General features: G+C 38.8%; 2 protein-coding genes across 3 annotated transcripts; both read right to left on the reverse strand.

Moving 5' to 3' along the window:
* Positions 1 to 7,760: 7,760 nt before the first annotated feature.
* On the reverse strand, positions 7,761 to 42,880 carry LOC134475457 (endogenous retrovirus group K member 7 Gag polyprotein-like). The gene is made up of 2 exons (XM_063246042.1): positions 28,742 to 42,880; positions 7,761 to 27,815 (listed from the first exon to the last, which is right to left on the reverse strand). Exon 2 carries the CDS (start codon positions 14,190 to 14,192, stop codon positions 12,510 to 12,512), a length of 1,683 nt encoding a protein of 560 aa, XP_063102112.1. The 5' UTR covers positions 14,193 to 27,815; positions 28,742 to 42,880; the 3' UTR covers positions 7,761 to 12,509.
* Positions 42,881 to 47,703: 4,823 nt separating this feature from the next.
* Positions 47,704 to 58,045, reverse strand: Snx12 (sorting nexin 12). 2 transcript variants are annotated; one of them, XM_003471008.5, is made up of 4 exons: positions 57,670 to 58,018; positions 52,040 to 52,135; positions 50,043 to 50,167; positions 47,704 to 49,521 (listed from the first exon to the last, which is right to left on the reverse strand). In XM_003471008.5, exons 1-4 carry the CDS (start codon positions 57,973 to 57,975, stop codon positions 49,419 to 49,421), a joined length of 630 nt encoding a protein of 209 aa, XP_003471056.2. In that variant the 5' UTR covers positions 57,976 to 58,018; the 3' UTR covers positions 47,704 to 49,418. The 2 variants fall into 2 exon arrangements, with proteins under 2 accessions (XP_003471056.2, XP_063102113.1); XM_063246043.1 differs by lacking the exon at positions 52,040 to 52,135 and having other exon boundaries at positions 57,670 to 58,045.
* Between the last annotated feature and the right edge of the window lie 2,903 nt (positions 58,046 to 60,948).

Consider the following 60,948-nt stretch of genomic DNA (forward strand, 5'->3'; position numbering starts at 1 on the left):
AGTGATAACAATATTTGTCTTCACAGAGATGGCAGAAGGAAATCTCCCCTATTTGCTATATTGCATATGGTCAATCTCCCAAGAGATGCTCAGACCTCGCTCCCATTTGCTAATGGGGAAGGATGGGATGTTTGATTTTCAGCCTGCATGCTGATAGGCTTGTCACTGCTTACCGGGGAGCTGAGCTGGTTGCCAAAAGCTTGCCCAAGCCATGGTTGCTTACTGGAGGGGTGTGTGTGAGCTGGTTGCTTGGTTTCCCAGTGACCTAAGTTTCAACATGGCATGGACCTCTGGAGACACTGGGTAGTTCTCTCCCTGGGGCAGCAGCAGCTTGTCTGAACCATGGCTGCTTACCAGGGAGATAAGCATAATCTGTGTTTTAAAAGATCATCCTTATGTATTCTGACTGCAAACATGATAAATATGTCAGGTAATGTTATGTTAATTGTTTGATTTACCCATTACACATTCCATGTTATTTCAAAACATCATGTTGTATGTCATAAACATACAGTATTTTTGTTAATTTAAAAATAAATATCATTCTGAGAGCAGTAAAGGAGGGATTCTGTGGGAGGGAAACTGGTAAGCAGAAGTATAGGATTGTATTCAGCAGAATTTTGTAGTCTGTAAGCACAAATGGAGAATAAAAACAATTCAGTTGATTTGTGGGTAAGGATTGACAAAAGAGTTATGGTGAGTGGAAAATCAAGGAGACAGGAGAATTGAGAGTGCTAGTTACTGTCACTGATATGTGAATGTTTATAGAAACTTACCTAGGTAGAAAAGGAAGTCAAGTCCAAAGAGACATGATGGCCTTGGAGAATACATAAAATAGTGAATTAAAGGACTTGTGGAAGTTGAAAGGGTAAATCCAGGGAGCATAAGGTATAGGAGAGGTAGAAAAATAAGAAGTTCTTAGAGCAGACTCTGGTTTTGCAGGTGGAGTCATTCTAGCTGTCACCACAGAAATAGAGGATTGAAATGAAATTCAGACAAATGAACGATAAAAGGATATGTCAAAGAGTTGTGAGGACAGATTTGTAATGTGGGAGCATGAAATGAAAAACTTCTTAAAAATAACAAGGAAACAAACATCAATAATGCAAAGGCTAAAAGACGATAAGAGGATCTATAACTTAAGAATTAAGAATGTAAAAGAAGAAATAGGGACACAAACAAATAAATTACAAAGGCTAATCACAGAAATAATCCAGGAGAATTTCCCTAATTTAGCAAAAGGTAAAGATACTCAGTTGTATGAGGCATACAGGACCCCAGCCACCTACAACCCAAACAGAACAACACCCAGGCATATAATAATTAAAATTCCAGAAATCCAATATAAGAACTGAATATTAAAAGCCATCAGAGACAAGAAAAAGATCACTTACAAGGGAACACCCATCAGAATCACAGCAGACTTCTTGGCACAAACCATCAAATCACGAAGAGCATGGGGGGAAATAATTCAAGCTTTGAAAGATAACAACCTCCAGCCACGATTGATATATCCTGCACAATTGTCCCTAGAAATTGATGGAGAAACAAGGTGCTTCCAGGATAAAGAAGAACTAGGGGAATTTGCAACCACCAATTCAACTCTACAGAGAATACTGCAGGACATTCTAAAAAAGAAAAATACCAAGATTCCAGAAACAGTGGCAGAGAGGCTACAATGAATGGAGCAGAAAGTGAAATGAAGACGACAAACTTACAACTAATGACAGAAAAAGAAGTCAACAGAAATGAGGCAGAGAAGGTTGGATGGTAGGAACAGCTATTTTGGAGAAAAGAAGACATCATAATAGCTAGTGCTGATTGAATATCATCTTGTTTTGAAGTCCCATAAAGCTTTTGTTCTTCTGTCTCCATCAGTCTTTTTTTTTTTTTTTCTCTTTCCTTGGAATATATTTTTTTAAATTTTATTTAAGGAGAAAAGAAAAAAAAAAGCAGGGAAAGGGTACAAGTTATACAGATTTACAGAAAAAAAATGAACAGTAGGAAATCACTAGTTAATGGATTACATATTGTCATCTTAGAAATAATTGTTCAAGTCACAAAATTAAAGCTTGTAAAGTGGACATTCCATCAATGATACTGCAAACAGTTCTGTTCATTGATCCAATAAAACTCTGTGATATCATTTTCTATCTTATACACTTAAATATACATGCAGTTATATAGTTTAGAGCACTTTCTTTTCCTCTCTTTTGTACCATGACTATTACACATTTTGGGTTTCATTGCTCCCACGGTTCTTATTACTTTTTTGGAAGAGAGTAAAACCAAATGTGACATAACAGAACAGAATCGGTCAAGTCAAAAGGGTGGACATAATAGATAATATAAAAACATAATACAAGGTGATCAACAATGGTTACCATAATGCCTCCCGCTATCTCTAATAGAATTGCCTATATCATTAGTTATAATACAATTGAACAAAACAGTAAAAAATAAAACCGACAAAACCAAAACATTGGAGACATTGTAGGTCTTCAAAATTAGATAAAAGGCAACAAGAATGGGCGTCATAATGAATCTCATTATCTTCACAGCTGATGCCTAAACTTTCGAACCTGATACTATCCAGCAAAACAGAATAGGGGAACATCAGTTAAAAACCAGATGGTGTCTCTTCCGGGAGAACATGGCGGACAGATAACAGCAACTACCGGAGGCTCTCTGAAAGACTCGGCTCAGAAGCCAGGAATGGTGCGGACTAAGGAGACATAAGTCGGTGGAGATATGCTCTGCTGACTCAGGAACGAACTGGGCTGAGAGAAGCCAACTTGGAATGCAGTCCTGGTGCTAAAACAGGAACAGAAAAGACTTGGTGTGGAGGCTGGAACCGCGCCATTGTAAGCCGCGATTTGGGTTTCCCGCCACGCGGCGGCTGGCTGCCTCTACAGCGGCTCAGCAAGGAGAGAGACGCGTGGAAGCTCTGAGAACGGCAATCTGCGAACGGCAGGGAGGTGTGCACTGACTTGGGGTGAGGTGAGTGAGAGAAACTGACACTCTACCACAGTTTGACTCCAGCAGAGGACTTTCTGGGCCCGGGCAGTCCTGCGGGAGCAGGGCGCGGTGGCGACTCCAGCCACACATCCCCCTCTCGGGCGGGATTGGTGAAAAGTGCCTGGCCTGCGTGACGCTGCCGGCGGACCTGGTAGGCTGTCCCAACCCAGATCCCAGAGCCTGACGGTGGCCGGGAGGGGTGACGCCTAGGCTGCCTGGTCCGTAACTCCCTGGTGCGCAGCGGTGAGCGGGAACACCTAACTGGCGCAATTCGATCAGGCTGTGGCTGACTGGGAGAGAAGCTGGGCCTCTTATATAAGCTTGCATATATAAGGAACAGAGAAGAAGAGGCAGCATGGGAAGAGGCAGCAACAAGAAAGGCTCCTCGGCCCCCAATTCTGAGAAACAGGCAATAGCAGACACCACACCAATACACATAAGGCACCATATAGAGAGCCTCATAGACCAATTCAGGAATGAAGTTATCAATGACCTGAAGCTAGAAGTATGCAGAATAGTTAGAGAAATGCTAAGTACCACCCAAGAAAAAACAGGTGGTGGAATGGAAGAACAGAAAAAAAGGGGAGAATTGTTTGATGGAGAAAACAGAGAAAGCATAGAATACGTGAAGCAGGTTCAAAGGGACTACCAAGATACTAAGAAGTCTATAGAAGACTGGCATAACAGCTTGAAAGAAACTAAGGACAGACTATCTGAACTGGAGGGCAGACTTGTAATATGGGAGAATGAAATGAAAAACTTCTTAAAAATAACAAAGAAACAAACAGCAATAATACAAAGACAAGAAGATGATAAGAGGATCCATAACTTAAGGATTAAGAACATAAAAGAAGAAGTAGGGACACAAACAAGTGAACTACAAAAGCTACTCACAGAAATAATCCAGGAGAATTTTCCTAATTTAGCAAAAGGTAAAGATACTCAGATGTATGAGGCATACAGGACCCCAGCTACCTACAACCCAAACAGAGCAACACCCAGGCATATAATAATAAAAATTCCAGAAATTCAATACAAGAACAGAATATTAAAAGCTGTAAGAGACAAGAAACAGACCACCTACAAGGGAACACCCATCAGAATTACAGCAGATTTCTCTGCACAAACCATCAAATCACGAAGAGCGTGGGGGGAAATAATTCAAGCATTGAAAGATAATAATCTCCAGCCAAGATTGAGATATCCTGCACAACTGTCCCTGGAAATTGATGGAAAAACAAGGTGCTTCCAGGATAAAGAGGAACTGGGGGAATTTGCAACCACCAATTCAACTCTACAGAGAGTATTGCAGGATATTCTAAAAAAAGAAAAATACAAAGAGTCCAGAAATAATGGCAGAGAGGCCACAACGAATGGAGCAGAGAACAAAATGAAGAAGACAAACTGACAGCTACGGACAGAAAAAGAGCTTAACAGAAATGAGGCAGAGAAGATTGGATGATAGGAACAGCTATTTTGGAGAAAATGACATCTTAATAGGTAATACAGATTTAGTATCATCTTGTTTTGAAGTCTCATCTAGCTTTTGTCCTTCTGTCTCCAATGGTCTAAATAGGCTGTATCTTATTGGATTTTATTATGTACGATAGTATAAGCAAAAACCTTTTAAAGACAAGGAGATTATACAGAAACCATTGTTCATTTTGTTAGTCGATTCTAAATACTCTGTAATGCTGTCATTCTCTTGAATGGTTTTACATTGTTTTGATATACTTAATGCTACAGTATACGAAGTTGTACTCAAGGATTTCAAAGAAAGAAACAATATGGTAACTACTTTTAGGTTAGGATTATCTGGTGGTGAAACACTATTCTGCTTAAATGGTTATGTTTTGATCTGCGCTGTTTCGTTGTTATGCCCTCTTTTATCTCAATCTCCACTCCATTATTTACTTTTTTATCTTTATCCTTTTAATTAAAGGAGAAAAAATAGCAGGATATATTATAGTAACCTACTTTGACTTTTCATTACCTTGATTTAAAGCCCTGTATTACTCTCACCATCTGGTTTTTAACTGATGTTCCCCTATTCTGTTTTGCTGGATAGTATCAGGTTCGAAAGTTTAGGCATCAGCTGTGAAGATAATGAGATTCATTATGACGCACATTCTTGTTGACTTTTGTCTACTTTTGAAGACCTACAATGTCTCCAATGTTTTGGTTTTGTCGGTTTTGTTTTTTACTGTTTTGTTCAATTGTATTATAACTAATGATATAGGCAATTCTATTAGAGATAGCGGGAGGCATTATGGTAACCATTGTTGATCACCTTGTATTATGTTTTTACATTATCTATTATGTCCACCCTTTTGACTTGACCGATTCTGTTCTGTTATGTCACATTTGGTTTTACTCTCTTCCAAAAAAGCAATAAGAACCGTGGGAGCAATGAAACCCAAAATGTGTAATAGTCATGGTACAAAAGAGAAGAAAAGAAAGTGCTCCAAACTATATAATTGCATGTATATTTAAGTCTATAAGATAGAAAATGATATCACAGAGTTTTATTGGATCAATGAACAGAACTGTTTGCAGTATCATTGATGGAATGTCCACTTTACAAGCTCTAATTTTGTGACTTGAACAATTATTTCTAAGATGACAATATGTAATCCATTAACTAGTGATTTCCTACTGTTCATTTTTTTTCTGTAAATCTGTATAACTCGTACCCTTTCCCTGCTTTTTTTTTCTTTTCTCCTTAAATAAAATTTAAAAATAAAATAAAATAAAATAAAATTTAAAAAAAATAAAATAAAAAAATAAAAAAAATAAAAAACCAGATGGTGAGAGTAATACAGGGCTTTAAATCAAGGTAATGAAAAGTCAAAGTGGGTTACTATAATATATCCTGCTATTTTTTTTCCTTTAATTAAAAGGATAAAGATAAAAAAGTAAATAATGGAGTGGAGATTGAGATAAAAGAGGGCATAACAACGAAACAGCGCAGATCAAAACATAACCATTTAAGCAGAATAGTGTTTCACCACCAGATAATCCTAACCTAAAAGTAGTTACCATATTGTCTCTTTCTTTGAAATCCTTGAGTACAACTTTGTATACTGTAGCATTAAGTATATCAAAACAATGTAAAACCATTCAAGAGAATGACAGCATTACAGAGTATTTAGAATCGACTAACAGAAAATGAACAATGGTTTCTGTATAATCTCCTTGTCTTTAAAAGGTTTTTGCTTATACTATCATACATAATAAAATCCAATAAGATACAGCCTATTTAGACCATTGGAGACAGAAGAACAAAAGCTAGATGAGACTTCAAAACAAGATGATACTAAATCAGTATTACCTATTAAGATGTCATTTTCTCCAAAATAGCTGTTCTATCATCCAATCTTCTCTGCCTCATTTCTGTTGAGCTCTTTTTCTGTCAGTAGCTGTCAGTTTGTCTTCTTCATTTTGTTCTCTGCTCCATTCGTTGTGGCCTCTCTGCCATTATTTCTGGATTCTTTGTATTTTTCTTTTTTTAGAATATCCTGCAATACTCTCTGTAGAGTTGAATTGGTGGTTGCAAATTCCCCCAGTTCCTCTTTATCCTGGAAGCACCTTGTTTTTCCATCAATTTCCAGGGACAGTTGTGCAGGATATCTCAGTCTTGGCTGGAGATTATTATCTTTCAAAGCTTAAATTATTTCCCCCCACGCTCTTCGTGATTTGATGGTTTGTGCCGAGAAATCTGCTGTAATTCTGATGGGTGTTCCCTTGTAAGTGGTCTGTTTCTTGTCTCTTACAGCTTTTAATATTCTGTTCTTGTATTGAATTTCTGGAATTTTTATTATTATATGCCTGGGTGTTGCTCTATTAGGGTTGTAGGTAGCTGGGGTCCTGTATGCCTCATACATCTGAGTATCTTTACCTTTTGCTAAATTAGGAAAATTCTCCTGGATTATTTCTGTGAGTAGCTTTTGTAGTTCACTTGTTTGTGTCCCTACTTCTTCTTTTATGTTCTTAATCCTTAAGTTATGGATCCTCTTATCATCTTCTTGTCTTTGTATTATTGCTGTTTGTTTCTTTGTTATTTTAAAGAAGTTTTTCATTTCATTCTCCCATATTACAAGTCTGCCCTCCAGTTCAGATAGTCTGTCCTTAGTTTCTTTTAAGCTGTTATGCCAGTCTTCTATAGACTTCTTAGTATCTTGGTAGTCCCTTTGAACCTGCTTCACGTATTCTATGCTTTCTCTGTTTTCTCCATCAAACAATTCTCCCCTCTTTTTCTGTTCTTCCATTCCACCACCTGTTTTTTCTTGGGTGGTACTTAGCATTTCTCTAACTATTCTGCATACTTCTAGCTTCAGGTCGTTGATAACTTCATTCCTGAATTGGTCTATGAGGCTCTCTATATGGCGCCTTATGTGTATTGGTGCGGTGTCTGCTATTGCCTGTTTCTCAGAATTGGGGGCCGAGGAGCCTTTCTTGTTGCTGCCTCTTCCCATGCTGCCTCTTCTTCTCTGTTCCTTATATATGCAAGCTTATATAAGAGGTCCAGGTTCTCTCCCAGTCAGCCACAGCCTGATCGAATTGCGCCAGTTAGGTGTTCCCGCTCACCGCTGCGCACCAGGGAGTTACGGACCAGGCAGCCTACGCGTCTCCCCTCCCGGCCACCATCAGGCTCTGGGAGCTGGGTTGGGACAGCCTACCAGGTCCGCCGGCAGCATCACGCAGGCCAGGCACTTTTCACCGATCCCGCCCAAGATGGGGATGTGTGGCTGGAGTCGCCACCGTGCCCTGCTCCCGCAGGACTGCTCGGGCCCAGAAAGTCCTCTGCTGGAGTCAAACTGTGGTAGAGTGTCAGTTTCTCTCACTCACCTCACCACAAGTCAGTGCACGCCTCCCTGCCGTTCGCAGATTGCCATTCTCAGAGCTTCTGCGCGTCTCTCTCCTTGCCGAGCCGCTGTGGAGGCAGCCAGCCGCCGCGCGGTGGGAAACCCAAATCGCGGCTTACAATGGCGCGGGGTCCAGCCTCCACACTGAGGCTTTTCTGTTCCTGTTTTAGCACCAGGACTGTATTCCAAGTTGGTTTCTCTCAGCCCAGTTCGTTCCTGAGTCAGCAGAGCATATCTCCACCTGCTTATGTCTCCTTAGTCCGCACCATTCCTGGCTTCTGAGCCGAGTCTTTCCGAGAGCCTCCGGTAGTTGCTGTTATCTGTCCGCCATGTTCTCCCGGAAGTCTCGTCTCCATCAGTCTTAACATGTTGTATCTTATTGGATTTTATTATATGTGATAATATAAACAAAAACTTTTATAGACAAGGAGATTATACAGAAACCATTGTTCATTTTCTGTTAGTTGATTCTAAATACCCTGTAATACTGTCATTCTCTTGAATTGTTTTACATTGTCTTGATATGTTTGATGCTATAGTATATGAAGTTATACTCAAAGATTTCAAGGAAAGAGACACTGTGATAACTACTTTTATGTCGGGATATCTTGTGGTGAAACATTATTTTGTTTAAATGGTTGTTTTGACCTGCACTTTTTTTTTGTTATGCCCTCTTTTATCTCAATCTCCTTTTTTATTATTTACTTTTTTATTTTTATCTTTTTAATTATGGGAAAAATAAAAAATAGCAGGATATATTACAGTAACCCACTTTGATTTCCTATTAACTTGATTTGAAACCTCATATTGCTCTCACCATTTTGTTTTGACTGATTTTCCTCTATTCTGTTTTGCTTGATAGTACCAAGTTTGAAAGTATAGGCAACAATTGTGAAGATAATAAGATTCATTATGATGCCCATTCTGGTTGACTACTATCTTCTTTTGAAGACCTGTAATGTCTCCAGTGTTTTGGTTTTATTGGTTTTGTTCTTTACTGCTTTGTTCAGTTTTATTATAACTGATGATATAGGCAATTATTTTTAAGCTAGCAAGAGGCATTATGATAACCATTGTTGATCATCTTGTATTTTGTTTTTGCATTATGTATTATGTCCATTCTTTTGATTTGACTGACTCTGTTTTGTTATGTCACATTTGGTTTTATTCTCTTCAAAAAAAGTAATAAGATCTGTGGGAGTATTAAAACCCAAAATATGTAATTGTCATTGTACAAAAGAGACAAAAAGAAAGTGTTCTAAAGGATATAACTGCATGTATATTTAAGTGTATAAGATAGATAACCATATTACTGAGTTTTGTTGGATCATTGAGCAGAAATGTTTGCAGTCTCCCTGTTTGAATGTCCACTTTATATGCTTTAATTTTGTAACTTGAATAACTATTTCTAACCTGACAATATGTAATCTATCAACTAGTGATTTCCTAATGTTTATTTTTTCTGAAATTCTGTATAACTTGTACCCTTTTTCTGTTTTTTTCTTTTTCCCCTTAAATAAAAAAAAATCTATGAAGGCAAAGTTAAATATAAAGAAAATATGCTTTTAAGTTAAAAAAGATAGAAGTTTAATTATAATAAAGCACTTTTTCTTAATAAAGTATTAGCTATGTAGACATAATAATCATATTTCAAAGTTTTAAAAATATTTAATGTTTGGAATAATGAATCCTAAGTAACCTATTTACTATGTGACAATTACTTACCTTCTCCAAACCTCAATTTCTTCATTTACAAAGTGATCTAATGATATTTATATTGTTGTTATAGCAATTAAATAAAAATATATAAAGCACACTTTATGGCACTTTTTCAGAATGCAACAACTTGTCATTATCATGAAGCATGGAAAAGAGATTTAATAATGTGGAAGCTTTAAAAAATAATGCAGAAGCTCAATCATGTGATAGATTACTCTTCTTAGGTAAGCATATAGTTAGTTGTTTCTTGCCTGAGAAACTTGTAGAAGTTTTAGTCAAACCCTCTTGGGGATCAGTCTACATTTAGTGTAAATTTGGTCCATTTGAAAAATATGTAATTTCCTGAGTTTATTAAAAATTAGATTGTTTATATACATTCCTTCCATAGTGGTACTTTATATTTTGTGTTTTGGTGTTAGGGATTGAACCCTGGATCTCATGTGTGCTAAGCACATTTGCTACACCTGAACTACACCCCAGCCCTAAGGTTAAAATGGTATTAGCATTATTTTTTGTTAGCATTTACTATTAAAATATTAATGCTTTTGTTGCATCATAGTTTGAATATTTCAAAACTAAAAAAGTGATCGGCAGGTTAGGTAGACAAGCAATGCTAGTGGAAAATGGAGAAGATAGTAAGAATATAAAAGCTAAAGCTTTTCCATAGCCAGTGCAACTCACCCCTAGATCACTTATTGGTACAGTCAAGTAGTAGACTGGAGTTGTGTCAGAGGGAGCCTATAAAAGAGATCTGCAAGAGGCTGTCTGGGCAGTCTCTTTAAGTTAAGGAAGAAGAAGTAGGCCTATCTGTTCAGAGAGCAAGTAAGGAGATGAAATGTGGTTTTTGTGGAACTAGTTGTGTTAGGTCTGTAAAGGCACCATGGAAGATCAAGTTTAAAGATGCACCATTATAAGTGGTGGAGAACCTATGGCATGAATGCTGCAGGGGGTGATTTGTATCATTAAAAGTTCTACAAGGTTTACCATCACTGTCCTATAGTACTTTTATCATTGTTGCCATTGTTGTTTCACATTCTGTTTGAAGAGTCTCTGATTATTTGAAACAATTCCTTTTTTGCTGGGAATGGTGGAGCATCCCTGTAACTCTAGCACATAGGAAGCTGAGCTAGGAATTCATTATGTCCCCTTGAAGATGAGGTTCAGTGTCGATGTCGCTTCCGGCCGGCAGGAAGGACACACGACAAAGTCTGGCAGTGGACAACCTTTTCTTTTATTTTCCTTCTCCGTACAGCCTGCCCTGGGATCGCTCCCAGCCGAAGCCTCCTTTGGTCCGCTCCCCGCGGCTCCTTCTGGGCTTCTACTTCCGGGCTTCTTCTTCTCCCCCAGGGGTGGCACCAGTATATATACGGATACAGTGTCCAATCATGTTAAAGTAAGCAAGGCAAGCTGATTGGCTAACATCATCAGTTGCCAGGCAGACTATATTGTTGAGCGGGTTGCTTACGCGGTAAGCAGGAAACTAACGTGCTCGATGGGAGGGGTAATCTACCTCAGGCTTTACTCTTTACTACAGGCCTCACGTCCGCCAAGTGAGGCGACCGGGCTCGGGGCTGCGGCTCCCAACATCTCCCCCTTTTTTATTTTTTATGAATGTGCGCATCGTAGCCCTTCCTGGACTGGGTGCAGAGGCTTATGCCCTATGTGTAGGCCCACCGTAGGTCCTTGGCTTAGACCCTGGTCGGCCGTCCCATGGTCTGCCAAGGCCCTGAGGCCCTCGTCCTTTTTCTAGGGCCAGGCACAAACTGGACGGAACCTGGATGCACACAAGCTTGCACTCATTTCCTCTCCGTAAAGAAATCCCCTCGGAGAGAAATTTAGACCTGGGCAGCATCTAACAGTCCAGCGGCTTACGTGCAGGATGGGGTAGGGCCTGGCTTAGGTTGAGTCGCACCGGGGGAGTACGCTCTTACCCGTCATTGACTCTCCTACCCTGCTATATCATAATTTTTTAGAGGAGGAGTGTGGGAAGCTCACCGTCCCTAGACTCGGTCGTAGGCTAGGCGAGCGAGCCATGCATATGCCTGAGGATCTTCTTGTCCATTTCGGGCTATCGCTATTTCTATTCATCTTGTTGGTTGGTCTGTGATGGATCTCCGGTAGGGCAGGTCTGATCTTCAGTCGAGGGCTTTGTCGCCCGTGTCAGTCTCTCCGGTACCCACAGTGGTATTGGGGATGTCCGACCCTGTAGGGCATTGCCCAAGCCTTTGCCGGGGGTATATCCCTGGTTCCTGAGTATATCCTTAGCCTGGGGGGAGCAGTTTGACGTAAGCGTGACATCCATCTGAGTGAGGATGTCCCTTCCCCATAGAGACACTGGCAACTGCAACACAAATGGTTGGAAATGGCCCTGATGACCCTCCTCATCGCACCAGAACAGGGTTGAAGCACTAACCTGAGGAGCTGACACCATCCCCAGGCCCTGCAGCGTGTTATCTGCAGTGTTGGTGGGCCAGTTGGAGGGCCAATCCTTTCTAGAGATAATGGAACGGTCAGCTCCTGTGTCTAGGAGCCCTGTTATATCCTTGCCATTGACCTTAAGTGAGAGCATGGGCCTTTTATCAAGTATTATATGGAGTCCCTCGAAGACTTCCCCTGAGGAACCGAAACCTTGACTTTCTCTAATTTTCTGCTTTGAGGGGAATCTCTTGTGGAGACTGGGGAGCAGCAAGAGCTGCGCTATCTTGTCTTCTTTATTGATTACCATAGTACCCACAAGAGATTGAACCATAATTTTAATGTGTCCTGTGTAGTCTGAGTCTATGACCCCCGGGACTACTATGAGACCCCGAAGGGCCGTGGAGGATCTCCCGATCACCAAACCCACGGAATTTTCGGGTAACGGTCCCTTAAAGGTGGTTTCAACCACTTGAACACCCATATCAGGCACTAATATAAGTCTGGAGGCGACACTGAGGTCCACACCTGCTGACCCAGGGGTGGCCCTTGTTGAAGGCTGCCATCCTGAGCTGTCCTGTCTCTGGGGCGGGGGCCCGCCTGTGAAGGGGGCCCCCTCTGGCCGTTTTTTGGCCCTCTAGCATCTCGTCCACAAATACGGTTGCCCTGAGCATCAAAGACCGACCTACACTCCTCAGCTTTGTGTGATCCCCTCTTGCATCGCCCACAAACATATGGTTCTTCATTCCTAGGGCGAGGCCTAGCATCTGCATTGTTTGGGCAATGACGTTTAATGTGTCCTGGCTCCCCGCAGGCAAAACACCCTTTAGCCTTACATTCCCCTTCTAACCCGCGAGGTCCCCTCTGCTGTACAGCCGCGGCCAGGAGAGCAGCCACTCCCGAGTTGGAAAGCGGCCCACCTATCTCTCTACATATCCTAATCCAGGCGTTGAGGTCCTTATTCTTATGAGGAGCTATCGCTGCCTTGCACTCCTTTGTACATTGCTCAAAAATCAGCTGCCTTACCAGCGGTCGAGCCACTCCCGGATCAGAAAATATCTTATCGGCAGCATCTTGCATTCGGGCCACAAAGTCAACAAATGGCTCTGTGGTACCCTGAATTATTTTTGAAAGACACAAGGAGGCTGTTCCGGCACCACTTACCTGCTTCCAGGCGCGGAGCCCTATGGCGTTGATTTGTTCATAGACAGCGCCGGGGAACTGAGTCTGATCATCAGCGTGCCGACCTTCTCCCATAAGCATTTCCTTGTTCCACCCCCGGTTTCCCCGACTGGCGTTTCTCTCAGCCTGCTCTGCAGAGAACTCTGCGTACCAGGCTCGCCAATCCAGGTAACTACCCGAGGGCAGACACGCCTTTGCCAGCTGAATCCAGTCCGCGGGGGTGAGGGGCCCAGAAGACAGGTTCTCCAGCATGGCAATGGTGTAAGGCGCAGTCGGCCCAAAGGTTGTAACTGCATTTTTAAGTTCTCTAATCTGCTTTATCTCAAAAGGCTCCCATGCATTACGTCCCTGGCCCACAGCTACTTGTACAGGAAATATCCCGTAGGGGCCACTATCTATCCCAGGTGGTGGATGTACCTCATGAGACAAACGTCCCCCCTGCCATAGCCGCCTGTAAAAATACCGACCCGCCGGCGGCGGAGCATAAGACGGCGGCCATGATTGGGCGGAAAATGGGGGCCCGTGCATCACTTCCTGTTCTGGCGAAGGGGAAGGGAGCTCCCGGGCGGCCGCCTCGCGGCGAGGGATCGCCTCCGGGAACAGCCCCCAAGGTGAGGCGGAAGGCTTCGCCTCCCTCTCGCGCCGGGGAGCGCTCAGGAGCTCTCTACTCCTCCGCAGACCAAGTTGAGCGGAGTGCAATTCACAGCGCAACGCTGGAAAAGAACCCTGCGACTCCTTATCGAGCGACTTAGGCTCCTGACAGCTGGTCTCTTTGGCCTCCTTGCCATTCAACTTTCCCTCGTCCTCGGAGTCAGACGACTCCGAGGCTAGAGCCCCGTCCTTCTCCTTAGCATCTTTGTTCCCCTTGACGGGCCCCTCTCGGGAGCTCCCCGACTGGGCCTGCTCAAATACCCTGCGTACTTTTGTAAGCTCTTGAGAGCTTTCTCCACAACCACCCTCGCTCTTAGTGTTGCTACCTAGCATGTTTCCCATCTTTTAATATGTTACTCACCGCGTGAGGCCCAAGGAATCCGCCACTTACGCGTGAGCCTGAGGGGAGTCTAAAAGCCCTGTAGGTGCGCGCCACCCAGAGCCCAGGCTTATCCCCAACTCACCTGTCTCGCAGCTCTGTACTTGAGCGTTGTCCGCTGTCACGTCTCGGGGGTGATCAGTCCCCGTGCGGGCCTCCAAATGTCGATGTCGCTCCCGGCCGGCAGGAAGGACACACGACAAAGTCTGGCAGTGGACAACCTTTTCTTTTATTTTCCTTCTCCGTACAGCCTGCCCTGGGATCGCTCCCAGCCGAAGCCTCCTTTGGTCCGCTCCCCGCGGCTCCTTCTGGGCTTCTACTTCCGGGCTTCTTCTTCTCCCCCAGGGGTGGCACCAGTATATATACGGATACAGTGTCCAATCATGTTAAAGTAAGCAAGGCAAGCTGATTGGCTAACATCATCAGTTGCCAGGCAGACTATATTGTTGAGCGGGTTGCTTACGCGGTAAGCAGGAAACTAACGTGCTCGATGGGAGGGGTAATCTACCTCAGGCTTTACTCTTTACTACAGGCCTCACGTCCGCCAAGTGAGGCGACCGGGCTCGGGGCTGCGGCTCCCAACATCATACCACAGTGATATATGTGCACCTATATTTATAACAGCACAATTTGTAATTGCCAGATCTTGGAAACAACCCAAGTGTCCATCAACTGAGGAATGGATAAAAAAGTTGTGGTATTTCTATACAATGGAGTATTATTCAACTATAAAGAAGGATCACATTGAGATATTTATCAATAAATGGGCGCAGCTTGAGACCATACTCATAAGTGAAATAAATCAACCTCGCATGTATGAATACCGAGTAGTTTCCCTAATGTAAGTAATGATTCAAATATATAAAAATATGTGGTAATCATGATTCCCCATTATGTGGCCTTGAAGCCTTATAAAATTTTCACTTATTAATTAGAAAGGCTTTATTCTGGGCTTCTTGATATGGAAATATTTGAAGCTATAGTATATGAAGTTTTATCCAAATATTTCAAGGAAAAAGACAGACACTATGGTAACTACTATTAAGTCGGGTTATTTGGTGGTGAAGCACTAGATTGCTGAAACAGTCATGCTTTGACCTGTATTGTTATATTATTTCCTGTTTTATCTCAATCTCTCCCTTATTCTTTAAAACAATTATTTAGTTATTTCTTATGTTTGTTTTAATTAAGGGGAAAAATTTTAAAAATTAGGATATATAATAGTAACTCTTTTTGATTTCCTATTAACTTGTTTTGAAGTCCTGTAATACTCCCATGATCTTGTTTTGACTGATTAGACTCTGTTCCATTCTGTATGATAGTATCACGTTTGAGGGTATAGGCAACTACTTTGAAGGCAATAAGATTCACTAAGATGCCCATTCTGGTTTGACTATTGTCTCCTTTGGAAGTCCTGTAATGTTTACAATGCCTACGTTTTATTGGTCTTGTTCTCTACTGTTTTATCCAACTTTATAATATCTAATGAGATAGACAATTCTTTTTAAGGAAACAAGAGACAACGTTGATAACCATTGTTGATAACCTTGTACTCTGTTCTACATCATGAGCTATGTCTATCCTTGGTTTTGACTGACAGCTTTGTTTTGCCATATTTGACTTTATTCTCTCCCCCCCCCAAAAAAAAAAGTAATAAGAACTAAGGAGTAATAAAATCCAAAATGTGTAAATTTTGTTGTAAAAAAGAGAGGGGAAAAAAAAGAGCTCTACCGGATATAACAGCAAGTGTGTTTGGGGGTGTTAAATGGCTGACTATATTAATGTTTTTGGATCATTGAACACAGCTGTTTGCAGTCTCTCTGTTTGAATGTGCACTTTGTATTCTTTGATACTGTGATTTGAGCAACTATTTCCAAGATGATAATATGTAATCTATTAACAGGTGATTTCTTACTGTTATGGTTTTTTTTTTTTGTAGTTCTGTATTACGTGTACCCTTACACCGCTTTGTTTTGTTTTGTGTTTTTCTCTTTTTCCTCTTAAATAAAGTTTAAAAAAAAAGAAACAGTTCCTTGCACCATGAGGAAAGTCTCCTGAGTTCCCAGACTAGGGAAGACAGACAGGAACATTTCAGAGAAACAAAACCAAAAAAATGCACCCACAGGAGCTTACTAGCTAGCTCTCCTGTTAGGCTAAGCCAAATACAGTCCCAGATTTTGGAGTGATGGAGTCTCCTCTGTAGAGGTGGTTTCTAGGTTCTTTCTCTCCTGAGCAAAGAATGGTAGTAAAATTTTATTAAATGCAGGAAAAAAAACTGGTCCTGCAGAGCAAGTTTGGCCCAAGTCAAAATAGGAAAGAAGTATACCCTCCATAATAAAACTCAAAATGTGTAAATTTTGTTGTAAAAAAGAGAGGGAAAAAAAGAGCTCTAAAGGATACAACAGCAAGAGTGTTTAGGGGTGTTAAATAGCTGACCATATTAATGTTTTTGGTTGGATCATTGAACACAACTGTTTGCATTCTCACTGTTTGAATGTCCACTTTGTATGCTTTGATACTGTGATTTGAGCAACTATCTCTAAGATGATAATGTGTAATCTATTAACTGGTGATTTCTTACTGTTTTTTTTTTTTTTTTTGTAGTTCTGTATTACTTGTACCCTTATACCGTTTTGTTTTGTTTTGTTTTGTTTTGTTTTTTCTCTTTTTCCTTTTTAATAAAATTTAAAAAAAAAAAAAGAAGTATACCCTCCAGCTTGAAGGTGGGCCACCATGCAAAAGAGAACACAGTGGCCCTGGAGAAGTATTAACAGTGGTTACCTCAGAGTAAAAAGCTCACAAGAAACGTATGTTCTACAGGTAAAAGATTTTGGTTTGGTTTTGTGTTATTGGAGATTGAACCCAAGGCTTTGGCACTGGGTTACATCCTCAGCCATTTTAAATTTTGAGATGGAGTCTTGTTAAGTTGCTCCATTGTCTAGGCTGGGCTAAAACTTGGGGCCCTCCTGCCTCAGCCTCCTGCACTGCTGTGATTACAGGCAGTGCCACCATACCTAGCTACAGTCAAAAGGATTATGTCATTAATCACATTTTTATACTACATATTATCTTCATATTATTAACACTTTTCTTAGAAATGTAGTTTCAGTATGTTGCCCAGACTGATGTCATACTTCTGGGCTCAAGATCCTCCTGTCTTAACCTCCTGAGCAGATAGGCCACTCACCACTGAATCTAGTTATGAGCACAGTTTTTAAAAGAAAATGAAGGGGTTATGGATCTGAAGAATGATTACAAAATGATTAAGGCAAAGAGAAAAGTAGAACAATTCAAAGTCATGGACATAGAATTGGATATTTGAAGTTTATATTTTCACATGTAAAGTAATTCTGGGAAATATCCAGAATCAGACAGAGATTTTGTGACAGACTTAGAGTGGAGAAGAGTATTAGTGATGATCAAGGAACTGTAAAGCTAAGATGTTGTTTGATTAGTCCTTATGTAGGAGCCCACTGATGGAATAGGAAATAAAAAGCAATTTGGGTAGAAAGGAAAGTGAGAACCAGAAGCCAAGTCTTCACAGAATATAAGGAAATATCCAAGAAGCCAATATGTGGCTACATGAAGAAAGAATAAAAACCAGGCATGGTGGCACATGCCTATAATCTGAGCACTCTTGGAGGCTGATGTTAGAGGATCCCAAATTCAAACATGCCTAGGCACTTTAGCAATTTAGCAAAACCCTGTCTCAAAATAAAGAATGCCATATTAATAAGCAAAATATACTCTTAAGGACAATTAATGCAACCAAATAGAACTTGGGGAGGAAATTTAGGGTACAGTAATTTATCTACAATAGAATCAGTTTTTCAGAAAACACAGTGCAAATACATATGGCAAGGGAGGTTACAGCAGGTAGGTAAGGGACTGGGGGAAAAAGAAGGTAGGAAAGGTAGGAGAAAGGCCAAAAATGTTCAAGAAAGAATGAACAAAAAAAGCAAAGAATTAAAAAGGCTTACAGGATAAACTGGCTTTTAGTGCAAAGATCCTGGATAAAATCCCCAGTACAAAAATAAAGGATAAGACTGTGAAAGTTAGGAACCTCAAAGGGAAAATTTTTCTGAGAGTTGAAGCAATGGTCTGGATGCAATGAAATGCAGTAAGAATAATGATCATGTCTGTGAAATAAAATTACAAATATTAATAACTCTCCAGTCTCAGTGAGGTAAAAAAAAAATGTGCACTCATATGGGTGGTAAGACTGTACATGAGAAAAATCATTCTGGAAAAAATTTGGCAGTATTTATCAAAAAATTAAATATTCATGTCATTTATTTCAGCAGTTCCATTCCATACATCTGTCCTACAAACACATTCTAATAATGCATATAAAATATGCATTATTAGAATATTCACAATGATTAAAAAACTGAAAATAACCTATATGTTCATCATAAAGCAGATTCATTAAACATACTATGTGAAGTATTCGCTCAAAAGCCAGGCTAACTGGATCCTTTAACCCCCAAATGCTTTTCCTGCTGGGCATGACGATGCATTCCTATAACCCTGACTACATGGGAGACTGAGGCAGTAGGATGGCAAGTTGGAGACCAGCCTGGGCAACTCAGTGAGAAGTTGGCTCAAATATAGTGTTCTTCCTTTGCTCTTCAAACTCTAGGAAATTCCTACTCATTCTTTAACTCTCAGACCTATCTTTTCTGTGAAGCTTTCACTGACAGCCTGTAGTTAAAATATGAAATCCTTTCCTTAAGTCCCATAGCAATGTATACAACTGCTATTATAAGATTTAGGGTTATTTAACCTGAGGTTCATAAGTGGACATCAGGGATCATCATGTCCATGGATCCCTTGATGCTTTATGTAAACTTCTGTGCATTTTTCTGGGGGTAAAATCCTGTCACATTTTAATCAAATCCTGGAATGATTACTATAGTGTAAATTATTTATCATTCACAGAGTAATTTACTCTATACCAGACATTATAAATATACAGATGAAACAAAAATATCCCTACATTCAAAAAGTTTACAAATGAAAAAGAAGTAAACACAGGATTATGAAACCAATATATTAACACATAAAAAGAAGCCTAAATAAAAACACAGACACACCATTAATGAATTCGTAAATACAGCACATTCTTGTGGTAGATATTTACTCTTTTCAAAGTAAAGTGAAAATTCAACATAATGTCAACTAAAATCTCAAAAAGATTTTCTGTGGAATTTATTAGCTGATTCCAAAAATTCCTTTTGAAGGAAAAATAAAGGAAAGGAAAAATAAACTATATTATTCAAGAAATGTTTGAAAACAAAAGAATAATTTTTCACGTATCAAGTTTTATGACAAAGCTATGGTAGTAATTTCAAAAATGTGACACTGACATAAGAATAAACATCAATGGCCAGGCACGGTAACACATACCTGTTATCCCAGCCCTCTGGGAGGCTGAGCCAGGAGGATTGAAAGCTTGAGCTCAGTCTAGGTACTTAAGTGACTTAGCAAGACCCTCTGTCAAAAATAAAAAATAAAAAATAACTGAGAGGGTAGCTCAGCATGAAGGGCCTGGGTTCAGTTCCCACTACTAGCCAAAAAAGCGAAACAAAGTAGATGGTCCCAAAAACAGATTCATGTACACAAAGGAATGATATGATAAAGGTAACATTTCAAATCATCAAAGTGTTGGGACAATAATATATTTGGAAAAAATAACACTATAGCAATTGCTCATACCATTCACTACAATAAATTCTAGATAGTTTAAAGAATAAAAATCCAAGCCAGGCATGGTGGCACACACCTATAATCCCAGCACTCGGGAGGCTGGGGCAGGAGGATCATTGCAAATTCAAGACCAAACGGGGCTACAAAGTGAGCTCAGCACCAGCCTGAATTGCATAGTGAAACACTGTCTCAAAAAGACAAAAAAGAAAGAAAGAATAAAAATCCAACCCAGAAACAAACCTTGTATTAGACAAATACTTCTCAGATATGAAACCAAAAGCATAAATCATAAATTTAAAAACTGATAAGCTTAACTTCATCAAAATCATGAACTTCTGTGCTGCAAAAGGTACTGGTAAGAGATGAAAGACAAAGTATAGATCAAGAGGAAATATTTTCAAATAACATATCTGACAAAGGATTTATACCCAGAACTCTCACACTTGATAAGAACACACCATTTAGTTGTTACACAATTGTCTGCATCCTTAATGCTGCAGAAATGTATACTGTACTTACAAAGATTGGATTTTACTGTATGTAATTATACTTTAATAAAAATGAACTAGGCATGGTGACACACATCTATAATTTCAGCACTCTTGAAGGCTATGATAAAAAGATCACAAATTCAAGCCCAGCCTAGGAAATTTGATACCCTGTCTCAAAATAAAACATAAAAGTCTGGGAGTGTAGCTCAGTTTGAAGGTACTGGGTTCAATTCCCACAACCATCAAAAAGAAAAGAAAAGAAAGAAGGAAGGAAGGAAAAAGAAAGAAAGAAAGAAAGAAAGAAAGAAAGAAAGAAAGAAAGAAAGAAAGAAAGACAGACAAAAGAGGAGAAAGAAAGAGAGGGAGGGAAAGAAGGAGGGAAGGAAGGAAGGAAAGGGATAAAAAATTTATAATCCCAGAACATGCCCATTCATGCACATACATACTTGTACACTTAGAAATGTATGAGAAAGTGTAAGTGGAACTAGGGAGGAGGGAAGGGGAAAGTAAGGAAAGGAAAAGAGAAAAATGAGAAAAAGAAAAAATGGAAATGAAGCTTTTATAAATTAGAAAGGGAATAGGCATTGAAGGAAGAGTAGGAGAATGGAAAAAAGAATCAAGTTATATCATATAGAGATATAAATTTCCTGTGGTGAATATGATCATTGTGTATACCTAAAATGTACTCATAAACTTAATTACAAATGAAATTTAAAAAACAAATATAGGAGAAAAAAGGTTGTTTATACAATTAAAACATAAAACATTTGTGCCCTTCAACCTAGTAATCAATCCTACTCATCAGTACCTACTTCAGAGAAACACTTTAACATATGCCCAGAGAGTTAGTGTCAAAAAAGAAAACAACAATCTGGAAAATCTCGATCCATACTTGCTTAACTATAAAAAATCTATCATTTTTATGCTTAAATTTTATAACAATATGCAGTATATTAATAGTGTTAATTTCATATTATTTTGTTTTGAAATTCTGTATCATTTTTAATCCTTTTAAATTAAGAAAACAAAAATATCTATCTGTGGTACAGACTAGCTTCAGTTCATATTTTTCTTGTAAATTTCTAATCTGTTGTGGACAGATACTGTTATGGCTTGTGTCTAGCTGTTGCCCAAAGCCTCATGCAGTCATTAGTGGGGCTTTTCAGAGGTGCCTGGATCTAAAGTGTGTAAGGCTGGTATCAAGGGTGTGTGATTACTAAATTAGTCCACTGATTAACCAGTTTGGCAAAGTTCTGGGTGTGGATAATGAGAAGCCTCCCCCCAGGTGTTAGTGCTACCTGCCTAAGTGTGGATAGATTGGACATGATATAAAGGGACAGAAAGAGGGTCTTCACTGCTGTTTGTTCACTATGCTGCCTTGCTGCCTTGTGTCCACCATGGACTATTTCTCCTCTGTGATGCCCCTATGCCATGCCACCCCGCCTTGAAGTCAGCCAATTATGGACTAAAACTGCTATAAACTGCAAGCCAAAATAAACCTTTCCTCTTTCCTGGGTATCAGATATTTTGTCTCAGCACTGAGAAAAATAATTAAGATAGATACATTTACAGAGAAAAAAACTGCTAGAAAAGTGATTTATCCTGCACTTAGATCTCATGACCATGTCAAATTGTTACAGAAGCTTTTAAATGATCTAGCTGGAAGTATAGCTCAATGATAGAGCACTTACCTAGCATGGACAAGGGCCTGGGTTTGATCCCCAGCACTACACACACACACACACACACACACACACAAAGTCTTTAATTACTTATCCTCAATTTCGGTACCTATCTCCTTGTGATTGGGTGATACAGTTCATGACAGAAATACTTTGAGTAGCAGTAATCTAAATATTCATCAACAGGCAAATGAGGATTACCATATGATCCAACAATTCTGTATCTGGAATCATACTCAAAAGAATTGAAAGCAGGAACTTTAACAGCTATCTGTACATCCATATTCCTAGCAGCATTTTTCACAATAGTCAAAAAGTATAAACCCTAGTGTAGTTGGCAGATGAATGTACAAACAAAACATGACGTGTATATGTGTATAAAAATGAGTATTATTCAGCCTTAACAGGCAAGGCCATTTTGACACATGCTAAATGAAATAAACTTCTCAAAAAAAGACAAATACAAATACGACTACACATATACAGGGTACTTATAATTGTCTGATTCATAAAGGCAGAATGGATGTTGTTAGGAGATACTGGGAGGCAGCAATAAAGTGATTTGCATTTTGCTTTAGGAAGATTAAAAATGTTCTTGAAAGGCACCAGCCGGCCCTGCCCCTGCATGCACTCCAACAGCCATCGGAAGACACTGCCCACCAGTAACCAGCTCAGTGGGGAGTCAGAGGCAGGCCCTGCCCCTGCACACATGCCAATAGCCATCCAGATGACACTGCCTGCAGATAACCAGTGCAGTTGGGAGGCAGCTGCAGGACCAGCCCCTGCACACACTCCAGCAGCCATCTGAAGACACTATACACAGGTAACCAGCTCAGTGGGGAGGCAGCAGCAAGTTCTGCCCTTATGCACACTCCAGCAGCCCTCCAGACTCTTCTGCATCAGGTAGCCAGCATGGGTGGGAAAAACAGCAGCTGGCCTTGTACCAGCATACCCAGTGATGACCACTGGGTACCCGTAGCCAGCACTGGCCAGGAAAATCAAACAATCACACCAAGAGAAATTGTAACCAACATGGGAAGTGCCTGGGACCCAATTGCCTGCTTCTTTGGAAGAACTCAAGAAAATGTCAAGAAGAAGAAGCAAAAGGCAGTCCCTGGACTCCAACCCAAGCAGAGGAAATCCAGGAGATAAAAATATGGAAGGGATTGGGAGTCACACACCTGAAGTATCTGAAGTGATGGCAACTGAAGTAAACAGACAACTTCATGAGGCTATAAAAGAAATTAGAACAGAAATACTATCTCAAGTAAAAGAAGAAATGAAAAACATAACAAAAAATTGCTAAGCATCTCTAAAGGAGACATAGATAAAAACAGAGAAGCATAGGAAAATGAGGAAAACTGTGAATGAACAATATTAGAGATGTAGAATGCATGAAACAGATTCAAAAAGATATCCAGGAAGTTAAAAACTCCATTGAAAACTGGCAAAACCACTTGAAAGAAACTGAAGATAGACATTCAGACCTTGAATACAGGTGTGCAGCGTGCAATCTTGAAAGGAAAGATCTCTTAAAAATAACAAAGAAACAGAAAATAACAATTCAACAACTTCAAGATGATACAAAGCAAAACAACTTAAGAATAATAGGTGTCAGTGAAAAAGCAGGGGTTGGGCTGGGGATTTAGCTCAGTGGCATAAGCGCCTGCCTGGCAAGTGCGAGGTCATGAGTTCAATCCCTGGTATCGCAGAGAGCCGGGCGTGGTGGCTCATGCCTGTAATCCCAGCACTCAGGAGGCTGAGGTGGGAGGATCGTTGCCAAGTTCAAGACCAGCCTGGGTTACAAAGTGAGCTCAAGGCCAGCCTGAACTGCATAATGAGACCCCGTCTCAAAAAAGACAAAAAAAAAAAAAGCAGGGGTCAATACAGATGGTATGAAAATTCTATTTGCAAAAGTAGTAACAGAAAACTTCCCAAACATGGGAAAAGGATGGGATATACAAATAAGTGAGGTATATAGGCCTCCAGCTAGCCATAACCAAAATAAATCTACATCCAGACATATAATAATCAAGATTCCAGAAATTCAACACAAGAAAAGAATATTAAAAGCTGTCAGGGAAATGAAATAGATCACCTATAAAAGAAAATCCAACACAGTGATGACAGACTTCTAAACACAAACCATCAAATCAAGAAGAGCTTGGAGTGAACTATTTCAAGTCCTGAAAGGAAACAACTTCCAACCCAGATTGAGGTACCCTGAAAAACTATCTTTCAAATTTAATGGAGAAGCAAGATACTTCCATGATAAAGAACAATTGAAAGAATTCAGGACAACCAAACAAACCCTAAAAAGAATACTGAAAGACATTCTAGAAAAAGATTTTTTTAAAAAAAGATCACAGTTCCAGGAACAATGGCAAAGGGGGATCACTGAATGGGGCAGATAACTGAATGGAGGGGAAAGTAGGCAGCCAGTGGCAGAAAAATAGCATGGCAGCGACAAGCCAGTGCACCTTGGTCATAACAATTAACATAGCCTCAATTCAGCAATAAAAAGAAACACAGGCAGAATAGATCAGGAGACAAGATTCATCAATATGCTTTCATCAAAAAAACACATTTAACTCAAAAGGAGATTTACAGACTAAAAGTCAAAAGGGAAAAAAACAATGTTCCATGTGACAGGAAATCAGAAAAAAAGGGGGTATAAGAAACATATGGCATTTCTAGACAATGGGAAGCTACTCAGCTATAAAGAAAGATATTCTCAAGGCTCTTGTAGGTAAATGGATATGACTTGAGATCATGCTCATGGATGATACGGTTCAGAGTCACATGAGTGAACATTGTGTTGTCTCCCTAGTATAAAAAACTAAAGGAGTTAGTACAATCCGAAATGCACAATAGATGCTGCGAAGGTGAAAGAGGAGATGTCTAGAAGGGGGAGGTAGTGGTCATTGTTAATCTATATCCTGTTTTGGAACCCTGTTTTGTTTTCATTGTTCTATTTATCTTGGTTTTATTCTAATTTTGTTTTGTTTGATTTTATCATATTTGATGGCATAGACAGTTATTTCAAAAATAACAAGGTATATATAGTAACCATTATTGATTTGAAATTATCTTGTTTTGAAGCCCTGTATTGCTTTTTTCTTTTGATTGATTTTATTCTATTTTGTTTTATTTGATTTTATTACATCTGATGGTATAAGCAGCTACTTTGAAGATAAAAATAAGCATTATGGTAGCCACTGTTGTAACCCTATTGCCTTGTTTTGAAGTCCTGTATTGCTTTCATTGTTTTGTTTTGATTGGTTTTAATCTGTTTTGTTTTGTTTGACTTTATTATACCTGATGGTATGGGCAGTTATTTTGAAGGTAACAAGAGGTTTATGGTAGCCATTATTGATTTCCTTTTATCTTGTTTTGAAGCCTTATATCATGTTCATTATTTTGTTTTGATTGACGACTCTACTTTGTTTTGTGTCTGACAGTATAAGCAACTGCTTTGAAGATAATAAGTAATGGTAGCCACTGTTGTATTCCTATTGTCTTGTGTTGAAGTCATGTTTGTTTTCATTGTTTGGGGTTTTTTTGGTTTTATTCTGTTCTGTTTTGTTTGATTTTATTGTGCCTGATGGCATAGGAAGTTATTTTGAGGATAGCAAGAGGCATCACGATAGCCATTGTTGGTTTCCTTTTATCTCATTTGAAGTCTTGTATCATGTTCATTGTTTTGTTTTGTCTGTATTCTGTTTTCTTTCTTCCAGTTTTACTTTCTTCAAAATAAAAAATAAAATAACGTTCTTGAGCTGTATGGTGGTGATGGTCACATAACAATATGCATGTGCTTAATGTCATTGAACTGTATACTTAAAAAGTGAAGAATGGAATTGGGCATGGTGGTACATACCTGTAATTGTAGCACTCAGGAGGCTGAGGCAGAAGGAACTTGAATTTGAGACAAGTGAGTCAAGGCTAGCCTAGACTACATGGCAAGATTCATCTCAAAAAAAGGTAGAATGGTAAATTTCATGTGACATGTTTATTTCCCATCATATATAGTATGATACACTACTTTAACCAAAACATCATTAATAGATTAAATGCAGAAGCAAATATAAAAATCCAGAAGTCTATTAAACCACTCAATATAATTTGCAAAAAAATGAAATACAATTTCACTCTTCACTCTATTTTTGGCTTTTAAAAAGTTATTTTTTACTCGGCATAGTGGTGCACTCCAAAAATCCCAGCACTTGGGAGGCTGAGGCAGGAGGATTGCCATGAGTTCAAGGCTAGCCTAAACTACATAGGAAGACCCTGTTTCAAAAAAAAAGAAAAAAGTTATTTTTTATCTAAAGTGCTTATGTTAATATATAATGACCGGCTTTTAATGAATTTTTAAATTTTCTTAGTTTTAACTTCCAATATGTTGAATAGTAATAGACTACATATTCTCCCAGGAGTCTTAAGGGGTCCTAAGATCACAGTTGAAGAACCACTTACTAGAGAAATTTTGACAAGGAGTTATGGTCAGAAATGTTCACAAGAACATGACTTGTAGAGTTGGGCATAATGGCAAATGCCTGAAACCTCAGCGCTCGGGATGCCACGGCAGGAGGATTACTGTGAGTCCAAAGCCAGTTCAGGTTACATGGTGAGTCCAAGTCCACCCTGAACTACATTGCAAGACCCTGTCTCAAAAAAAAAAAAAAAGAAAGAAAAGACGCTCTGGATTTAGCTCAGTGGCATAATTGCCTGAGGTCATGAGTTCAATCCCTGAAACTCCCCCAAAAAAGATTACCACTTACAAAAGCAAAAAAAATTGAAAGAAATCTAGTAGTCTATCAGCCATACTATGGCCTATCACTTTTTAAAACTGAAATAAATCTACATGTACTGAAATAAAAATACTTTCATAACACCGAATAAAAAACTTGTAGAATATGTACAGAATAGTAAATAAAAACAAAACACAATCAATTTTCTAGGAAAAATAGAAAAACAAAAAAATCTATATGTTACCAGAATACATAGCATCAGTCAACAGCAGTCACTTAGGAGGAGGATCATGTATAATGGCCAAAATACACTTTTATTATTTCTGTATTTTACAAGAATACTACTGGAATAATTAAAAAATACCAGGACAGAAGCAGCAAGCAGGGCCCAGAATCCAGTCCTGGGCCCTGACCACGTGCATGGGTTGAATTTCAGTGCACCAGGAAAACTTGGAACTCTGCTCCCAGGTGGTAAGACCATGCCCCGTTGTCTGAAATCACCCTAAACCCACAGGAGGTACCAGCAGGCCTAACCTAGTCACACCCAGCCACTTCTAAACAGCAAGCAGGGCCCAGAATCAGGTCCTGGGCCTTGACCAGCCCAAGGGTTGAATTTAAGTGCACCAGGAAAACTTGTAACTTTGCTAACAGGTGGTAAGACCATGCCCTGCATCTGAAATCTCCTTTTTGAAAGGACATCTGAAATGACATTTGAAAGGACACATGGAGTCCCTGCAGGTCCATCTGGCCCACACCAAATAAGCTCCAAGTGGCAAGCAGTTGCCAGCAGTCTGTCTCGGGAGCCAAAAGTGGGCCAGGTGATTCCCAGTGTACCAAGAAAGCTTTGAAACATCGCTCAAAACCCGGAAATAGGAGTGACTCCAGCTGGAACTGAGGAATGCCACGCCACCCTGGGATCTTGGCCCTGGACTCTGTGAGCTTCCTCTGTGACTCTCAAAGAGATAGATTAATTAGACAAAAAGTCAGCAAAGAAATATAAGAACTGAATCATACCTGTGAGCAATTCAATTTAGTACATATTTACAGAGTGCTCCACCCAACCACATCATAATACACATTCTTCTCAGCTGCACAAAACAGATCATATATAATCCCATAAAACATTCTTAAGTAACTGCAAATGTATTGAAATTATCCCATGCAAAATATAATGCATAGTGCACTGAAATTGGAAATTAATGGCAAAAGAAATTGTAAAACCTGCATAAATACATGGAAATTAAATAACAATCTTCTGAACAACCAGTGGGCTACAGATGAAATTAAAGAAGAAATAAAGCCATACCTACAATTCAATGAAAATGCAGAAACACCATACTGTAATGTTTGGGATGCAATGAAAATGGTCTTAAGCGGGAAATACATAGTAATAAATTGTCATATCAAGAAAACAGAATGAGCACAAATAAACAACTTAATGCTTCATCTCAAGCTTCAAGAAAAAAAAGAGCAAGTTAAACCCAAAGTTCATAGAAGAGAGGAAATTGTAAAGATTAGAGCAGAAATCAATGCAATTGAAACTAAAAAAAATACAAAGAATTAATGAATCAAAAAGCTGGTTCTTAGAGAGAATAAACAGAATTCACAAACCTGTAGCTAACCTTATACAGAAAAGAAAGGAAAAAAATCCAAATTCATACAATAAGGACTGAAAAGGGGGAAATTATGACAGATCCCATGGAAATTCAAAAGATCATAAATACCTACTTTGAAAATCTCTACTCACATAGAGTGAAAAACAGAAAAAATGGACAGATTTCTAGAACATATGAACTACCAAAGCTCAACCAAGAAGATATAGCAATTTTGAATAAGCCAATTTCAGGTATTGACATTGAAAATATAATTAAAAACTTACCAACAAAGAAAAGTCCAGGTCCTGATGGATTCACAGCTTAATTCTACAAGAAATTTAGAGAAGATTTGATGCCAATACTCCTTAAACTCTTCAATGAAATAGAAAAGGAAGCAATCATCCCTAAATCATTCCTGGAGGCAAAAACCAGAGAAAGACCCAGCCAAAAAGGAGAACTAGAGGCCAGTCTCACTAATAAACATTGATGAAAAGACTCTCAATAAAATATTGGCCAATAGAATGTAGAAAACCACAAAGAAGAGAATACATCATGACCAAGTGGTATTCATCCCAGAAATGCAGGGATGGTTTAACATATGCAAATCAATAAATGTAATATACCACATCAACAGAGCCAAAAACAAAAACCACATGGTCATCTCAATAGATGCAGAAAAACCTTTCCGTAAAGTCCAACACCTGTTCATGATAAAAACTTTTCAGAAACTCAGAATACATGGTGTCTACCTCAATCTTATAAAGGCCATCTATGACAAAACAACAGCCAACATTATACTAAATGGACAAAAACTGAAAGCTTTCACTTTAAAATCAGGAACAAGATAAGAATGTCCACTATCACCACTCCTATTCAATATAGTTCTAGAAACACTAGCCAGAGCAATCAGACAAGAGAAAGAAACAAAAAGAATAAAGATAGGAAAGAAAGAAGTTAAATTCTCACTATTTGCAGATGATATGATACTTTATATAGAAGATCCAAAAAACTCCATTAAAAGACTACTAGAAGTAATAAACAAATTCAGCAGTGTATCTGGATACAGAGTCAGTGCTCTAAAATCAATAGCATTCCTGTACACAAACAAAAAACTCACCGAGAGAGAAACTATGGAAATATCACCCTTCACAATAGCGTCTAAGAAAATGAAATACTTAGGAATCAACCTAACTAAGAATGTAAAAGACCTATATGCTGAAAATTATGTTACGCTAAAAAAGGAGATTGAAGAGGATATTAGAAAATGGAAGAATATTCCTTGCTCTTGACTAGGAAGAACAAACATTGTGAAAATGGCCATACTGCATAAACTCTTATACATATTTAATGTAATCCAAATCAAAACACTAGTAACATATCTCACAGATCTAGAGAAAACACTCCTCAAATTCATTTGGAAACAGAAGAAAACTAGAATAGCAAAGGCAATTCTGGGCAACAAAGGCAAGGCAGGAGGCATCTCAATTCCTGACTTGAAAACTATACTACAAAGCCACAGTGATAAAATCAGCATGGTACTGGCAAAGAAATAGAACCGAGGATCAATGTAACAGATCAAAAGATGCAAGCACAACTACAAAGACACTCAGCCACCTGATATTTGACAAAGGGCCTAAACATGTTCATTGGAATAAGGATAGCCTCTTTAATAAACGGTGTTGGAGGAGTAGAGCAAATATGGCAGATAGACAACAGCTGGCTACATAGACTCCCTGAGATAGTCAACTTAGAATTCAATATAATACATCATGGGGAACCCCAAACAGAGGGAGATGAATTATCTCATCCCAAGAAGAAACTAAGGTGAGAAAAACCAATTAAACATACAGTCCCGGTACTATTATTGGAACAGCTCAAGGTTTAGTGTTCCCAGTGCAGTGGATGACTTGCCAAGCTGTCCAAGGTATTGCCACTTCAAATCACAGGAGGAATGGAGGCACAGTCACACTAAGGTCGGGGATTGGACAGACGAAAGGAGAACTGAGCTGGCAGGGAGCCTGCATCAACAGTGACAAGAGTGGAGCCATTCCACAAAAAAGGAGCTCCAGCAGATGATATTCTGGGACCAGGCAGGACTGGCAAGTACAAAGCACAGCAGTGACTTCAGTCAATTGTTCCTTTCCTGAACAGGATTAGTGGATTGAGCTACGCCTGGGTCATGCAAACTGCCTGAGACCCAATAGGTTATCCGAAATCAATTCCCTACATTGGCACACACTAACCACACTACGGAGAGAAGCCTAAGAAGCTTGACTGATTCGGAGTGGAGACAGTGCATAGTAATACAGTGCAAGCCTCAGCAGCTTGACGGATCCAGAGAGGAGAGGCCAGCATACACCGCGCCTATCTGCAACTCACTAGCACACTGCAGTGGTGCTTCAGAAGAATTCTAACCAACAAGGAAAGAAAAGTAGTAAGAAATGTCAGAGTAAAAAAGGAGGTGGAACTGCCTTATCCTACTTTGAGCGTGGCCTCAAGCAATACCAATCTGAGAAAAGGACTGGTCATTAAAGCATCTGAGAAAATACAGCTTTGTCACCAAACTAATTGGTTAATTTTCCCCCAGTCAGATGGGAAGAAACCTAGGGGGCCATTAATTAAGAGTAATGGTTTATGCATGGCCAGGAATACTAAGGATCCTCAACTAGCAACAACAGATACTGCTACTAAAATGACCAAAATTAAAATGTATGGGGAAAAATTTAAAAACTTGACAGTTGGCATCATTACAATGAAATGTACCAGCAAATGTAAATTTGAACTATGAAATACCATTTTCATCAAAGAGTTTGGCTAATTACCAATTACTTAAATTTTTACCATTTTTGGCAAGAAGACTTCTTGTGGGAAAATAATTTCTCCATTTTTACTGGGAAAACAGAAATGCTCACATGCTTTTAGCAGGAGCCCAAACTATAATCTTTAATAAGGCATTTTAGCTGTATCTATCAAAATACAAATTGCACACCTTCTCTGACTCAGCAATAACCTTCTCTCAAAATTTATCCTACAGGGGCTGGAAGTATAGCTCAGTGGTACAGCACATAACTAGCATGTGTTAAACTCTGGGTTCCATTCCCAGTGCAACAACAAAAATTGAAACACAGAAGCAAGATTATATGTAGCATTATTTATAATAGTGAATGATTGAAGATGTATTTCCATCCTTAAGTGATTCACTAAATTCTGACACTACTATACAGGGGATATAGCACAGCGGCACAAGCACCTGCCTGGTAAGTGCAAGTTCCTGAATTTGATTCCTAGTACTGAAAAAAAAATGTTATACAACCACATGTGGTGGTGCATGCCTGTCATCCCAGCACTCAGGAGGCTGAAGGAGGAAGATCACCACAGAGTCCAAGACTATCCTGGACTACACAGGGAGACACTGTCTCAAACAATAACATAACATAAAATAACAACATAGAATAGCATAGCATAGCATAACATAATACATTATACAGCCATTTTTAAATGAAGTAAATATCCTTGTGTTAATGCAAGAGGAAGTACATAATATGTTGCACAGTGAAAAGTTGTAAAATACAACAACATGTAATAACACATTTTATTTTTTAAAACTATATATAAGTGTGTGGGTATTCCTATACATATATGTGAGTAATAAATGTATACACACACAGAAAAAGGTCTCAGAAGACATACTAAATTAAAAGCTACTTTTAATGAATGGGAATAAGAAGAAAGATTAAGAAATTTTTCATTTTTTACTTTACATATTTGTTGTTTGAATTTTGTCAGCTTTTATTTTTAAAATTTTATCACAATAAAACATTTTAACAAAATAAGCACATTTATAATCAGATCATGAAGTTATAATTATATATATTTTAAATATGAATAACCCTATATAGGTAAAAGGTGACTGTTGAAAAACTTCAGCTAAAAAACCAAAGATAAATTTAGGGCAATTGTGTAAAGCCAATTAACAGTTTCAGTGGGGGCACTCATGACTGGATACAATGGGATGTGAGCAAACAAAATGCAAACAGGGTAAATGAAGAGTCATTCACTTCTGGAAGAGAAAACTATGCTACATAAAACTCTATGATATTCAGCAAAAAAAAAGTTTTCACTTTTTGTATAGTATCACTCCCAGGGTTTATTGAACTCCTAGGCAAGGATGGCAATCAAAAAATCAGAGCTTGGGGGTGGTTCAGTAATGGGAATTGAGCCTAGGACCCTTGCACTGAACTACATCCCCAGTCATTTTTTGTTTTTTTATTTTCAGTCATGATCCGGCCACTAAATCTCTAAATTTCCCAAGTTTGGCTCAAATTTGCAATCCTCCTGCTTCAGCCTTTCAGAGCACTGGGATTATAGGCATGGATATAGTTCAGTGATAAAAGTATGTGCATGGTATGCATAAGCCTCTAGATTCAATCCCCAGCATCAAGAAAAAAATACCTCAGAGACCATTTAATCAAATTTCATTTTATATTTGCACAAACAGGGCTGAAGTGGTAAATGAGTTTGCTTAAGATCGTATAGCCAACTACAGAAGTCAGATTTCTATTCCAGCCTCAAATACTTCCTTTCAGATCTTCCCAAATCTTCAGTTATGACATAAGGTATTTTTCAGCTTATAAATATTAGCTACTCCTATATTTAAACTTTTAAAAATACATCAAAAATTTAAAACGTATATGCCTCCATTAGTGCAGATGTTAAATGAAAAGTTGCCTTGTTTAGAAAAGCATGATGGTACATCCCTGTAATCCCAGCACTCAGGAGGCTGAGGCAGGAGGATTACTGCAAGTTCCAAGGCCAGCATGAACTACAAAGTGAGTTCAAGGTTAGCCTGAAGTGCATAGCAAGATCCTATCTCAGAAAGATGAAGAGAAAGAGGAAGAAGAAGGGGGGGGGTGAGGGGGAGAAGGAGAGAGAGGAGGGGGAGGAGGAGGAGAAAGAAGAAAAAGAAAAAGAGGAAGAGGAGGAAAAAAAGAAAAAAGCAGGAGCCAGATGTGGTGGAGCATACCTGTAACCTCAGCACTCTGCAGACTGAGGAAGGCTAAGATTGGGTAACTTAGTAAGATCCTGTCTCAAAATACAGCAGGCATCTATGGCCATACCAAAATGTATGCACCTGATCTCTGAAAGGTTCTTGCCCTAGTATAAATTACTGTACAATTATGGAGGTGATCTAAAGTGGCAGAAGGCCAAAGTGGTAACACTTACCACTTCCTGCTTCTTCTTCAGCCCTAATTGCAACACCCCTTCTTGCTTGCCTGCACAGAGAATTCCCATGGGTTCCTCACATATCATCAATATCCGCCCCATGTGCCACTTCTGATCAGAGGTCATATAACCCTCTGCCTCTCTATATCTGGTCAAAGGAGACAGCCCAACCACCATGGGTTATTTGCTCCTTTCTACACCCTCAATAAACCTGTTCATTTTGTACTTTTTGCTTCTCTATTGCACCAGAATACTATAACAATCTCAAAATAAAAATAAAAAGGGCAGGGAATGTAGGCTAGTGCAAAGGCCCTAGTTTCAGTCCCAGCACCAAAAATCAGGTATAATAATAACATTTTTGTGAAAGTACATAAAATTTCTGGGAATCTAACTGCATTTTACTTTTGGAAAACTAGTTTTCTCCTTAATTCTAAACGATTTACAATGGGCAGTGCCTTTTAACCCCGTACCTTCAATTTCTCTAGATCAAGTAATTGATGACCTATATACACCTTAAAATCACCACAGCAATCACCTATTTAAAGGGAGCTTGTACTGATTTCAAGAACGCTTTTGTGATACGGATAATTATCCCCTATTTTTTCTGTTTCTAAGGAATGAATTCTCTCACCTTTGAAAGCACAGACAGACTAGATAGATGCAAACAAACAGAGCAGCAAGACAAAATAAACGTAAATTAAGCTGGATGCAGAAAGCATACATCTATAATCCTGGCTACTTGGGAGGCTGAGGTAGAAGGATTACATATTTGAGGCCAGCCTGGCAACACAGGGAAACCTTCATCCCAAAATGAATTGAATTAAATTGAATTGAAAAAAAATTTTGCATAAGAAAAAAAGGAATGGCGGTAGAGCAAAGATGGCAGATAGATAACAGCTGGCTACAGAGGCTCCCTGACATAGTCAACTTAGAATTCAATATAATACAGCATTGGGGAGCCCCAAAAAGAGGGAGATGAATTATCTCACCCCAAGAAGAAACCAAGATGAGAAGAACCAATCAAACATACAGTCCTGGTGCTATTATTGGAACTGCTAAAGATTCAGTGCTCCCGCCGCAGCAGGCAATTTGCTGAGCCATCTGAGGTCCCACCACTTTGACTCACTTGAGGGGCAGTCACACTGAGGTCGGGGGTTCAGCCAAATGAAGAGCTGAGCTGGCAGGGAGCCTGCATCAACCTGTGGTGAGTGATGGGACTGGAGCCATTCCACAGAGAAGGTGTCTCAGGCGGATGGCATTCTGGGACTGGACAGGACTGGCAAGTACAAGGGGCAGCAGTGACTTCAGTCAGTTGTTCCCTTCCTGAACAGGATTGCTGCAGTGAGCTAGGCCTGGGTCACACGACCTGGCTGAGACCCATTAGGTTATCCAGAATCAATTCCGTACGGTGGTGGCACACACTAATGCAGTGAAGCCTCAGAAGTTTGACTAACCGAGAGGGGAAGGGGCACATAGTAATACAGTGCAGGCCTCAGCAGCTTGACTGATCCAGAGGGGAGGGGCCAGCATACACTGCCCCTGTCTGAAACTCATTAGCACACTGCAGTGGGAAGGGTTACCTAGCTAGCATGCTTCAGAATTATAACCAACAAAGAAAGAAACTGGGGACTCCTGGAAGAAACAAAAAAGATAGGAAGAGGAAGCAACAACAAAAAAGTCCCCAGGTCCCAACCCTGAGAACACTGACCCAGGACAGGTAAATACAAAGGAGAATGAGAACAGCAAACAAGCAATATCAGACACAGCACCAGTGGACATAAAGAGATATCTTCGGGACCTCATAGATGAGTTCAAAAGTGAAATATTTAGTCAAGTAAAGCAAGATATAAGAAGATTAATAAAAGAGATGCTAAGCACCCCTCAAACAGACACAAACAGAAGAAGGGAAGAACTCAAACAAAGGAGAGAACCATTTGGTGAAGAATATAAACAAAATATAGAACACATGAAGCAGATTCAAAGAGATTACCAGGAAATTTAAAACTCTATGGAAAGATGCCAAACCTGCATGAAAGAAACTAAGGATAGATTATCCAAGCTGGAGGACAGTTTTGCAATGTGGGATTATGAAAGGAAAAGCTTTTTAAAAATAACAAGGAACAAGCAGTAACAATACAAAGGCTAGAAGACGACAAGAAGATCTACAACTTGACAATAAAGAATGTGAATGAAGAAGCAGGGGCACAAACAAAGGAGCTTCAAAGGCTACTCACAGAAATAATTAAGGAAAACTTCCCAAACATAGGGAAAGGAAATGATATTCTGATGTACGAGGCATACAGAACTCCAGCCACCTACAACCAAAACAGAGCTACATCCAGGCATATAATAATCAAGATCCCAGAAATTCAATATAAGAACACAATATTAAAAGCTGTTAAAGACAAGAAACAGATCACCTATAAAGGAAGGCCCATCAGAATAACGGCATAGTTCTCGACACAAAGCATCAAGTCAAGAAGAACCCGGAGTAAAATATTCCAAGCCCTGAAAGAAAATAACCTCTAACCCAAATTGATATACCCTGCTAAACTGTCTCTAGAAATTAATGGAGAAACAAAGATGCTTCCAAGACAAAGAGGAACTTGGGAACTTCACAATCACCAACCCAACTCTACAAAGAATATTGCAGGGCATTCTACTGAGAGAGAAAAGTACTAAGATTCCAGGAACAGTGGAAGAGAAGCCTCAATGACTGGAGCAGAAAACAGAATGAAGAAGATAAGCAGACAACTGATGACAAAAAAAAGAGCATAAGAGAAATGAGGCAGAGAAGGTTGGTTATAATCTCTAATATAGGTGGCCTTGATACACTAAATTAAAAAAAAAGAATCACATGTGGAGCAGATCAGGAGGCAGGGTCCACCAAGATGATATTTATAGGAAATTTAATTAACATGAAAAAGAGTACATGGACTGAAAATCAAATATGAGAAAACAATGCTCTATGTGACAGAGAACCAGAGAGTAATAGGGGCAACTAGACCAATATTTGTGGATAGGGTAAAAAGACAGGCTTTAATAGGTAAAGGAACACAATTAGAGATCAAGTCCAGGAGAGACAAGGTTCGGAATCACTTACGTAAATAGCAGGTTGCCCCCCACCAATTTAAAACCAAGGGTCTTGGTCAGACCCAAAAATGCACAGTGTACCCTGGGGAAGTGAAAGGGGAGGGAGAGTCTTAAAAAAGATGGCAGAAAATATTGTTAATAGTGTATCAGGATTTAAAACCCACATTACTCGTACCACTCTGCTTAGATAGATTTTATTCTTTTTTTGATAGATTTTATTCTGTCCCAGTTGTCTACTTGCATTAGATTCAAGGGCACAGACAGCTATCCCAAAAACATCAGGATATAGCACACTAATCATCTTTAATTTCATATTACCTTAATCTAGAGCCCTGTATGACTTGTACTGTTTTATCATGACTGATCTTAGTTAAATCTAGTTTGTTTGATTGCTGATTTTATTCAAAACTGGTGATTGATAGTATCAAGTCTGAGAGTATAGGCAACTACACTGAAGATGACAAGACTCTACAATACACATTCTGGTTAAATAACTGCCTGCCTTTGAAGTTTTATACTATATACAAAGTTCTGTTTTTATTAATATTGTTACATACTGATATATTCAATTATACTATGTCTGATGATATAGCCAATTCTATTGAAGATAACAAGAGATAACACAGGAACTATGGTAGAACTCCTTGTACAACCGTCTTATATGTCTTTTTCGTTTCATGTGTTTATAGGAATATGTTTTGTTTTGTCTTGCTTTGATTTGTTTCTCCAATATAGAAAGGATAACAATACATGTTAAGACTCATGCATGTGTAGAATTTATAAACAGTTTATGAGAACTGATCTTATGACACATGATGAAATGAACAGATACTTTGAAGAAAGAAACACTAAAGTACCCAGTGCTGATCCTGGAGGGTCATAATGTAACACCCAGAAATAGTACTATTCTTTGTTCAGAGTGATATTAGACTGCTTGGGTTTCTTCTATCTCAACATAAATGAAGATATGGATAACTGCATGTATGTTTAAGTGTATAGGCTTTATAACCATATTACCAAGTTTTTGATGGATAGTTGAACAGAACTGTTTGCCATCTCGCTGTTTGAATTCTCACTTTATATGTTCCACTTTTGTATCTTGAACAACTATTTGTAAAAGGACATTATGTAAACATTAACTAGTGATTTCTTTTTATTTTTTCCTCTGAATGTATGTATTAGTTCTGCTCATTTTCTGTTTTGTTTAGTCTTTAAATATTTTTTTTAATTTTTTAAAAAAGGAATAAAGGGTGGTAGTTGGTGAGGAAGGAAATAGCAGAGAACCACAACCTAATTTAGTCAAAAAGAGTTTGTATTTTAAAAGTAAGCTTAAAGACTGAGACAGGAGGATTGCTGTGAGTTTGGAGACAACCTGGGTTACATAGTGTGTTCAAGGTCAGGGTGAACTACACAGTAAGATTCTGTCTCAAAAACCAAAAAAAATTAAAGATAAAAAAGTAAACATGAATACTATGATATATAAATTAAATAACACCCACATAACATGTACGTTTTAACTAAAGTGATAATTCAGTTTTAGACTCCATGACTTAGGCATATGGAAGGACCTTAGAGAGATTTTATAATAAAAATAAAAGGGTTAAAACATGATCCAAATGAAGAACAATTAGAACTGTTACTGTATCTAAGAAAAGCCATGTTCTCAAGAATATGAAAGAAGTCCAATTCAGTGACCACTTAAGTCTGCATTTCCACTGCAGAAAGTAATTTTACTTAAGTAAAATTACAGCATGTGTTTCAACACAGATGTGTCTTACCTGGAATACCTATCAAATAAAAAATCCAAAGAATCCTGAATGTTATTCACCTCTCCCAGTTTACTAGGTCAACTCCATCTCAAAGAGTGGGTCAAAGGGTAGATAAGGCACCTTTGGAAAATGAAGCTTTAGATTCCTTTTAGTTCTAGCTATGTTGAAAATTTGTTGTTGACCTCTGTCTCCCAGATCCGACTGTAAGGTTGAGCCCTTTCTATGCTGTGGAGAAGAGAATTCAAAAGTAGTCAACACCAAGAAACATGGGAAAACTTAAATTTCTTAGAAAATGATGCTTTACTTCAGTATTCATGGGTAAGAGGGCTTGGATTTAGGGCTATTGTAGGATCTGGTTAGCATGCTAAAATCACCAATTTGACTCTAAAGAGAAAATTTAACTGGCTTGATATTTAAAACAGGGAAAAAAGCAAAGGGGACCAGAGATTAAGCTCAGTGGATAAGCATCTGCCTGGCAAGCATGAGGTTGTGAGTTCAATTTCTGGTACAGAAAAAAGAAAAAAACTAAAAAACAGAACAAGGAATACTGGACTGTTAACCAGATGTGCCTGAACCTGTCATCTTACTTTGTCTCCAACATTTTATTGTTTTATACAATACAGAAATCTCTTGAACTAAAGTCTAAGGTCTATGAAGAAATCTGATCATATTTTACTTGTACCACAACCACCACCCCATTCCACTCCCAACCCAGTTTTTAGCAAAAGGCTGGGAACACACAATACTATTAAATAACACTTTTTAAACTAATGTCAAAGATGGAGGAGCAGTAAGTAGCAGAGAAAACAGCCTCTCTGACAGTCACCACTCAGACACCGGTCTACAAAATCGTGAATAAGACAAGATGGAAGGAAGTGGGTCCCCTGGACCCAGAAAGAATATGAAGTGTGAATTGAAGCCCACAGAGAGAGTGAAAAGTAAAACTTCAAAAACGAAGAAAATGGTAGCCAGCAGTGCCGTTGCCCTGAGACAGGACTCACTGCACAAGAGGAGTTGTTGCAATCTGTGGATGCACTGTCACAGTGACTGGGACTGCTGGTGATCCTGGAGGCCTCTGTAGAAAGATGCAGCAATGGAAGGGAATGGCAGACATGGAGAACTGCACTGGCTTGCACTGAGTGCAGAGGACTCACTCCTCCCATGGGAGAGGGCAATTACCTGGGAGCCATTTTGGAGTCAGGTCAGATAAGCCCAGAATCCAGAACTGCTGCCAGCTTCCTCTAGCAGCTCCTAGCTGGGTGCAGACCAGTGGAAATTTCTTGGACTGCAGCAAATCCAATGAGTCTGGTCTCAGGGAAGGCCTGCTAAGGTCATCTACTATTTTGCCATAAAGCAATTGCTGCTTTGCTGGGATAGAGAGGCACAATTTGGGACTCTGTCTCCACAGGCTGTCTGCTAGCAAAACCAGAGTGAATCCTGGAAGTGGACTGTTTTTCTTTTTCATTTTTTTTTCTCTTTTTCCTTCATTGGTTATATATGAGTGCAAATGCGGTTCTTAACCACTTTGTGGGTGTGGTACTGTTCTGTTCTTACTTTTATCTATTCCATCTCTTTTCCTTCAGTCTTCTGCACCAGTTTCCCCAAATTGGCATGATCCACCTTTGTTTTCCAACTTTACTTCTAATCTCCTTCTCTTCTTCCACTTCTACACTTTGTCCATAATCCATTTTAAAGTTTAACCCTCGAGGTCAAAACTGGCACATCATAGACTTCTATACTGCATATAATTATCTGGTTTTACATTTTGTTAGGATACAGGGATTTAGATCAGTGGCATAAGTGACTACCTGTTTTACATTTTGTTATATAATCACAAATCTAGTTCACATGGCTAAAAGTTGTAAATTAAGGGTTAGATTAGTTTGTTTTTTCTAGGCTATGTTGGTTGCTACTGGTACCACTACAGCCAAAACTGACATAATTGTTCTAAACAGCTGTTGGTCCTGATAATTCACAACTGAGATTAACTAAGGGTTACAGAAAATATGGTGACATAGTGCCAAAGAACCAGGGACTAGGCCAAATGAGCGACAACTTCTCATCTACAACAAACTAAGGAGGTAAAAACTTCCAACAGACCCAAAACCCAAAAACCAGCTACACCTAGAAGATACCTCGGAGAAGTAATCATCACATAAGAGTCCTAAATACTACCAGTAAAGCAACCCACCATAGGCAACTGACAAGCATCACCCCGGAAATTAAACTAATAAAAGAAAAGAAATGAGAAGATACGTAAACAAGATGCAACCCCGGACATTCAGTTCATCAAAGGCAAATCCACAGGGCTATGAGGTGGAACAATGTGAAAGCCAGTGACCAGGTCTCTCTGAAGTAGAAACAACAAAGCAACTGAATGAGGCTCTGCAAAAAATATCAGAAATAACCTCTGAGATAACTACAGAGATTGCCAAAATACACACTACTCTTTGCGACATTAGAGAAGACACAGACAAAAAAATAGATGAGAATAAGAAAATTATGGAAGCACAACTTAGGAAACAAATGGAACCCAGAACACAAATTCAAGCAAATATCCAGGAAAATAAAAACTCCATTGAAAGTATTTGAAGTAGGGGCTGGGGATTTAGCTCAGTGGCATAAGCGCCTGCCTTGCAAGCACGCAGTCGTGAGTTCAATCCTTGGTACCGATTAAAAAAAAAAAAAGAAAGAAAGTATTTGAAGCTGATTAGGACAATGTGAGGACAGGGTCTCAGATACTGAAGACAGACAGGCTTGCAGTTAGTGACCAGGAAAAGAAAGATTTCTCAAAACTAGCACACACCATGAGAAATCAATCCAGCAGCTGCTAGATGATACAAAAAAGAAACTTAAGATTAACTTAAATTGGGCCAGGGATATAGCTAAGTGTCACACAGCCTGCCTGGCAGGCACAGGGTCATAAGCTTGATTCCTAGTACCAAAAAAACTTAATTTGAGTCAATTAACAACAGGAGATACCACAAATGACATTAAAAAATGTTCATAGACATCATGTTGGAAAACTTTCTGGTAGAGAAAAAGAATTTGACATACAAATAAGTGAGACATATAGAACTCCAATTAGCAATGTTCAAAAACAATCTATAGCCAGACATATCATAGTCAAGACTCCAGATATTCTCACAAAAATAGAATCCTAAAAGCTGTTAGAGAAAAGTATCACCTACAAAGGAAAGCCCAGCTGACTTCTCAGCACAAACTCTCAAGTCAAAAAGAGCTTGAAGTAAAGTACTCCAAGTTCTAAAGGACAACAACTTTCAACCCAGATTAATGTACCACACAAAATTATCTTTCAAAATTGACGGAGAAATAAGATACTTCCATGACAAAGAACATCTGAGGAAATTTATGACCACCAAACCACCACTCCAAAATGTCCTGAAAGACATTCTACAAAGAGATAATAAGGACTACAGCTCCATGAACCCCAACAGAGGGGATCCACCAGGAAAAGCAAACAATTAGAGGGGGAAATTGAGGGACCCAACAACAGGAAAATAACATGACAAGGATAAGTCAATACATATTAGTTTTAACCATCAATAGTAAGGGTCTCAGGGGCTGGGGATTTAGCTCAGCAGCATAAGCATCTGCTTTGGAAGCAGGCAGTCGTGAGTTCAATCCCCGGTACCAATAAAAAGGAAAAAAGACAAAAAAAAAATAGTAAGGGTCTCAATTCACGAATCAAAAGATGCAGACTACCAGAAAGAGTCAAGAAGCAAGATCCAACAATATGCTTCATACCACAAACACATTTAATTCAAACAGAAATTCATAGACTAAAAGTCAAAGAATGGAAAACAATACTCCATGCAACAGGAACCCAGAAAAAAGCAGGGGAAAATATTCTATTTGCAGACAAAGTGAATTTCAAGCCGAGACTGATTAAGAGAGATAAAGAAGGTCACTATATCCTTGCAAAGGGAGCAATCCAAGAGATAACAATCATAAATATATATGCAACAAATACCAGCACACCAAACTATATATTATATATAATATATTAATAATATAATAATTATTAATGGATGTGAAAAATCAAGCCATAATACAAGTGTATTGGGAATTCTCAAACACCCCACTGTCACAAAATAAAGGATCAACTAGACAAAAAATGGATAATGATATATTACAATTATATCAAACTTTTGAGCAAATGAACTTAGTGGATGTCTAAACAGTGTTCCACCCCAAAACATCAGAATATACATTCTTCTCAGCTGCACACAGGACATTCTCCAAAACAGACCATATACCTTGTCTGACAAGAGAGGTCATGAATTTGATTCCCAGTACCAAAAAAAAAAAAAAAAAAAAAAAAAAAAAATATATATATATATATATATATATATATATACACACATACCATGTATTGGCTCATAGAACATCCTTAAGTAAATGCAAAGGAATTGATATTACCCCATGCATACTATCAGACCACAGTGCAATGAAATTGGAAATCCATGCCAAAGGAAACCACAAGAAATTCGTAAATACATGGAACTTAAATAGCACCCTACTGAACAACCTATGGGTCACAGATGAAATTAAAGAAATTAGATTGCTTTTATAGTTGAATGATAACGTCAGTACAACATATCAGGACTTGTGGGACACAATGAAAACAGTCTTAAGAGGGAAATTTATAGAGCAAATACCCATATCAGGAGAAGAGCAAGCACATATAAACTTAATGTTGAACCTCAAACTTCTAGAAAATGAAGAGCAGGCTAAACCAAAAACTTGTACAAACGATGAAAATATGAAGATCATAGCAGAAATTAACACACTAGAGTCTAAAAAACAATACAAAGAATCAATGAATCAAAGAGTTGGTTCTCTGAAAGATTAAATAAAATTGAAAAACCCTTAACCAAACTTATCCAAAAAAGGAAAGAAAATACTCAAATCCACACAATTAGAATGAAAAGGGCAAAATCACAACAGACCCTTGCAGAAATCCAAAAAATCATCTATAACTCCTTTAAAAACTTGTATTCTAACAAGATGGAAAATACAGAAGAAATGGAAAGATACATATGAATTACCAAAGCCGAATCAAGAAGATGTAAAAATCCTAAATAACCCAATATTGATAAAATGAAATTAAAGATGCAATTAAAAACCTGTCAATAAAGAAAAGCCCAGGTCCTGACAGATTCATTGCTCAATTCTATATGAAATTTAGAGAAGACCTAACACCACTACTTCTCAAACTCTTTACAAAACCTGAAAGCTTTCACTCTAAAATCAGGAACAAGACAAGGATGCCCACTGTCTCCACTCTTACTCAACATAGTCCTGGAAACATTAGCTGGAGCAACTAGACAAGAGAAAGAAATGAAAGGAATAAAGATAGGAAAGAAAGAAGTTAAACTATTGTTATTTGCAGATGACATGATACTCAACTTAGAAGACCCCAAAAACTCCACCAAAACACTGCTACATTTAATAAGCAAATTCAATAACGTAGCTGGTTACAAAGTCAACACTCAAAAATCAATAGCCTTCCTGTACACGAATAACAAACTCACTGACAGAGAAATCAAGGAAACAATACCTTTTATAACAGCATCCAAAAAAATGAAATACCAGGCCAAAGATTTAGCTCAGTGGCATAAGTGCCAGCCTGGCAAGCGTAAGATTGTGAGTTTGATCCCTGGTAACAAAAGAAAAAAAAAAAGAAATACCTAGGAATCAATATAACAAAGGAGGCAAAAGACTTCTACATTGAAAACTACAGTACTTTGAAAAAGGAGACTGAAGAGGATATTAGAAAATGAAAAGATATCCCATGCTCTTGGATAGGAAGAACCAATATAGTGAAAATGGCCATAATTCCAAAAAATGTTATACAGATTCAATGTAATCCCAATGAAAATTCCAATAGTATCTCTCACAGAATTAAAGAAAACAATCCTAAAATTCATCTGGAATAGAAGAGACCTAGGATAGCAAAAGCAATCCTGGACAACAAAGACAAGACTGGGGACATCACAATCCCTGACTTGAAATTATACTAGAAATCTACTATGATAAAAACAGTACAGAACTGGTAAAAAAAATCAGACCCAAAGATCAATGGAACAGTTAAAAGATGCAAAAACAATTGCAGACACACTAAGCCACCTTATCTTTTTTTTTTTTTTGTCTCTTTCCTTTTTATCGGTACAAGGGATCAAACTCACGACCGCCTGCTTGCAAGGCAGGCGCTTATGCCGCTGAGCTAAATCACCAGCCCCCAAGCCACCTTATCTTAGACAAAGGTGTCAAACACATTCACTGGAAGAAAGATAGCCTCTCTAATAAATGGAACTGGAAAAACTAGCTCTACACATGCCAAAGATTAAAATCAGACCCCTATCTTTCACCATGTACTAAGCTAAAATCAGGATGGACCAAAGATCTTAATATTAAAACAGAAATATTGCATCTGCTGAAAGATAGAGTAGGCAAAACTCTTGAAGACACTAATATAGGCAAAGACTTTATGAGCAAAACCCTGATTGCTCAGAAACTATCACAAACAATCCACAAGTGGGATCTCATTCTACTAAAAAGCTTTTGCACAGCAAGAGAAACCACCAACAGAGTGAAGACAATACACAACATGGGAGAAAATATTTTCTAGCTGTTCCTCAAAGGACTACTATCAAGAACACATAAAGAACTCAAAGAAAAAATCAGTCATCCCAGATTTAAAGACCCAATCCAAAAATGGGCATCTGAGATGAATACTTATTTCTCAGATAAAGAAATACAAACAGCAAATAAATATGTGAAAAAATGTTCAGTATCATTCGAGATGCAAATTAAAACAACACTGAGATTCCATTTCATCAAAGAAAAAATGACTATTATCAAGAAATCAAGCAATAACAAATGCTGGAGAGGCTGTGGGGGAAAAGGAACCCATCTCCATTGTTGGTGGGAATGCAGACTGGTGCAACCACTACAGAAATCAATGTGGAGATTCCTCAGAAAAACAATGACTAGAGGTCCTATTTGACTCAGGTATTCCCCTTTGGGGTATCTTCCCAAAAGAATTAAAAACGGCATACCACAGTCATGTATGTACATCCATATTTATAGCAGCACAGTTTGTAATAGCCAGATCTTGAACAACCTAGATGCCCATCAACTGAGGAATGGATAAATAAAGATGTGGTATTTCTATGCAACAGACTACTACTCAGCCATAAAGGATAAACTGGAGACTTTTACAGGTAAATGGATGCATCTTGAGAACATACTCATTAGTGAGGTAAGACACACATATGTAATCATCATATTGTTGGCATTAGTGTGAGAACCTGAAAAACACGTATGTGCATGTATATGTATATAAAAATAATAAGATAGTTGATTTCTCTGAGTTCACTGAAGAGAAAGACTTGTGCTGGTGTTCAGACAACTGAATGCAGATGTCTTGTGCTGTGGGTGAATGATTTAGGGATGACAATGTTCAATGTATGTACCATTGTTGCCCCTGATTGACGTTTTGAAATTTTGTTGTATTTTTTTCTTCTAATTTTATCCTTAAAATACAATGGATTTTTATCAGATAAAAATTAATATCATATGCCCAAGATTTTAAAACTTTATTTTACAGCTGTTTTTTTCTAGTTACTCACCAGTTCATTCTCTAATACTGCTGCCTATAAAAAGTTATACCTCTTTACTCTCCCTTTATCAGATCCAAATGACTATTCTTCCATCCTCTCAGATATTTTTAATCATTTCATTCTTCAACCACCAAAAATCTCTTAACCTTCTTCGAGACATTATGGTGGCCATTGCTGATTTCCTATCATCTTCGTTTTGAAGTCTAATCATGCTTCTGTTCTTCTGTTTTGATTGGTTCTATACAGTTGCTTTATTTGATGTTATTATGCATGATAGTATAGACAACTTTTTTGAGGAAAGTAAGATATTATAGCAGCCATTGTTCATTTCCTGTTATCTGGTTTTGAAATAGTGTAATGCTTTCATTCTTTTGAGTGGTTTTATACTATTTTGTTATGCTTGATATTATTGTGTGTGAAGGTATGGTCAACTATTTAGAAGAAAACAAGAGACATAAAGGTAGCCACTGTTGATAATCCTGTTGTCTTGTGAAGTCGTGTGTTGCTTGCATTGTTATGTTCTAATTTATTTTGTTTTCTTTTGTTTTATTCTCTTTAAAATAAAAAATACATATAAGTGAAAAAAAATCTCTTAACCTTAACTAGGCTCCCACTCTTCTATTTAGAACCAAACTCTGAAGTTACCTTAATTTCCTCATGTTTTGAACACATCATCTTCTATAACTTCTTTCCGTTTTGAACTACATTAGAACTAACTTTTCAAATTATAAGACTACTATATCCCCTCATTCCAGTCCTTACCAGAACTCACTTGAATCAGAAAATTACTTGAGAATGCATTGGTCAGATGAAAATATCAATCTACCAAAAGTTCTCACGGTTCACCTACCTTTCTTCCTAAATCAAATCTACAATATGTGAAAGATAATAAAGTGTCAATTAACGTAAAAAGCCTCTGAAAGAAATAGTGCTTGTTGGTGGAATGGGGGTGTGCCAGAGGATGAGTACTTGCCTATGTGTGCATATGTACATATATTACATATACATACACACATATATAATATAAACATATTCTACCCCAAAAACCCACAAACTTAAAAACTGAATCTGTGAAATCTGGCCCAAACCACAGATATTGTACATATGGCTACTTCCTGCATATAGATACATTATCTCTGTCACAAAGTCAGTTGCAAGTTGCAAGAAAGGATAAATATTGCAACAGACAGGATACTTTTTTAAATTTATATGCAAAATATATCACCTCAAGATACTGACCATGGCCAGGCATGGTAACACATGCTTGTAATCCTAGCACTCAGGAGGCTGAGGCAGGAGGACCACTGTGAGTTCAAGGCCAGCGTGGGCTACATAGTGAGTTCCAGGCCAGCGTGGGCTACATAGTGAGTTCCAGGCCAGACTAAACCACATAGTGAGATCAAGTCTCAATAAAAAAGGCATTGACCATGTTGTATGACTTCTGCACAATACCCAGCATATCTTAGACACTAAGAAATACAAAATGTACAATTTAAGGAAGAAAACAGAGGCTTGCTTCACAGTGGTTTAATGTGAACAGATTTGAATGTGACATTTCCTGACAGAAGAATGAACAGTTTGCTGAATAAAAGCCCCGAATCAGGATATATACACAGCAGAAATGGGGCCTCAGACTCTCAGCACTTGTGCACAATGAAAGAAGAAATATTTTTTTTAAAATAAAAGGTTATAATAGAGGATACAAATCAAAAAGGCAGCAATACCAACACTGGTGAGGTGGGAAATAGAGCTCAGCAGCTACAGAGCTCATCTGTCTCAAGGTATGTCAACACTTAGATGAGTTCCACTCATCAAAATCTAATCCTAACCTCTCTGACCAGGGTCATATCAAAATCAGCTATCATTTCCCCAAGGTTCTATATAGGAAATTCTAATCCTTTCATGATAGGGATCTGAGCATAGGGCCTCTACTGTCACTGGGCACCAGAGTTAACTTGGTCTCATCCTACCACTTAGAAGAAACAGTGAACCCCAGCAAAAAAAAAAAAAACACTTCCTTCCAGACAAAAGTTCAGGACAGTTTTCAGCCATAAGAAGCTACTTTAGACTAAAATTTAGGAGATTCATTCCCAGTCACTAGCCCTGGGGAGAACACTGGAGTTCCGTGGGAAACAAGCACAGGCAGTTCAATAACCCTATGACCAAGCTGGGGAGAGCAGTGACAACCCATGGCCCTGAACCCCATTCAACAGCTCAAAGTGCTTAGGAAAAATCAGAGACTTGTGGTTTGTTTGTGTGCTTCGGCCCTTGGAATAGCTCTAAATGCGATGCAGAAGGGAGAATAAAAGAAAGAAAGTGGTAATATTCTTCCCTACAATCTGGAGGAACCTAGAATATGACCAACTGCCACCATTCAAGGAGTCACTTGACAGTGGAGAGTTATCCCCACCTTTTAAGCCAACAAACCTACAAAGCTAACTCATAAAGTAGCAAAGGCTTGGGATGGGAAAATTGCTGGCCCATACTGACCTACCTGCTGGTAAGCAAAAATAGGCAGTCATAGTATAGAGCCATAAAGAAAGGGGCAGGGCTAGGCAGCAAGAGCTCTCCTACTCCCTATGGCTTTCTTCTGACTCTGTAGCAGCCATGAAGATTGGCCCAGAAAACCCACACTTTGCTTTACACAACAGATTGCTTAGACTCTGGGATGATTACTGCCATGGAAAGCAACAAGGGAGCTTTTTGATAAAAATGATAAAAGAAACTGTTGAGAAAACTGGGAGTGGGCCTAGAGAAAAGATGGAGAGCTTCTGGATCTCTACCATTTTCCCCAAAAACAAAAAGTTCATGCAGGTAGGAAGGGCAGGGTGTTTCCCCACCCAGTGTTCCTGGTTAAACCTAAGAAGGAAAATCCCCTGGACTTGTAGCATCAGTATGTATCCAAGTGTTACCAGCATGAGCCCCCACATACATAAGGTTTGCCTTGGCATGGGTAAATGCCCAAGAAATTGTCTTCCAGTCCAACCCCACCCACCCACCCACCCCCAAGCAAAGGGTATCTGTCTGTGATTTCCTACTTCTCCACAGAGAAGATCCTTACAGAATGCCTACAAGGTGTAGTCAAGAGGTACCAAGGGGTACAATGGCAGACAAGTCTATCAGGCCAGGGGATGGGCAGCCAACTTCAGATCAAAGAGAGAGAGGCTTAGTGTAAAAACCAATGTCATCTCAGCAGGAAAGTAGAGAGTAGGTGATGAGAGGGGCTCCTATTGGCGCACCTTCCCAGGGACGTAGTTCCTGTCAATTGCCTCCTCCTGCAGGAACATGTGTAGGCAGCGTTCATTTTGAGCCAGTGGGTGCCCAGCAATTCTACAAAGAGACCAAAATGGTTATCAGTAGTGTTGGGATCACAGAAAATTAGCAAAAGGAGTAGAGTGTAGACAAAGGAGAAAGGACAAGGTCAGCCCTAACATTTATGCCACTGGAGAATAGCAGTAGAGTATCACCTCAACTCTAACATTGTAGAAGGAAAGAGGGACAGAAGGCAAGGCAAGGAAATCTCAAGATGCAACCATTAACATACAGGATTGTTTTAGGCCCTGATATATGGGATCAGAATTCTGCTCAAAGGAATGGAGTTTAAATGTGCAGTTAGCCCACTACACAATCAACACACCACAGAACCCCTTAAAAAAAAAAGACAGTACTGGACAAAACATACAGAAAGGCAATAATGGCAAAAGTAGCAAGCAGAGCTCCCAGGGGCTGGGGATTTAGCTCAGCGGCATAAGCACCTGCCTTGCAAGCAGACAGTGGTGAGTTCGATCCCCGGTACCAATTAAAAAAAAAAAAGGTACAAGCAGAGCTCCCAGGAACTTGATTTAGCTTACTTGTTAATAAACTGCTCAAGGCCCTGCCTCCTTTCTTCAATGAAAGATTCTTCAAAGATCCCTTCATCTCCTCGAAAAGGGAGCTGCCGCTTCAAGGCTTTTCCAGGCAGTGGTGGTACTACAATCTGCAGGAAGATGCAATATATCAGCCCCATGGGAGAAGGAAAGAGAGGGAGTAGGGTGGTACTCATTTCTTACTTAGCATAGGATCCATCCAGTCTCAAGGCCAATAATTTGCAAAAAACTAAAACCTGGTGGCATGATAGCACATGCCTGTAATCCCAGCACTGGAAGAGGGGTTGAGGCAGGAAGATCATAGGAAGTTGAAGTCCAGCCTGGGCTACATACTGAGTTCAAAGCTTCCCTGGACTATATAGCCAGACTCTGTCTCAAACAAAACAAAACAGCTAAGACAATAAGAACAGTCAGGATGACTCACATGATTCACCTTTGTTTTTATGGGTGGGCAGATTTACTACCTCAAATGGAGGAAAAAAATTCCAAGTAATCCTTACTTTCATTAACAATCTGACCACCACTCAAGAACTTAGCTAGGTCTTTCTTAGCACTATAGCTTCCATTTCTAGCACCTGTAAGAGTTAGGTCATATGACTTTACTAGCCATTAAATGAAATAATACTTTCTTTTTTTATTATTTTTTTTGGACTTTTTCCTTTTTACAGGTACCGGGGATCGAACTCACTACTGCCTGCTTGCAAGGCAGGTGCTTATGCCATTGAGCTAAATCCCTAGCCCCAAATACTTTCTTTTAAAAAATTGCTCTATAACCACACCAGCATTTGCTATTTATGCTAGTGAGATTATGGGGAGAAAACAACCCCTCTAACATTGTTAGTGTGAATGTAAACTAGTACAACCACTACTGAAATCCGTATGGAGATTCTTTTAAAAAAAACTAAAAATAGAAGCTGGAGATTTAGCTCAGTGGCATAAGTGCCTGCCTTGCAAGCAGGTAGTCGTGAGTTCGATCCCCAGTACCGATAAAAAAAAAGATAAAAATAAAACTAAAAATAGAAATTCCATTCAAACTAGCTACATCTTTTTGGGTATCCTCCCAAAAGTTAAAAATCACATTCATACCTATGTTTATAGCAGCACAATTCACAATAGCTAAATCATGGAAGTGGCCTATATGTCTATCAACAGATGAATAAAGAAAATGTGGTATTGGGGCTGGAGGTTTAGCTCAGCGGCATAAGCGCCTGCCTTGCAAGCAGGCAGTCGTGAGTTCGATCCCTGGTACCGATAAAAACAAAAAAGACAAAAAAGAAAATGTGGTATTAAAAAAAAAAAAGAAAATGTGGCATATAAGCACAATAGAGTACTATTTGTTCATAAAAAAGGATAAATTTCATTCATTTGTAGGAAAATGGATGGATCTTGAGACCATAATGCTAATTCAAATAAATCAGACACAGAATGCTCAACATCAGATAGTTTCACTCATATAACAAATCCAAAATATAAATAATTTAAAGAGCAAAATAAAAGAGATTGAGCTGGACATGGTGGCAAATGCCTGTAATCTCAGCACTCAAGAGGCTGAGGCATGAGGAATGCCACAAGTTGGACGCCACACTAAACTACACACAAGATTCTGTCTCAAAAAACCAAAGAGAGACAGACAGAGAGAGAGAGCAATTAATTGATTGACTGATTGATGATTATAAGAAATGGGAAGGTAGACTCTGTGAAGATGAGAAGGGAACCTAGAGAATGAGTCACAGGAAGAAAGGGGTAGTAAAAATAATCAAGACAGGTTATATACATGTACCAATTCCCCAAGAAGAATGTAATTATGCATCACAAACACATACTAATAAAAACACTGCCCTAAACTTACCTCTTTCAAGTTTCAAATTATATTTCCAGACTCTCTCCATTCCCTTTCAAGATTTTACAGAACATGATCTTATACTGTCTCAACCTATGTAGACAGACCTCTCTCTTCAAGGCTGACAGTGAATGGGACATACCTTACTATCTCGCTCCAACTCATTTTTCAGCCATTCAAAATCACTGTAGCGCCTCCGTACACAGGACTCTTTCAGCTTGAAGATTGGTAGGTTTGTCTACATGGAAGGAAGAATGAAAGAAGAGAGATGGTGTGGTGGCTAGCTACCTGTTACCACCACTGGGCAGGTCCAATAGCTCTTATGATCCATGTACCTATAACCCTTTCAAAACACCATCAGGCGACTACTAACCATTACCTATCCAAGCACATCACAATTGGGGCTAGGGCTATAACTCAGTGGTATAATACTTGTCTGGCACACATAAGACCCAGAGTTCCATTCCTAACAATTTAAAAAAGCCCCTTGTTGCTTAGAGTTTAACCCTACAAATAGACATGCAACTGTATGTAAATACACAGACACACACAGATACACACACACACACACACACAGTTTTCCTTGCATTTGATTTATTTTATTATCTATAACAACAATGTCCATCAACAGAAAATTGGTTAAATGAATTATGGTATACCTGTACAGTGGAACACTATATGACTAAGAAAAGAATGTGCAGTATGAAAAGTTATTAACTGGTAAAATCAAGGTACAGAAGGAGAGCTTGCCTCTTTTTTGTGTTTAAAAAGGAATACATATTATACAAAAATAAATTAATTAATTAAAAGATACTGGTCACAGTATCTTTTACCTTTGGAGAAATAAGACCAGACAACTAGAATGGGCAGAAATAATACTGTTTATTGTACAATATATCACATGCACATATTACATTTTCCATTAAAAACTAAACTGAAGTTTTGATATATTTGATGCTACATACTCAAAGATTTCAAGGAAAGAGACAATATGGTAACTACTTTTATGTGGGGATTATCTTGTGGTAAAACACTATTTTGCTTAAATGGTTGTTTTTTTCTGCGCTGTTTTATTGTTATGCCCTCTTTTATCTCAATCTCCATTTTATTATTTACTTTTTTTATCCTTTTAATTAAAGGAAAAATTAAAAAATAGCAGGATATATTATAGTAACCCACTTTGATTTACTATTAACTTGATTTGAAGCCCTGTATTGCTCTCACCATCTTGTTTTGACTGATGTTCCTCTATTCTGTTTTGCTTGATAGTACCAGGTTCAAAAGTATAGGCAACAGCTGTGAAGATAGTGGGATTCATTATGACGCCCATTCTGGTTGACTATTATCTACTTTTGAAGACCTGTAATGTCTCCAGTGTTTTGATTTTGTTGGTTTTGTTCTTTACTGTTTTGTTCAATTTTATTATTACTGATGATATAGGCAATTCTATTAGAGATAGCGGGAGGCATTATGGTAACCATTGTTGATTACCTTGCATTATTTTTACATTATCTATTATATCCACCCTTTTGATTTGACCGACTCTGTTCTGTTATGTCACATTTGGTTTTACTCTCTTCCAAAAAAAGTAATAAGAACCATGGGAGCAATAAAACCCAAAATGTGTAATAGTCATTGTACAAAATAGAGGAAAAGAAAGTGCTCTAAACGATATAACTGCATGTATATTTAAGTGTATAAGATAGACAATGATATTATGGAGTTTTGTTGGATCATTGAACAGAACTGTTTGCTCTCACTGTTTGAATGTCCACTATATAAGCTTTAATTTTGTAACTTGAACAAATATTTCTAAGATGACAATATGTAATCCATTAACTAGTGATTTCCTACTGTTTATTTTTTTTCTGAAATTCTGTATAACTTGTACCCTTTTTCTGCTTTTTTTTCTTTTTCTCCTTAAATAAAATTAAAAAAAAAACTAAACTGAAGTTCCCTATTTAAAAAAAAAAAGATCTGATACAATGGTGCACACCTATAATCCCAGCACTGTGGGAGGCTGAAGAAAAAACTATAAATCCATGCTCAGTGTGGGCAACTTAATAACTTAGTGAGACCTTGCCTCAAAATTAAAAAAAAAAAAAGGTCTGGGGATGTTGCTCAGTGAACAGGCCCTGGGTTCAATCCTCATTACTACAAAAAATTTAAAATAAAAAATAAAGAGATAAATATAGCCCAGGTAGGCTTCCCTCTGCTTTTCTATTCAAATTGTTTCCATTCTATAAATACTAGTTCAATCTCACTTCATTCAGGAAATCTTTCTTGACAATACCAGCTGGATATATTGGTAGCCTTTCCCTCTGAACTTGCCTGAATTTACACTTTCCTATCTCTTTACACACCATTGTCTTATATATCATGTTTGTCTTATCTACCTAAATTATGATCTCATTAAGATCAGGAACCAAGCCAGGCACAGTGGCACAAGCCTGTAATCCCAGTACTCTGGGAGGCTGAGCAGACTAATCACAAATCCAAAGTCAGCCTGGGCAACTTTAGTGAAACTGTATCAAAACAAAAAACAAAAAGGGTCGGGGATGTAGCTCAGTGGTAGAATGCCAAGAGTGTACCTAAGGAAAAAAAAAACAGGAACCATGACTACTTCATCTCCCCCAAATACAAATTAATCAATACTCAATTGATTAAGAGAAACTCTATGTGTCTGTTTATCCTTCCCTTACTTAGAAAATACAGAATAGCCATTATATAAATTGGCTTACCACAGCTTGCTCCTTGATATAAATCCACTCATTCCCACATCTTAATCACTGAAAAGATTACCCAGACTCTAGTGATAACAGAAACCCCTGACAAACTAAAAGCCCTGATCTTACTCCTATCAATAAGTTCTAAATAGAAATGGCCAACCACATGCATTAATCATGACCATAATTATTCCCCACCAAATAGTATCACTGGATGTGTAACAAAAGGAACTTTGCCTTTTTCCACAACTGCTTCTTGGCAAGAAAAGAGCACCTTGGAGCTCTGCTAGAGCTTCACAATATGAGGCCACTAAGACACCTCTCCAGATCCCCATGAGGATAAGATTCCTTACTGAACAAAATGAAAGAGAAGAGCTTCAGCAATATTTATTATATGGGGCTGAGGTGTAGGTCCACTGTAGAGCTTGTGCTTAACACAAGCAAGGCCTCTGGTTCAATCCTCAGCACCAGAAAAAAAACATATTTTAATAAACACAAATGTTAGAGATAGGTGTGGTAGCACACCCCTGTAATTCCAGCACTCAGGAGACTGAAGCAGGAAGATCACTATGAATTTAAGGCCAGCCTAGGATGAGTTCAAGGCAAGCCTGCAGAGAAGCCCTGCCAAAAATAATAATAAATAAATGCAAACGCTTCATTAAAAACATCAAAAGCTTAGCCAGGTGTGGCACTGCATACCTACGGGAGGGAGGCTGAGCTGGAATGAGCCCAGTCTGGACAACTTACAAAGACCCTGTCTCAAAATACAAATAAAAGGGTTGGGGATACAGCTACATTGTGAAGCCCTAGGTTTATTCCCCAATACTAAAAAAAAGCCTATACAACCATACAAATTAACATAAACAACACAAATTAACTCAAACCCACTGAGCAAGGAACCATCATCAACTTTGTCATTATTATACATTAGCGGAAAGATTGATGAAAACTTGGTAGGAATATTTTAAGCCTTGCCAGAGGCTATAGTAGAAAGAGCATGAGACTTGAAGTCAGCCAGACTTTGGTTCAAATCCTAGCCCTGGCAATTACAGTTAGATATACTTGAATGAGTTACTTAAACTGCATTCCTCCTCTGTTTACCATTTGTAAAATGGATTTTTGTAAGACTAAAAATAGGCACTAAAATCTAGTTTAATGCCTGGAACATAAAAGGTATAAGATTAACAGTCCCTGTTATTACTAGAATACCTGAAGTAGGGAGCTATTATATTCATAATTCCTAAGACTCTTAGGTAATTCAACAGAAAAAACAATGTCTTCAAACACCCACAGCAGAGTCTCTATACTGAAAATGTCATGCCGAGGTTCCATCAGGTCATTAAGTTCCCCAGCAATAACAGTTCCTTTTTACCATATTTTGTTTTTTAGTTGTTTTTGTGGTGCTAGAGATCAAACCTAGGGTCTCAAGCATACAATATATGCTGCACCACTGAGCTACAATCTCTGCTCCTTTATATTTTGAAATACATAATTCCATTCTTCCCCAAAGAAATTACTTCAAATAGTTCTTGTCTCTGTAAGACAAGTATTGTCAGGTACAGTGTGACATGCTGTAATCAGCGCTCTAGGAGGCTGAAGCTGGAGGATTCCAACTTAGAACCTAGCCTGGGCTCTAACAAAACCCTGTCTCAAAATAAAAATAAGAAAAGGGGCAAGGTATATGAGAATATAGTTCAGTGCAAAGGTCCTGGGTTCAACCCCAGTACCACAAAAAAGAGAGAGACACATACATATAAATGTTGGGCTGCAGGAGTAGCTCAGTGGCAAGGTCCGTGCCTAGCATGAGTGAGAACCTTGGTTCAATCCCTCATACTGCCAAAAAACACAAGTGTTTCTCATGTTTTGCTATTCATTTGTTCTTTTGGAGATAATTTGTCAACGAGATTTCAAAGTCCACATAGGAGACTTTCTCTTACAATTATATACTCTTTTAGGTCTTCAGTGCTGTTTAAGCAGATGCTATCCATAAGGAATATTCTAACTCTCTAGCCTGATAAGAAAATATAAAACAAGTAAATGGTCCTTAAAAGTTTCTTACCTATAACCACTCTGGACAAAAGAATCTGCAAACATGCACTCTATCTGCACATTGCATCCTTGCATGCTGGACTAAGCGCTACAGAATAAAGTCCTCTGTGGTGTACACTGGAAAAATCCACTCATGGGGCAATCCTTTCTGAAATGTCATGTATTAAGGTAACTACACACCAGGGAAGGAATCCAAAAGGTTAATGTAGGACAGAAAAGGCAACTAGCCATTCATATACACAGAACCTAAATGAGAGCCAGTAAACATTGAAATAAACACTCTGGGTTATTTCAGATCTCAAAGATCAGCATGGGATAAGAGCAGCAACTGACAATCTACCAATCCCAGTGCAGAGCCAGGTTTTAAAGGGAGACTGCATGAAGTACCTGGGAAAACTTAAGCATAAAACAGCTCTCTCCTCCAGGTGTTAACCTTAGACTAGTCAGGAAAGTATTCAGTCTCCAGGGAACTCCTTTTCAATTTTTGCTACCACGAGCCCACTGTCATTCTTTCCTGGAGTCTATTTTGCCTTTAATCCACGGGAGACCTAATTAAGAAGCACTACCTTCCTACTCTCCCTTTTCAGACTGACTTCCCACAACCTAGCTTAGTTATGGGACCAGCGGTATAGGCCTCAGCTTTCCATCCCCCAGCCCTCTTCCACCCTCCCTTTTCTTTTTTCGTCAGTCAGTTACGATTCCTATCTATCTGAATTCCTCACTCTAATCTTTTTCCACCTTCCCCACCCTACCCAGCCCTGCTTCACTTCTTCCTCAAGGGTACTTGTTCTTCCGCACCCTCATCCGATGTCCCCCTCAGGCGTTTTCTATATCCTGGGGCCACAACCGAGTCTGTAGACCTCTCTCTAAAGCCCCTAACCCCTAAAGGACCCCTTCGAGGGTCTTCTCCACCGTTACTCGTCCTCACAGCAGCCTCCACCGCAACCCCCGCCCCGTCCCGTCCTCCCTCAGCGGTCTTCCTCACCCCGTGACTCACCCGCATGCGAACCTCATAGGTGGTGAAGCGCGCGCGGCCCACGCCCACCGTTTGTGGATTAAAGATGTCGATCTCCAGGAAGTTACTCGGCGGCCCGTAAGCGTCGGTCAGGTCCTGTGGCTTCGAGTTAAGGCGCCGAGTGTCAGCTACTGCTGTGTCAGACATCTTTACGAAGGAGAGACTGGGACCAGGGGAGGGGGGGGGAATAGGGGACAGAAGCCGAGCAGGAGCGCGCACGGCCCCTCCCGCTTGCAAAATAACCAGCCAACCCACAGACAGCGGCGCCGCGCACGCGCGCTCACGCATACACGCACGCGCACGCCGCCCCGGCCCCGGGCCCTGCGCCCTGCGCCCTGAATAGCCGCGTAGCTGACGGCTTTACTTATTGTATGGAGGAGGCCTCATTCAGGCTTCCGGGTGATGTTGGTGGATGCCCCGGAACCTGGATCTTCGGTGGTGCCAGCCAATATCCTGCAAAGCACCACAGTTAGCTTCTCCAATCAACGCTCCTCAACCCAAGAAATTGTCTCATACTGTGTATCAATCAGCTGTGGGCACTGCCCCACAAGCTAGAATTCTACAGTGATAGGCCAAAGCCCGGTGACCTGAATAAATTCGGGTTTTCCGCGAAAATAGAAGGGTGAACTCTGGAAGGTGGGGTTCCGACCGTAGTACCAAGAACCTAGAATGCTGCTTCGCCATTTGTGCCGCTGATAGTTTCACATAGTGCCACATACATTGGAGTACTCCTTGAGCAGATGCCAAGAAAGCAGCGAACAACTAGAATGGGGTAAAATAAGGATGATTTCTCATTCTCACTTTTCAGGAAAACTGGACTTATTTTCATCCTTCGCATGTTGCTGTGTAAAAGCTAACTCCAGGTGTAGTCAGTGTTAATTTCTTAGCAAATTAGACAGCATTTTGTAATATCTTCTATCTGCATCCTGTAGAACTCCATACTTGGCAATGTTGCTATTTCTTGCTATAATGGAGATAGAATGCACGTCTACATGGAATCTTCTATAGAATTATTAATAATTATGAGACTAATCTACTCATGCTCCACATTACATTAAGGGATAGACAGGTAATAATTTCAAGTCATTCCTCTTTCTCCCTCTCTTCACCTGCCCTCTGCTCCTCAAAAAGTATTTCCCAGGCAGATGTGGTGAAGCATGCCTGTAATCCAAAACACTCCTACACTCAGGAGGATGAAGCAGGAGGATCAGGAGTTTGAGGCAAGTCTGGGCCACATAGGGAGAGATTTTGTCTCAAAAAATTTTTTTTCTTTTTCCTATATCACTGATGCCTGAAATTCTTTCAACAAAGCACAAAGCCCTACATTTGCGCAATTATTTCATTCAATTTAACCAATATCTACTAAGCAACTCCTTACATGCCCAACACCAGGGTGAATACTGAAGAAGACCTAGGGTTAAATAAGAGAGTACCTACCCTTAAGAAATTAACATTCTGTGGAGGGAGACAATGAAACTAATACAATATGACAAATATAAAATATTCAAATGTTAGTTGGGCATGGTAGCACACACCTATAATCTGAGCACTCCAGGAGCTGAGTTTAAAGGATCACAAATTCAAGTCCAACCTGGTCAGTTTAGCAATTTAGCAAGGCATTGTCTCAAAGTTTTTTTAAAAAATTAAAAGGGCTAAAGGTGTAGCTCAATGTGAAGGCCCAGAGTTCAATCCCTAGTACTGCAAAATTGAACAAAATGTTAAAAAATAACATATATGCATAATTGGGAGAGTTAGAGTAAGTATTCCTGGAAGAAAAAGCATCTGAGTTAATAGAAGTGAAAAAACAAAGAACAAATGAAAGTAGAAACGAGGAAAGATAATTTCTGGCAGAACAAACAGCACATACAAAGCCCTCATGATAAGAAATAACATGGTATTTTCAGGCAATTACTACCAATTTGGATTGTGAGATGGAAGTGTTTAGAGGTAGGTTGGCTGGGGATGGGCCGAGAAGATCTTATGATAAGTGAAAGGGAGCTGCTGAAGTGTCTTAAGCAGGAAAAAGACATGACTGGAGTTGGGTTTTAGAGGGATTATTTGCACATAACATGGAAAATTCACTTAAATTGAATGTGACTGTGAAGGTATTGACAATAAAAAAAATCAAGTAATGATAGTGGAAATGGAGGAAAGGTAAAAGGACAGAGATTAAGGAAATAAAATAGGACATGTATGAAATATAATAGTAGTACAGTACAATATAGAAATTAAGATGTAAGCCAGGGAGTTAAGGCTGCCTGGGTTTAAATCTCAGCTTCCTAGCTGTATAGCCTCCAGCAAGTTATGATTTTCCTCAACTGTAAAATGAAAACATTATAACTAATAGCAACCTCTGGGGCTGTCGTGAGAATTTAATAAAATAAAATTTATGTGATAACAGTAAGTGTATTGTTACTATTTGGGGGTTAGTGGAGGAGGAAATTGAAAATGACCCTTGAATTTCTCACTTACATAACTAGGCACCATCAATCAAAATTGAATTACAGAAAGAGCAGGAAGTTTTGGAAGACAATGAGTTCAGTTTAGGTAAATCTGGTCATTTATAGGACATCCTCGTGGGAAGGTCCAAATGGCAGCTAGAAATATTTGCCTGGAGCTCAAGGGCTTGCTCAGGGTTAGAAGAAAAACTTGGGAGTCATCACCATATAGTGTAGAAAGAAAACTGTGAAGATAAGGACAGGAGACTTAAATTAATGAGGTTAGATAGTTTTGTTGGGAATGTGAATCCCTTTTTGGGAAACAATTGGCATGTGTTTAAAAAAACAACTTTGACTTCTGGAAAACTTGTAATACAATACTAGCTGTCACCAGAGAGAACTGGAAAATAGGAGTCTTGAACAGCAACCAGAGTTGTTTTTCATTTTTTACTCTTGTATCTTTAAAACATTTTAGTCAGGCATGGTGGTACATGCCTATAATCCTAGCGCTCAGGAGGCTGAGGCAGGAGGATTGCTGCAAGTTCAAGGCCAGTCTGAACTACATAGTGAGAGAGCCTTTTCAAAAAAACAAAAAAAAATGAAATGTTATTTACTGAAACTTTTGACTCAAAAAAATTATTTCTAAAAATTTATTCTGAGGAAATACCTTATCACATAGAGACTCTAGTAAGGGATCCCATTTTTTAAAGTAATTACTCATTTGATGCAGTGTTTTTGCAGCTATTTTCTTCTAATCTGAGAATTTGGTTGGGGTTTTGTTTTTGTTTTCTGTTTTGAAACAAGGTCTTGGGGCTGGGGATTT

The sequence above is a fragment of the Cavia porcellus genome, unplaced genomic scaffold (assembly GCF_034190915.1).
Source record: "Cavia porcellus strain 051 isolate PalLab524CR breed Dunkin Hartley unplaced genomic scaffold, mCavPor4.1 scaffold_3, whole genome shotgun sequence".
Taxonomy (NCBI): Eukaryota; Metazoa; Chordata; class Mammalia; order Rodentia; family Caviidae; genus Cavia; species Cavia porcellus.

Excerpts from the sequence above, each read along its gene's own strand:
- Snx12 (XM_003471008.5), bottom strand. The coding sequence starts at position 57,975 with ATGCGTGAGCGCGCGTGCGCGGCGCCGCTGTCTGTGGGTTGGCTGGTT. Across the intron at positions 52,136-57,669 it reads CCTATGAGGTTCGCATGCGG|ACAAACCTACCAATCTTCAA; the intron begins GTGAGTCACGGG and ends CCTTCCATGTAG. Across the intron at positions 49,522-50,042 it reads CTTGAGCAGTTTATTAACAA|AATTGCTGGGCACCCACTGG; the intron begins GTAAGCTAAATC and ends GTCTCTTTGTAG.
- LOC134475457 (XM_063246042.1), bottom strand. The coding sequence starts at position 14,192 with ATGGGAAACATGCTAGGTAGCAACACTAAGAGCGAGGGTGGTTGTGGA.